At 45.1% G+C, this 72,089-nt stretch overlaps 1 pseudogene; it reads left to right on the top strand.

Moving 5' to 3' along the window:
* Positions 1-28,656: 28,656 nt before the first annotated feature.
* Positions 28,657-32,223, top strand: LOC136522309 (glutathione S-transferase T3-like; annotated as a pseudogene).
* The last annotated feature ends 39,866 nt before the right edge of the window (positions 32,224-72,089 follow it).

The raw sequence follows: 72,089 nt of genomic DNA, 5'->3' as shown, positions 1-72,089 counted from the left end.
AAACAAAGGTGCTCGTCTGGTATGGCAACTTGGCAAGGAAGGATCGAGCAGGGGCTGACTGACCGTGACCGGCCGGGGACGGACTGGGATACTGAAGGCTCATGAAAGAAAAGAAAAGAAGGCTGGAGCTAGACGACCCTGCTGGACTAGTCTGGTTGAGACGGCGACGTGTAATTACTAGAGCGACCGGTGGGAGTATATTAGTGTGTAGCGCTGTGTGGACTTGCTCTGGAACTGTCGACCCGTGATATTGTATATTCTTGTCCATCCGTTACTAGAAGTTCAGTTCACGCCACATATACTGAAGTAGAGTACAGAGAAGGGGGAAATTACAAATTAGAGACGTGTAGACCGAGAAAAAGCGGAGATTCAGGATCTGGATCGGAGAAGATCCTGATACTTGAGCTTTGATTCCCATGCGGTCAGATCAGTTCCTTTTCTTCTTCTAGTATTTATACTAGTATAGGCTTGTGACGTTGACTCGATGCATGCGACTGCAAGTCACCGCACCTGGAACAGTGGAACGTACTCCGTACCTACGATACCGTCGAGCTGAGCACGTACGCAGAGCTCTTTTACAGTGCCGTCGACCCGTGTTCGATTTTTCAGCCTGTTTTACAAATTTTGTCCATCCGTTATAGTACTACTACTAGAAGTTCAGTTCAGTCCACATACAGAAGTAAAGTACGTAGAGTACAGAGAGGGGGGAATTAGAGACGTGTAGACCGAGAAAAAGCTAAGCACTGGTGTCTGAGATTCAGGATGATATCTAGAGAAGATCTCTTGACACTTGCGTTTGGATTCCCAGGCAGATCCAGTTCCTTTTCTTCTACTACCAGTAGTTTGCGACGTTGACTCGCACTGCAACTGCAAGTCTCACCGCAACTGCAAAACGAGCTAACGTCGAGCTGAGCACATACACAGCTATTTTTTTCTTGAATACGTAAAATGTTTACGCATCCTTATATTAAGATCAAGAAATAGTGAATGTTACAACAACGCACCATAAATCTGGCGTAATAGAAGAAAGTGTTATACAATCGGCTCTGTCCTCGATAAATGCTGATCATAGCCTGTTACGCAGTTACTGGTATACACGGAAGAACAGCGTTACCAATGTGAAACCTCATCACGTGTTGGTGTTGCTTTACTTTAGGCCCCGTTTAGATCCAAAATTTTTGGATTTTGGTTACTGTAGCACTTTCGTTTGTATTTGGCAATTAATGTCTAATTATGGATTAATTAGGTTCAAAAGTTTCGTCTCGCAATTTCTCACCCAACTGTGTAATTAGTTTTTTTTCGTCTACATTTAATACTCTATACATGTGCCGCAAGATTCGATGTGACGGGTACTCCTCAAATTTTTTTGGAACAGGCCCTTACTATATGTGCTCGCGAGCAAGCAAACGTCATCCCTACCTCTCCTGGTTAGTTGGTGTTGGGCGTTAATAAACAAAAACAAGTGCGTGAACGCAGAAACTTGCAGTGCAAGCGGCCACTGATCATGACCAGCAAATCATATAGAATACGGCTGGTGGTGGCGGCCTTTCAGTTTGGCCACTCGCTCCGAGGGAACGTCGAATGTGCTCGTCCAACAACCAGCAGGATCGATCCTCCATAAAAAATAAAATAAAAAAACGGGGTCAATAACAGTGTCGGTGGCAAGGCATCCAATATGCTCGTAAATTCAATTCTTGAATGCCATTTATTTTTCCGGCCGGGCTCCTCCTCGCGGACTCGCGGAGCACGTGAAACCTGTGCGCTACATCTTTCAGAAACGCGCACCGCGTGCTAATGCTAGCTGAACAACTGCATACTGTTTAGTTTAGAAATATTTTTTTCGAGAACCTGCATAGCACGTGTTTCATCGTTAAAAAGAAGTTAGAAGTTTTACACGTCCAACATCACATCACGGCGGGGTGCCATGAGCAATAGGGTTGAACGCGAACACAAGGCATCTCTAGATGGTGGAACGCACACTGTTGTAACTAACTAAGAAACTCTTAAACTTATCAGCCCGGCTTCTCAGCTATGGTATAGTGTTTTTCTCTCACAACAAAAAGTATCAGCCGGTTTATCAGCTGCAAAAACCATTAGCCGAACAACCCCTAAATGTGCGACCGAAGAGCTTGTGACGTTGAGCGAACCCTCGCTCAAGGCTCCTGCGTCGCCGCCCGCCTCCCACGAGCACCAGCCATGGGGAAGAGCTCCTGCATTGCCGCGCACTTGGATGATGACAACGGCTCTCGAAACGTCTCGTGGAACCGATTGGCGATGGTCATGTTAGGCGTCGCCGGTGCTGACCGTGGGGCACTCGCCGATGGCTGTTATTTGCTGAGCAAGACCCGCTTGGCCTGCTTATCTGGGTTCGGGTCACGGTAGACGGATTTGGCAGCAAGTCTATCACTACGGTGCGGCACCAAGCTCTCGACCCGCACGCGCGAGACACGAAGGCGTGGCGGCAGTGGCGGAGGCACAGGATATGCCAGGTATGCACTGGCATACCCTGCGGCACAGTAACAATCAAGTAACCTGCGGCACAGTAACAATCGAGTAATCAACGACTCTGAATCGAGTAACCTGAGGCACAGCGTTGGTTCGGCTTGCCTAGGCTATTGGCCCGTCCAAGAACTGGGCCTGTTCTAACTTCTAAGATAGGCTGGACCAGTTTTCCCACGGTCTTCCGGCTTCATATGCATGGCGCAGTAACTGGGTGACGATCGGGCATGTCATCAACGATACGCCGTCAGGGATCCACGGGCTTCAACAAGCTTAACTGGGTGACGATTGGACGGCCCGTGGTGAGCGCGAGCGGCCGAAGAAATTCTCGACGGACCACAAAGTGCATGGCGCAGTTAGGCGTAAGCGTGACTTTTCGGTTTTCCCTATTCTAATCTCGATAGGCAGAGCGAGAGACACGGTCACTGCGCCGGTGCCGCCGGACACCCTGACGGCAGAGTCACAGAGACGCGGTGAGTACGACTAGTACGACTACGCCACACTTTCTCAGTTTCCCTGATCTAATCTCTTGTGTTATTTGCTAATATTACAATAATAGATTGCTTCATTATTTAGCATCGTGTTTTTCTAATATTCGTGCAGTTACGAAGAGAACCTCCCACCTCGTGTCCTGTTTGGCCACCGGCGGTATCTAAGTGAATTTGTGATCACAGTTGTTCTGGTGAGATTCAATCTTTGTTCTTTGGCTTTTTAAAAAAAATCATGTGTACTTTAATTGCTAATTGCTTAGCGCTAAAATTATAGAATCATCTATCACGCGGCGAGGTGGAGGATTTTTCTCAACATCAGAGTCGATCTTGATTGATCTTTTGTTCAGTACTCATATCATGTGAGTGATCCATAATCGCATCTGAGAGTTCAATCGTGCAAGCGCAATTTATTTAATTATTTGACATTGTGTTCTTTATAATATTTATGCAGTTATGAAGAGAAACGGGGACATTGCATCTCTTTTTCAGAAGCATGCAGCAAAGAAGAAGGCTGCGGCAGCTGCTGCTACTTCTAATCCTAATCCGATTGAACCTGTGGTGGAAGAGCAGATTCATGAGTGAGTAGTTGAGGAAATTGTAAATCCTATGCCACCCACCACAACCGTCTTCACTGCCACGAGTTTATGACACCAATCACCTTCCACATGATCCAGGTGAAAGACATCCTATTCTAAAATATCCTGTTAACGATCAAGATGCAATTCGAAGAGCATATATTATTAAAGGTCCATTCAAACCTTTTGCACAAGATTTTCCAAAAAGAAAGATTTCAGATAGAGATCGGGGATTCAACTATTGTTGGATGTATAATAATGATTGGCTTGAGTATAGTATTAAGAAGGATGCTGTGTTTTGCTTCATATGCTATTTGTTCAAGAAGGGTACTGGGTCAGACACATTTACTGTTGATGGCTGGAAGAATTGGAATATAGGAGAGAAAGCACTTCGCAAACATATGGGTTCTAAGGCACATATTGCAGCTCAAGAGAGATACATTGGCTTTACAAATCCCAAGGTAGCAATTGATTATAATATTGAGAAGTGGAGTGACGAGGATCTTCATCTTTATAAGAAAAGATTGACTTATTCACTTAGATGTATCAAGTTTCTTTTTGCATCAAGGGTTGGCGTTTCGTGGACATGATGAAAGTGAAGAATCTAGCAACAGAGGGAACTTCATTGAACTTTTGAAATTTCTTGCCGGAAATAGTGAAGAAGTGAAGAAGTATGTTTTGGACAATGCTCCAGGTAACTGTACCTTAACTAGACCAGACATACAAAAGCAAATTATTCACTATTGTGCCCTAGAAACTAGAAAGAAAATAATTGAAGAACTTGGTGATGAGCCCTATGCAATTTTAGCTGATGAGTCTAGTGATATATCACATAAAGAACAACTAGCTCTTTGCTTGCGTTATGTTGATAAATTGGGAAGGCCATGTGAGCATTTCATTGGAGTTGTTCATGTAGATGATACTATCTCTTTATCACTTAAGGATGCAATTGAAGCTTTACTTGTTAGTCATGGCTTGACTATGACTCAAATCCGTGGTCAAGGATATGATGGGGCTAGCAACATGAAAGGAGATATTAAAGGGTTGAAAACATTGATCATGCAAGAATCACCTTCTGCTTATTATATTCATTGTTTTGCTCATCAACTCCAATTGGTTCTTGTTGCTGTTGCCAAGGGAAATACTGATTGCAAGACTTTTTTTGATCAAATATCTATCTTGTTGAATATTGTTGGAGTTTCCTATAAGCGTCATGACATGCTTAGAAATGCTAGGCTTGAGAATGTCAAGAAAGCACTTGACTGTGGTGAAATTGAATCTGGAACTGGATTACATCAAGAGATGAGTTTGCCTAGGCCTGGAGATACTCGATGGGGATCTCATTACAAAACTGTATGCAACATCATTACTATGTATGAAGCAATCCATGTTGTACTGGTTGATCTTGGGGATGATCCTGCATATAAGGATGATTGGACCAAAATACATTTTGTGACCGGAGCGTTTGAGAACTTTGAGTTTGTTTTCTTTGCACACTTAATGTATATTATTCTTGGATATACAAATGAGTTATCTGAGTGTTTGCAAAGAAGGGGCTAAGATATTCTTAATGCAATATCACTTGTTAATGTGGCAAAGAAAAGAATGCAAAAATTGAGGTCTGATGGTTGGGATAATTTTCTTGAGAAGGTCACTTCATTTTGCGATAAACATGGTGTTGAAGTTCTTGCTATGGATGGTGATTATGTTCCTTATGGAAAATCAGCAAGGAAAGCTCGTGCCCAAAAGCAAACCAATGATGACCACTTTAGAAGAGAAATATATATTGGTGTCATTGATCAAATAAGTCAAGAACTTGATAATCGGTTTGATGAGATTAATATGGAGTTGTTGTCTTGTATGTCGGCCTTCAGTCCTTCCAAGTCATTTGTTTCTTTTGATGCACAGAAGCTACGTAGACTAGCTGAGTTCTACCCAAAGGAGTTCTCAAATAATAATTTACTCAAACTTGAGTTGCAGCTAGATAATTATATTGATGACATGAGACATGATGATAGCCTCAAAGGTCTAGACAATATTGTTGATCTCTCGGTTAAGCTTGTTGAAACAAAGAGGCACAAAGTGTACGATATGGTTTATGAGCTCCTCAAATTGGTATTGCTTCTACCTGTGGCAACGGCAAGTGTTGAAAGGGTATTTTCTGCAATGGTTTTTGTGAAAACAAAGTTAAGAAATAAGATGGGAGATAGTCTTCTGGATGACTGTCTAGTCACTTTCATTTAGCGGGATATTTTCTTTGAAGTTGATGAAGATGATATAATCAATACATTTATGTCCCTTCAAAAGCGTTGAATAAAATAGTCACAAAAATAGCATTGTAAGTCTCTGGTCCTCTTTTATGCCTTATTTTAATTATTGATATGGCTTTTGAACTATTTATACTATACTTAGTGGATGGTTTGAACTTAATCCATGAATTTAAGCCTTATTGTGTTATTTAGTGCATATATACCGAATCATGTTGTCAATTTTACAATTATTACCGAATTGTTGAAATGGATTTACCGAATTATATATGAAAATTTTTTAGCGGCATACCCTGAGACAAAATCCTAGATTCGCCACTGCGTGGCGACGACTGGATCAGCGGCTTCTCGAGCCGCAGTAATAGTGTTGTACATGCGGGGGAAAAAGAGAGGATGTGAATGATGGATTCTTCGTGATCATGGTGCGTGGCCATTGCGTTAAAATAATTTGAAATTTGAAATTTGAAATGGGCGATAGAATGGTCCCGTTCGGCTTACCTACAAACCGGCTTGTTCGGCTTTTTTTTTCAGTCGAAACAGTGTTTTTCTCTCATAACAATTCAGCCGGAACAATATTTTTCAGTCAGTTTCAGCTAAAATTCAGCGAGCCGATCGGAGCTGGTACTAAAGCAGCTCAGGAAGGCATGAGGCTGATTTATTCAAAAGCTGACCCTGCTGTTCGACAGGGACCTGGTCGTCTCCCTCGCATCCATCGGGGCCACTATTCCTTCTATACGACTGTGCATCAAGATATTGGTCACTAGAAGAGTTTTCTCTGATGATCCAGCGAAACGTCAACCGAAGTATCGATGAGTTGAAGTTTTCTTGTATTTTCGCTTACACAGGTTCCCTTTCGTTTGTGTGTAGTAGTACTACTACTAGTATCCTATCACCTATACGCCGTATCGACCTAGCCTGGTGAAGGTTGACCTTGCAACCGACAACTGACCAGACCAACGGAAGAAACCGGGAGTATTTGGATCGACGTGCTATTTGGTTCCCGGGTTGACCTTATGGAAGAAACTGATGTGGTTTCCATAGCACAAGAAATCATCTATAGAAACTATTTTTCATAGTGGAGGTGTCTTTGTGTAATAATTATTTTCTCTTTTTCTCTCCCAACTCTATCTTCTTCCTCCAATGGGAGTGTGGCAAGAGCCCCCTGGAAACTGGTGGTTTCTCCCCAATGGCGATTTCATAATTTCGTGGTGCATTGGGTCAAGAGAAGACCTTATTTCTTCGTAAGGAAACCATTTCTAAGATTTTTGCTCTCTTTCTTCATTAATTATGTTGCCATGTCAGCATTTTGCCTACGTGGCAAGTTATTTAATGAGGATAGAAATCATCATCAATACACCATTGGGACTGCCCTGAGCGGTGGCGACGTACCGCCATGCGCCTTCGACTGTCTCTGACTTATGAGGCGCCAGCGCGGCATGCATGGCCCATATGGTCACCGGCATTTCGTATAGGTGTTGTCAGTCTATGCAAACTCCTCGGTCTGTTCGGCTGGGCTTATACGATTGTATACGATCGTGGATTATAAGCTGAAACAGTATTTTTTTCTCACACTAAATTAGCCAAACCAGCCAGCGGTAAATAATCGTTTACGACGAAACGATCAGTCAGCCTGTTTCCACTCTCGCTCCTTGGAATCAGGCAAGCCTCTCCTGACTGCATGTACTATGCAGGTCAACGCCAGCGCACTGATGGAAAGGTCTGATGGTGCCTGGCTGCCGCTGCCAGCAGCGTGCAGACCCCGTCGCCGGCGACCGAACATCCCGTCTGATAATACAGGTGGGAGCAGGACGTGGGGGCGACTCTTTGGAGGTCAAACACCGGGTTCCTTGTTTTCCCCCGGGCCCGGTGGCCGGCCGGTGCTTCAGGTCAGTCAGACCGATGATGGAGCACCGGCACCGGCAGGCGAAGAACGAATTTACAACGTGGCGGTCAACGCTCGCAGCTCCGACGACCGACCTGGTCGGTCCTCTCCTGCATGCGGGTTGCGGGGTGGGGCCGTGGGGGTCAAAGGCAGACAGGGCGGGCGCCGGAACGCTAGGTTCGGTTAGGCCGAGCCCGACCTCGCCACATGTGTGCCACACGCGCGTCTGTCAGTCTGTGTGCCGTGGAGGCGTGGCGCCGGCGTTCGCTTGATGTCGGCCCTGATATGCACCGCCGCATCAGTCCAGGCGGCGGCCTCCCCTTCACATTGGTAAAGCTTTCATCTTGTTTGTCTTTGGCCCATCTGATGTGCGTGATCACGTTCGTGTATTCCATTTAATCATGACATAAAAATGTGCAGGCTGCCCATATAAACTATAAAATGGTGTTTTCGTCTATCCACCAATTTAATGTGGACCGTAATATAGTATATATTTTAGGGAGGGGAGCATCTATTTTAATTAAAAAAACACTTTTGCTAATGGTCGGATGCAGTTCTAGCTTCTCTTCGGGGGGAGTGCCTTGATTTTCTCTCCATCAACCTGAATCTCAGCCTTACATGCTCATGAGCCAGCAGCGAAGATCATTGTCAGGCACCAGAAATATAGCAAGTTCTTTAAAAAGAAGAAGATAAATACACCGTAGGTCCATTAACTTTTTTATGTTGTGTTATTCAGGTCCATTAACTCTGAAAGTACAGATTTGAGTACATAAACTTTTTAAGTTATGCCATTTAGGTCCATATCCATCCGTTTGGGGAATAGATCCTACGTGGCAATACATGTCAGCAGCCACCGTGTCCATAGATCATGTGAGCAGCACGTGAGGGCCCTTTGCCAATCATTTTTTTGCCGATAGCCCCCTATCCTTTCCATTCCCTCACTCTTCATCCCTTCCTCTCCCTTCCCTTCGAAGCCATCGTCCCTGGATTTCAGACGACGCCGGGGCGCTGGGTGGGACGACGGAGGAGGCGGGTGGTACCAACGACGACGTAGCCGGTGGAGGCGGTGAAGATTGTGCGGGGTGGTGGTGCCGAGCGCTGACTGCCACGCCGATCGTGGCCAGTCGGCGCGATGGTGGCCTCTTTGCGAGCAATGGGGGCACAGGCGCCACAGTATGGTGAGTTCTTCTATGTCATGAACTCTGAAATTGGTTGGTTTAGGAGGTATTTCTTGCGTCGATTAGCTCGCTTGTTGCAGAAAATATCTTTTTTTGTCGGCTAGGGTTTCATGTATTGGTCATTTATGCTGTAGATTTTGGGGTTTTCTTCTGTAGGCACTGATGACGAAGAATTCTCAGTGGAAATGCATCACGGGGGGTGCTTTGTTTCTCAAGGGTTGAACAAAGCCTATCTGGATGAAAGAGTTAGTTGGTTTGACCACGTAGAAGTTGCTAAATGGTCTTTTATTTTCATATAGCAACTTGTTTTTAAGTTACACTACCCAAAAAATCCATACATGAAGGTGGTCTGGCTACTATCTGGGAAGAATCTTTCAAATGAGTTGAGATTAATTTGATTTGACATAGACACAATGGTAATGTCCTCATTAGTTCATAAATTTAAGAATTTTGTGCTGTATTTGAACCATGATGACAATATTTCTAGTTTACAATGGGATGACAATGTTGCAAACCCATTGAACTCACCTCCCAAGGTTTTCAGTCCTATGAAGACTATGCATATGAACAATGCAGATAGTGGGAGGGTACCTGAATTATGTGGTTATGACCGAGTTGATGACAGAAATGATGGGAACTTTGGTGATGACAGTGCTGGTGATGACAGTGAAGAGGACCCTGATTTTATTGATTCTGACTATGAACTAGCTGCAGATGATGATGACCTTTTTCAGTATGTAGATGATGAAGAAGGAAGGAAGAAGAAAGATAAGGGCAAGAAAGCTTTCAGTGTTGTATCAAATGTTGAAGATGACATGTCAATAGAAGATGATGAGCTGCAGTTGCCTGAATCAGATGATGAAGGTGGAGAAAGCCTAAGGTTTCAGACTTTTAGAGAGCAGGATATGCATAACCCAATATTTAAGTTGGGTCAATTGTTTGCAACCTCTGAGATTCTAAGGAAAGCAATTACAGAATATAGTTTGAAGCACAAGATTGAAATTAAATTGCCAAGGAATGAGAAGAAGAGGATTGACGCACACTGTGCAGAAGGTTGTCCTTGGAAGTTGTATGCTTCAGTGGATAGCAGATCCCCTGGTATGTTTATCAAGCAATTCAATGGACAACACACATGTCAGAAAAAGTGGGTTTTGAAGAGGTGCACATCAAGATGGCTTGCTGACAAGTATCTAGAAACATTTAGGGCAGATTAGAAGATGGGCCTCACAAATTTTGCTAGGTCAGTACAGAGGGACTGGAACATAACTCCATCAAGGTCCAAGCTTGCTAGAGCTAAAAGATTAGCTATGAAGAAAGTTATGAGAGATGAGGTGGAACAATACAAGTTACTTTGGGACTATGGTCATGAACTTAGAAGAAGTAACCCAGGCAGCAGCTTCTTTCTGAACCTGGATGGCAATGTATTTAGCACATGTCATTGGATGCATGTAAAAGAGGTTTCTTGACAGCATGTAGGCCTATCATATGCTTGGATGGATGCCACATTAAGACTAAGTATGGTGGACAAATACTGATAGCTATGGGTATTGATACAAATGGATGTATCTTCCCAATTGCCATTGGAATAGTGGAAGTGGAATCACTAGTGACATGGAAGTGGTTTTTGGGGACACTAAAAAATGACCTTGTCATAGATAACACATATCCTTGGACCATCATGACAGATAAACAAAAGGTGAAAACATCACTATATCCTTTGTTGTAGTCGTTTGCTAGGTGAAAACACCATTTTCATATGTTTGTACTTTTGTTTTTAGGGTCTCATTCCAGCAGTTCAACAGGTCTTCCCTAACTCTGAACATAGGTTCTATGCCAAACACCTATATTTCTACTTCCAACACCACTTCAAAGGTGAAAATCTCAAGAACCAGCTTTGGTGTTGTGCAAGGTCAAGTTCAATACCATATGTAACAGAACCGACCAATTATACGAAATTAAGTAAGAAAATCATCCACCAGAGCAGACGATTGAACGAACTTAAGCCCGTATAACCCGGTAGTCCGTGAAATCACGAAGGATTTCAAACCAACTCGTGTCCCAGCCATGATCGTAATAAGTTTAGCGGTCACCAATCACATGTTACATAAAAGTTTGCATAACAGATACCTCAGAGTTTAAACATAGTTATTACAAAACAAGTTCGAATAAAAGTAGCGGAAGTCATTTGTTCAAACCACACACACACTCACGCGGAGTTTAAATATAGTGCCAGCGAATGATCATTTCCAACAAAAGCATCAGATGAGACATAAGGAATGACCATGCCCATGGTCCTAAGCATCACCCATCGCAGGATATAGGCAGTTGATACAATAGCCGTAGTACATCTGCCCATCTACAACAAGTGGGAATAAAACCCTGAGTACGAGAATGTACTCAGCCAGACTTACCCGACATAACCGAAAATAAATGACACCAAGGATTATGAAGGGCTTTATAGTAGGGTAGCTGACTCATTTGCAAAAAGAAGCATTTTTAGCATTTCAAGAACCTTTCTAAAAGCATTATTGCCAAATTAATTATTATTAACCTGTCAACTAGATTTTGCACCTATACTAGAGTAAACATGTGATTAAGCAGATAATGATAACCAATGATCATTAAGCAACTTCCATACTGTCATATTCATTATAACTGTCCAAGTGTTCCATAACATTTACTACGATGAAGTCACTCAAGTCAAGTGCTCACTATCCAGGAGCGATGGCGATTCGAATCGATTCCTAACCAGCTGGTGATTTATTCCTTACACAAATCTCACTCATCCGCTAAAGTGAGATATTGATCACCGAGTCAACTTTCCAGGTATCTCAAGTTTGCCAGGAACCACATGTACCCGGGGGCCGACCGACTGCACTTTGGTCTTATCATCCCGCCCCCGTGTCCTACCACACCTGCTTCGGCACAGTGCGCTGCAGGCAATCTACTCGGCCCGAAAAATCTCCCAGCTTCGTGGTCGGAAGGTACTTTATCCGGCCAGCTAAATATAAGGCATGCGTTCAACATGACTCGAGGCCCAACAACGGTCGGTCCTTAATCGACACAGACGGAAACACTACAGTCCAAAACTCTGCAAGTCTCCGCCCGGTCTCAACTTCATTTAACACTTAGTTATACCATGACTTCAGAGCCATCCAAACAGATCCAGGTAACCACCTATAGCTCGTAGGTGACAGGAAATCACCCGACTTCTACCGGTCTAAGCCAGCTAAGCATTGACTCGACTGCGGATACCAGGGTAACAAGGATATAGTATAACAAAGGTAAGCAAGGTATAATGCAGCAACGGTTGCAAACAACTCCTGAACGTAATGCATCAATTAAAGTAAAGCATTTAATTAAATTATTGCAAACCGGGAGGAAAATGCTCCGGGGCTTGCCTCTCTCGAAGGAGCTCGGACGGTGATCGGGGCACTCTAGAAGTTCCTCAACGTCCTCCTCGTCGGCTTCTGGCACTTCCTGCTGCTACACCTCGAGCTGCTCCTCGGGCTCCTCGGGTATGACGACTGGGTTCTCGGTTTGCGATCCTGTATGATGCATGCACGTAAGTGATTATGCAAACGGTGCATTGAAGGAGATGAATGCAATGGATATGTTTAAATGCAAGGTAGTCAACATCATCCAAGAAACTATACTACAAGCACATGTCATCTACTGCATTCTCTTCTACTACTAATATGTTAAGTTAACATATCTTATGAAATGCTTCAAAGATACACCAAAGCTTTACTAATTTCTTAATCACACTTAAAGCAACACTTGCTTAAACCCTAATTAATAATAGGTTTGAATAGCAACCTATATTTCTGATGCTCCTAAAAATCTGAGAAAATTACAGTAGCATACTACTACCCTAAACAGACTACCATAAAATTTTCATGGCATTTGGATAAGTAAACTATCCTACACAAAAATGACAAGCTATAGCATAAAAATGAGTATGAAATTACTTTGTACTATGAAAAGTGTCAAACAACAGAATTAATATTTTTCCTAGGTTCTTCATAGCCTATAATGACTGTACAAAAATTACCACATGCATGTTTTATACAAAGTTTGCTTTCGAGCAAAAATAACAAAAATCAGCCATTAAAAGTACTTGAACTACACCTCAAAATTTTCCCACAGCACATGTATGAAACATATTTTTCCTAGGAAGTACATGACATAATAAGATTAACAAACTTGGAATCATATTTTTCTGAAGACTATAGATTTTTCTACACATTTTTCAAGTTATCAGCAATATTCATGATGAAATAAAATCCTACAGAAAAGTATATCAAAAATGACATGCACTATTTTTCCCAAGTAGATCTGGTGATAAGGAACCTAACAAATTTTGTTTCAACAAATTTGGAACAAGTTTGATCATCCAAACATTTTTCAAACCATTTCTGTTTTCAAATAATAAAGAATAAATTGAAAACAATTCTTTAAAACTCTACTGGGCCGGCCCGTGGAAATGGACTGGCCCACGGCCACAGCCGGCCTGCTCAACCGAGTGAAGAGGTGAGCGGCGGCCTAGCTCGGGGCTCGGCCCAAGCCAGCCTGGCCCAGCTCGGCCGGGCAAGGCCACGCCACTGCGGCTGGGCCCTGCCGGGCAGCGACCGAGAGCAGGGGAGGCGCTCCGCCGGCCGGTGCTCACCGGCGGCAAGCCCTCCCGGTGGCGCGGGTGGTGCCAGTGTGTACGCCATGTCGAGCCGCAACGGCTGGGATGGTGGAGGTGGCCCGGCGGCGTGACGAGCCACCCGGCCGCGGCAGTGCTCTTGCCGGAGAGGAAGGAGGCGGCCGCGCTTGGTTCTTACCTCGACGACGACGGCTGCAAGCGAACGCAAGCGAAGCAGGGAGGCTAGGCGGAGCTGCTGGCGGCGTGAATCGGGGAATGGAGGCGTGGGAGGGGTATGCTGCCATCGAGGCAGCGGCGGCGGCGGTGGCGAGCTCGTGTTGCGCGTGGGCGGAAGCTGCTGCTGTTGCTCTGCGGCTGAGAGAGCGGGAGGAGTAATGGGGAGGAGGCAGCGCTGCGGGGCAGAAGAAGGCGCGCGCGTGGAGGTGGAGCCAGGCCGTGGCTGCCGCGCGGGGGGCGTTGCCAGCGCAGGGCGGCCACGCGGTGAGCGCGCCCTGACGCGGTCGGGGCACGACGCGGCGCGGCGCGGGCAGGCGCACGGAGGCAGGCCGGGCGCGGCACGGTGCTGGGCTGGGCCGAGCGAAGCGAGGCGCGCGCGGCGCGGGAGGCTCGCTGGGCCGGCTTCGGCTGGCGGGCCAGAAGCGAGGCGGCGGCCCGCTAAAACAGAAAACATTCTTTTCAATTTCCATTTTCAATAAATTTTCAAATAACAGTTTTCAAATATTATTTTGAGCAAGAAAATGACCTCTTTTGAAAATGTACCAAAAATGAAAGTTGCTTAGAATTTAATTCCCTACAACTTTGCTTTTATGACCAAAGTCCAATTCTACCTAGATTTTAAATTATACAATCAAAGTTAAATTTTTAACTCAAAACCCTAATTTTTTGAGAATTATTTTTAAAGAAAAATTTGGCAATAATTCAAATACAAACCTTGCTCCAAAAATTGTGCTAAACAATTCTAGATGATTTACAATCATAACCAAACAAGTTCTACTAACCTAGCAAGCAAGAATCAGAGCAAAACAACTCTAATAAGTGTATGCATCATTTACGTTTCACAAACATGTTTCGCATGTTTCGAAGTAATGTTTCAGTTATTATATGCAAGATTATGCATGTATGAATAGGATGCTTGATGATGTACGATATGTATGATTAGCAATGCCTAAATGCAGGTATAACACCGGGGTGTTACAGCCCTCCCCCCTTATAAAAATCTCGTCCCAAGATTTGGGTTACGAACCATTTGTTATAAAATTCTTCATAAGCTTTTTGTAGATACTCTCCTGTTTCCCAAGTTGCATCTCCCTCATCATGGTGATCCCACTGTATCTTATATGTTTTCACCACACTATTCCGAGTAGCACGTTCCTTAGTGTCTAACACCCGGACTGGTTGCTCACGATACACGCAAGCATTTCTTGAGATGTGATACATGGAAAACTGGGAAAACTGTACTCATTGTCTCAGGTAACTCTAACTTGTAGGCTACCGGACCTCTTTGTTCCAAGATCTTGTATGGTCCTACGAATCTCGCAGCAAGCTTTCTTTGGATTCCAAACCTTTTCTTCTTCATTGGCGTGACTTTCAGATAAACATAGTCACCAACTTCAAACACAAGAGGTCTCCTTCTTTTGTCTGCATAGCTTTTCTGACGTGATTGGGCAGCTTTCATATTCTGCTGAATAATATGAACTTTCTTCTCGGCTTCTTCTACAAAGTCAATGCCATAATACCGTCTATCACCAGGCTCAACCCAATTTAATGGTGTTCTACATTTTCTGCCATATAAAGCTTCGAATGGGGCCATCTTGATGCTTTCTTGATAGCTATTATTATAAGAAAACTCAGCTAACGGTAACCATGACTCCCATGATCCCTTGGAAGACAATACACAGGCTCTCAACATATCCTCCAAAACAGCATTTACTCGTTCAGTCTGACCATCTGTCTGAGGATGATAAGCGGTACTGCGAATTAAACTAGTTCCTAAGCCTTTTTGTAAATGTTCCCAAAAATGAGCCGTGAACTGTGAGCCTCTATCAGATATTATGGTCTTTGGTATACCATGCAACCTCACAATTTCTGCGACATACTTTTCGGCATATTGAGGTGGTCGATAAGTGGTTTTGACAGGTAGGAAATGAGCGGTCTTGGTAAGACGGTCCACAATTACCCAAATCGAATCATGTCCTTTTTGAGTAGTGGGCAAACCTGTGATAAAATCCATACTGATATCGTCCCACTTCCAACTAGGGACTGATAAGGGTTGCAACATACCGGCAGGTTTCATGTGAATTGCTTTCACTCGACAACATGTGTCACATCTGGCAACATAGGCTGTAATTTCTTTCTTCATTTTGGTCCACCAATATCGAGATCTTAGTTCTTGATACATCTTACTACTTCCGGGATGGATAGATAGCTTAGAAAGGTGAGCTTCATCCATGATTTTATTCCTAAGCTCTCGATCCTTGGGAACCACAAGACGGTTGTTAAACCACAACACGTCCTGTTCATCCACTTTAAAGTGTTGAGACGGCTTTTCTTTTATTTTCTCTTTGATGTGGAATATCCCCTTGTCAGTTTTCTGACCTTCTATTATCTTACTCTCCAAAGAGCAACTAATCTTAATACTATTTAACATAGCAGGATGCATTAGATCGAATCCATCTTCAAGTAATGGCTGCACAGTCAAGTAATGTGACTTCCTGCTCAAAGCATCTGCCACTACATTGGCTTTACCAGGATGATATTGCACATTCAAGTTGTAATCTTTGATCAATTCCAACCATCTACGTTGTCTCATGTTTAGCTCTGGTTGGGTAAAGATATACTTAAGACTCTTGTGATCCGTGAAAATATTGCACACATTACCAAGTAGGTAATGTCTCCAAATTTTTAGGGCGTGCACAACTGCAGCAAGTTCCAGATCATGTGTTGGATAGTTGACCTCGTGCTTTCTCAATTGACGTGATGCATAAGCTATGACTCTCCTTTCTTGCATAAGTACACAGCCTAATCTAGTTTTCGATGCGTCGCAAAACACATCAAATGGTTTCTCAATATCTGGTTGTGCTAGGACAGGAGCAGTGGTCAACAGTTTCCGCAAAGTGTGGAAAGCTGCTTCACACTCCTCTGTCCACACAAACTTATGATCCTTCTGTAGGAGGCTTGTCATCGGTTTGGCGATCTTGGAGAAATCTGGTATAAAGCGACGATAATAACCCGCTAGTCCTAAGAAACTTCTAATCTCAGGAACTGTGGTCGGTGCTTTCCAATTCATAACTTCTTGCACCTTACTTGGATCGACTGAAACTCCATTCTCTGACAAAATGTGACCAAGGAAAGGAACTTCCTTCAACCAGAATTCGCATTTGCTAAACTTAGCATACAATTGATGATCTCTAAGTCTGGTTAGGACAGTTCTCAGATGCTTTTCGTGATCTTTCTCATTCTCGGAGTACACCAGAATGTCATCGATGAATACTACCACAAACTTATCCAATTCTGGCATGAAAACTGTATTCATCAAGAACATAAAATATGCAGGAGCAGTTGTCAAGCCAAAAGACATGACAAGATACTCATACAACCCGTATCTGGTGGAAAATGCAGTTTTTGGTATATCTTGTGGCCTAATCTTAATCTGATGATAACCGGATCTCAAATCTATTTTTGAGAACACCTTGGCCTTGGATAATTGGTCAAACAGAACATCAATATGTGGCAAGGGATATTTATTCTTGACGGTTACAGCGTTGAGTGGCCTATAATCTACGCACATTCTCAACGTGCCCTCTTTCTTTTTCTTCACAAACAAAGCGGGACATCCCCATTCGGACTTGCTTGGCCGAATAAACCCCTTTTTCGACAAATCTTCTAATTGCTTCTTTAGCTCAGCTAACTCATCTGGAGGCATCCGATAGGGTCTTCTTGAAATCGGAGCTGTTCCAGGGACTAGCTCAATTCCAAACTCAATCTCCCTATCTGGCGGAAGACCAGGTAGCTCATCCGGGAATACGTCCGGGAATTCACACACTACCGGAATCTGATGAATAGGAATGACTGCTGTAGCGCATGTAACACTTATAAGGTCTGTTCTTCGAGGCAATGGTACTTGGAAAGTACCCTCACCCAGTGGATCCTTAAGGGTAAGTACTCGACTTCCCGTATCTATGACCGCTCCCCAATCTTTCATCCAATTCATCCCTATAATGACATCCAAGACTAATCCAGGCATAACTATCAAGTTCACTCGGAACTTTCTGCTACCTAATTCAAGGGTTGCCCCTCGAACCATCCGGTTGGTCAAAACATCAGCCCCTGCTGAACTTATACGGTAACTATAACCCAATTCTGTGCATAGTTGTTCATGTTTCTGTGCAAATGCTTGACTCATAAAAGAATGCGATGATCCAGAATCAAATAGAACAACTGCAGGGTTTTCGTTGACAGGAAACTTACCAGCAGTGACGGGCTCTCCCTCTAGAATTTCATCCACTGTTGTACTATGCACTCTAGCATTATAAGTCTGCTGCTTCTTCTTGGGCGGGTATGGACAAAACCTCGAGAAATGACCGGGTTGATCACAGTTATAGCAGGGTCCTCTTACTGTCCCAGCAGATCCCACAGCTCCCTTGGAATTGCCTTACACCGCAGTTGCGGCTGCCTTGTTGGGCTGTACTGCCATCTTATACGGCTTTTGAGGTCCACGGAAATTCTGACTTCTTGGCTAAGGTGGCCTGAATCTAGCACCAGGTGCCGATGGGCGATATGGGGGACGACCTCCCATAGGTGCTCTAGCTTGAGACGGCCCTCCTTCAAAGGCTCTCTTGCGTGTCTTGGCTGCGGTACTGGCGTTGTTATTCTTCTCCTGCTTCAGGCAGTCGCTGATGAAGTCGTTGAATCTGACGCGGTTGTTGGTACCAACATGCTTCATCATTTTTGGATTGAGACCCCTCTTAAAACTGGCTATCCTTTTAGCATCTGTGTCAACCATGTCGGTAGCATAGCGACATAAGTTGTTGAAGGCATGCAGATATTGCGTCACGGTTTTGGTGCCCTAGTTCAATGCTAGAAACTCTCCCAACTTCATTTCGGTCAGCCCTGGTGGAATATAGACTCCGCGGAAGGCCTCAGCAAACTCTCTCCAAGAAATCTGAGCATTTGGAGGGAAGGTGGTGCGATGATGCTTCCACCACATTCCCGCCGGTCCTTGCAATTGAAGTGCAGCATACTCTGTTTTCAGAACCTCAGTCATCCTCAACACACGGAATTTATCTTCCATCGTGTTGATCCATTCCTCAACATCGAGTGGCTCTGTTGCTTCCTTGAATACGAGTGGCCTGGTGTCCATGAAATCTTTGAAGCTGCTATATTGGTTTACTCCCATGCCACCGCCTTGATTGTTACCACGTTGCACGTTGTTGGCTATGGTGCGTAGAAAATCTTCCATGTTCTTCTGAGATTGTTCCACGTTGCGCTGACTCCCGAGCAGCTGTGCGAGAAACATCTCGGGGGTAAATGGGGGAGGTGGCAAATGCGGTTCATGGGGAGGCTCATTGTTGTTGCCATGGTTTCCACCACCACCACCACCACCGGTCCCCGTACCGTTAGCACCGGGCTCAGCGGCCTCATACGTGGTTCGACGAGTGTTTGTCATCTGCATATTTCAGCAACAAGTAATGATTGAGTGAAGCTGTAATAATTGTGAGTGAAGGAAAAATTATGCCGTACTGAATTTACTGGAGAGAATAGATTCATACAATAAAACAGAGGCACAACAATCGCATCCCAATTAAAACAACAGCACTTAATCGAATTACTTAAACGGCAAACATCACGTCCGTACAATCACATTGCCAGCATACATACACTGGACTTTTTATGCGTTCAGATATCGCATTCGAGAATCAAGTTCCAACCACATGCCGAGTCTCATACGTTCGAAACAACATACGATGGATTACATGCCAACAAAAGAAAGGTCATCACGACAGGACCTAGATACTAGCGCAAAGCAACTAGCCTACTCCTCGGGGCCATCGTCGGGATCGGAGACGTCACCATCGCCTCCAGGTGAAACTACAGGCTCGTTCTGGTTGTCGTCGTCGATGTCCATGCCAACGGCGTTTGGTGGAGCATATGGGCCAACCCCATTGTAGAGCGCGTGAAACTCCTCGTGCAGGTTGCCGTTGTATTCCTCTAACTCATCGACTCTCTGCAGCAGAAGGTTTCTTGCGTTCCAGGCTTCATTCCTTTCCTGAACCAACTGTCCAATCATGCGGTCTGCATTGTTGTTGGCTTGAGTCAACGTATGCACTCGCTGCATAGCTCTATCACCTCTCTCAACCGCCTGGTCTCGCTGTAAGTTCATATCAGCCAACTGCTCCTGCAAGCTAGCTATAGCTCGTGCCTGTCTCTTCTTCTGCTTCTTCCCTTTGAGCTTATCCTCACTACGCAAGCCAGTCAAAGTCCAGTAGGTACTCTCGAGACCCTCATATGCTCTGATGGCGGCGAACATAGCACTCATTGCCTGGTTGTCACTAGCCTGTCCTTCAGCTGGACCTCTGACTAATGCACTTCCTTGAGGCTGAACCCAAATGGCATCGCGAGGATCATCCCTAGGAAAAGTACCAGCTAGAGCTGCTGCAAGCTCACTAGGAAATCTGCTCATAATGTCCCTGATGACACAAAAGGCTGCTCCCTCTGCACCCTCAGCTGGAGTGCGACCCTCAAACTCCAAATGCCAACCATCCCAATCTGGAGCATCACCGAGAGCAGGAACCGTGATCTCCACCACTGCAAGTCCATCATCTGCCAACTGGCTCTCATTCCAAGAGTACACCGGCTCTTGACCCTCTGGGTACCCCACATCATGGAGCACTCTCCAAAGCAAAGTCGGCATGCCAAACTCGCTCAAGAAGGTGTCCGTGGTGCGGTGCTCCCTCAGGGCCAACGGACGTCGGGGTGCTCTTCCTCCGGTGGACTTACGGGTGGTCTGCTTCGTGCGGGCCATCTGTAGCAAAAGTTCTCTTATTACTTCGGGGAAACATATTTTAGGTGATACACTTTTATCAAAATGAGATAATCAATTTATAAGGGGAGGTATGCATGAGATGAATGAGATGCACAAGTAACATGATGTATGTACGTGTCGTACGTTCTCACAAACTTTTGAAATAATAATTTCTAACGACGAATTCGGTGGCATAACAACAATCTCTCAATTACGTAGCTAACACGTTCTACACGATAGCGTTGTTATGTATCTGCAGAAGATTCATTTCAGCCCAATTCCCAATGAATGCATAAAAGCAGTAAAATTTTATCTACACGCTCTACACGGATCCCCAGATACGTGTACAACGGTAGTAACTACCCGAACCATCGTCCTATTGACGGCATCGCCTCCACCGACGGAAGACCCATACATGAGATACCTTTGTAAAACATGCGTAGAACACGTAATTACTCCAGCATCATATAATCATTCACCCTAGATCGGCGGTGTATCCGATCATGCTCTCACAACTCACACTTACCGAGGCGTAGAGGCAAATGATCCATTCATTACCACTCAAACAAGTGGCACTCATACAATAGCACGCCGTATGAGTGACGAAAGAGAAATATGATGCAAGAACCCCAGTCAGTACTTAATTAAGCCACCTAAAGTCCTTAACGGGGCATAAAGGATATGATCACTGGCACACTTTAGATTTTGAAAATCACATTTTTCAAATGCCTTTTTGTTTTAAATACACTTGTGAACAGTAACACGCTAAACCATGCTCTGATGCCAGCTGTAACAGAACCGACCAATTATACGAAATTAAGTAAGAAAATCATCCACCAGAGCAGACGATTGAACGAACTTAAGCCCGTATAACCCGGTAGTCCGTGAAATCACGAAGGATTTCAAACCAACTCGTGTCCCAGCCATGATCGTAATAAGTTTAGCGGTCACCAATCACATGTTACATAAAAGTTTGCATAACAGATACCTCAGAGTTTAAACATAGTTATTACAAAACAAGTTCGAATAAAAGTAGCGGAAGTCATTTGTTCAAACCACACACACACTCACGCGGAGTTTAAATATAGTGCCAGCGAATGATCATTTCCAACAAAAGCATCAGATGAGACATAAGGAATGACCATGCCCATGGTCCTAAGCATCACCCATCGCAGGATATAGGCAGTTGATACAGTAGCCGTAGTACATCTGCCCATCTGCAACAAGTGGGAATAAAACCCTAAGTACGAGAATGTACTCAGCCAGACTTACCCGACATAACCGAAAATAAATGACACCAAGGATTATGAAGGGCTTTATAGTAGGGTAGCTGACTCATTTGCAAAAAGAAGCATTTTTAGCATTTCAAGAACCTTTCTAAAAGCATTATTGCCAAATTAATTATTATTAACCTGTCAACTAGATTTTGCACCTATACTAGAGTAAACATGTGATTAAGCAGATAATGATAACCAATGATCATTAAGCAACTTCCATACTGTCATATTCATTATAACTGTCCAAGTGTTCCATAACATTTACTACGATGAAGTCACTCAAGTCAAGTGCTCACTATCCAGGAGCGATGGCGATTCGAATCGATTCCTAACCAGCTGGTGATTTATACCTTACACAAATCTCACTCACCCGCTAAAGTGAGATATTGATCACCGAGTCAACTTTCCAGGTATCTCGAGTTTGCTAGGAACCACATGTACCCGGGGGCCGACCGACTGCACTTTGGTCTTATCATCCCGCCCCCGTGTCCTACCACACCTGCTTCGGCACAGTGCGCTGCGAGCAATCTACTCGGCCCGAAAAATCTCCCAGCTTTGTGGTCGGAAGGTACTTTATCCGGCCAGCTAAATGTAAGGCATGCGTTCAACATGACTCGAGGCCCAACAACGGTCGGTCCTTAATCGACATAGACGGAAACACTACAGTCCAAAACTCTGCAAGTCTCCGCCCGGTCTCAACTTCATTTAACACTTAGTTATACCATGACTTCAGAGCCATCCAAACAGATCCAGGTAACCACCTATAGCTCGCAGGTGACAGGAAATCACCCGACTTCTACCGGTCTAAGCCAGCTAAGCATTGACTCGACTGCGGATACCAGGGTAACAAGGATATAGTATAACAAAGGTAAGCAAGGTATAATGCAGCAACGGTTGCAAACAACTCCTGAACGTAATGCATCAATTAAAGTAAAGCATTTAATTAAATTATTGCAAACCGGGAGGAAAATGCTCCGGGGCTTGCCTCTCTCGAAGGAGCTCGGACGGTGATCGGGGCACTCTGGAAGTTCCTCAACGTCCTCCTCGTTGGCTTCTGGCACTTCCTGCTGCTGCACCTCGAGCTGCTCCTCGGGCTCCTTGGGTATGACGACTGGGTTCTCGGTTTGCGATCCTGTATGATGCAATGCGCGTAAGTGATTATGCAAACGGTGCATTGAAGGAGATGAATGCAATGGATATGTTTAAATGCAAGGTAGTCAACATCATCCAAGAAACTATACTACAAGCACATGTCATCTACTGCATTCTCTTCTACTACTAATATGTTAAGTTAACATATCTTATGAAATGCTTCAAAGATACACCAAAGCTTTACTAATTTCTTAATCACACTTAAAGCAACACTTGCTTAAACCCTAATTAATAATAGGTTTGAATAGCAACCTATATTTCTGATGCTCCTAAAAATCTGAGAAAATTACAGTAGCATACTACTACCCTAAACAGACTACCATAAAATTTTCATGGCATTTGGATAAGTAAACTATCCTACACAAAAATGACAAGCTATAGCATAAAAATGAGTATGAAATTACTTTGTACTATGAAAAGTGTCAAACAACAGAATTAATATTTTTCCTAGGTTCTTCATAGCCTATAATGACTGTACAAAAATTACCACATGCATGTTTTATACAAAGTTTGCTTTCTAGCAAAAATAACAAAAATCAGCCATTAAAAGTACTTGAACTACACCTCAAAATTTTCCCACAGCACATGTATGAAACATATTTTTCCTAGGAAGTACATGACATAATAAGATTAACAAACTTGGAATCATATTTTTCTGAAGACTATAGATTTTTCTACACATTTTTCAAGTTATCAGCAATATTCATGATGAAATAAAATCCTACAGAAAAGTATATCAAAAATGACATGCACTATTTTTCCCAAGTAGATCTAGTGATAAGGAACCTAACAAATTTTGTTTCAACAAATTTGGAACAAGTTTGATCATCCAAACATTTTTCAAACCATTTCTGTTTTCAAATAATAAAGAATAAATTGAAAACAATTCTTTAAAACTCTACTGGGCCGGCCCGTGGAAATGGACTGGCCCACGGCCACAGCCGGCCTGCTCAGCCGAGCGAAGAGGTGAGCGGCGGCCTAGCTCGGGGCTCGGCCCAAGCCAGCCTGGCCCAGCTCGGCCGGGCAAGGCCACGCCACTGCGGCTGGGCCCTGCCGGGCAGCGACCGAGAGCAGGGGAGGCGCTCCACCGGCCGGTGCTCACCGGCGGCAAGCCCTCCCGGTGGCGCGGGTGGTGCCAGCGTGTATGCCATGCCGAGCCGCAACGGCTGGGATGGTGGAGGTGGCCCGGCGGCGTGACGAGCCACCCGGCCGCGGCAGTGCTCTCGCCGGAGAGGAAGGAGGCGGCCGCGCTTGGTTCTTACCTCGACGACGACGGCTGCAAGCGAACGCAAGTGAAGCAGGGAGGCTAGGCGGAGCTGCTGGCGGCGTGAATCGGGGAATGGAGGCGTGGGAGGGGTATGCTGCCGTCGAGGCAGCGGCGGCGGCGGTGGCGAGCTCGTGTTGCGCGCGGGCGGAAGCTGCTGCTGTTGCTCTGCGGCTGAGAGAGCGGGAGGAGTAATGGGGAGGAGGCAGCGCTGCGGGGCAGAAGAAGGCGCGCGCGTGGAGGTGGAGCCAGGCCATGGCTGCCGCGCGGCGGGCGTTGCCAGCGCAGGGCGGCCACGCGGCGAGCACGCCCTGACGCGGTCGGGGCACGACGCGGCGCGGCGCGGGCAGGCGCACGGAGGCAGGCCGGGCGCGGCGCGGTGCTGGGCTGGGCCGAGCGAAGCGAGGCGCGCGCGGCGCGGGAGGCTCGCTGGGCCGGCTTCGGCTGGCGGGCCAGAAGCGAGGCGGCGACCCGCTAAAACAGAAAACATTCTTTTCAATTTCCATTTTCAATAAATTTTCAAATAACAGTTTTCAAATATTATTTTGAGCAAGAAAATGACCTCTTTTGAAAATGTACCAAAAATGAAAGTTGCTTAGAATTTAATTCCCTACAACTTTGCTTTTATGACCAAAGTCCAATTCTACCTAGATTTTAAATTATACAATCAAAGTTAAATTTTTAACTCAAAACCCTAATTTTTGAGAATTATTTTTAAAGAAAAATTTGGCAATAATTCAAATACAAACCTTGCTCCAAAAATTGTGCTAAACAATTCTAGATGATTTACAATCATAACCAAACAAGTTCTACTAACCTAGCAAGCAAGAATCAGAGCAAAACAACTCTAATAAGTGTATGCATCATTTACGTTTCACAAACATGTTTCGCATGTTTCGAAGTAATGTTTCAGTTATTATATGTAAGATTATGCATGTATGAATAGGATGCTTGATGATGCACGATATGTATGATTAGCAATGCCTAAATGCAGGCATAACACCGGGGTGTTACACCATAGTTCAATAGGAACATAGAGAAAATGAAGACCCTGGATCATAAGGCCTATGCATGGTTGCACAAGATGCCTTTCAACACCTAGGTCAGAGCTTACTTCAGAACTTTTCCAAAGTGTGACCTATTGCTGAACAACAGCTGTGAAGTGTTTAACAGTTATATCTTAGAGGCAAGGGAGATGCTAATTCTTAGTATGCTAGAGTAGATCAAGGAACAACTAATGTCCAGGTTCTACAAAAAGCAGAGGGAGGTGGGAGAAGAATGGCAGGGACCCATCTATCCTAAGATAAAGAAGATAATTAATAGGAACATAGAATGGGCCAATACATGTTATGCAATGCCTGCTGGACAGGGCATATTCTAGGTACAAGATAGGGACTATAGTTTCATAGTGGACATCAATATGAAGACTTGTGATTGCAGAAGGTGGGACCTCACTGGAATCCCATGCTCTCATGCAATTTCATGCTTGAGGCATGAAAGGATCACACCAGAGTCAGTTGTACCTGAGTGTTACTCTTCCAATAGCTATCTCAGTGCTTATGGCCACAATGTGTGGCCGTGTAAAGACAAGAACACATGGCAGAAAGTTGGAGGCAATGTAATTCTACCACCAGTATATGTGAAGAAAGTTGGAAGGCCTCTTAAATCAAGGAAGAAACAGCCATATGAGGTACAAGGTAGTCATGGACCAAGGTTGACAAAGCATGGAATTCAAATGACATGTAGATACTATGGAGACAAAGGACATAACAGGGCTACATGTAGCATGAGAAAGGTTGGACTAAAACCCAAGATACTTGCACAGAGGATCCAAACTTCTATGCCAGTTCAAACTAAAGAGTTTTTTGAGGAAGCTACAACTAAAGATTATAGTGACATGACAATGATGCTAGTTCAAACTTCTATGCTAGTGATTAGTCATGTAACTACTCATGTGACAACATATTGTACTAGTATGTCTTATCTAAGTTGTCAATTTTATGTTACAGGTTTTCATGTTTGGAGAAATTGACATGTCAATGATGTCCCATTTATCAAGTACCATGATGTCCTAGATGCAAGCAGAGGTTAGTGTCACTATCATTTAATTCCTCCAGATCACCCAACATCTTATTCAAACTAATCATCTCCATTCTCAGTTATCACAGAGTAGATTACTGGAAAAAGAACCACTTCTATTTTCAAGCTTCATATTGTCTAACCAACCAGTAGCTAGGCCAGTTCCACCCACTACTGCAACAAAGGCTGGGAGATCAAGGTCCACTGCTGTGAAGAAAACAACTACTACAAAGAAGACTATTGCTGGCAAGAAGAAAACATCCCACAAGAAGGTTTCTGCTGCAATAAACAATCCTGATGGTGTTGTTGGTTGAAGAGGACAAGTAATGATGTGTGTGAAATTGTAAACCATGCAAAAACTCTAAGTGCATGTTCATTTTTTCTGCCTTTTGTACAACAGAAAGATGACCTTTTGGTTAGGTATAACTATGTGAATGTTTTAGCTCGAAACATTACAAAACTGTGTGAATGTTTCAGCTGCAAACATTAGGAAAACAAACTACATATTTTTCTATCTTTTGTATATGGCTTTTGGTATGCTATACCAGCAAAACTATATGTATGCTTTGGTTGCAAAACAATGCTCCAGTTCACTGGAATGATATCAAAGCATCTTTGGATTATCAGTTAATTTTCTGTGTACACTCTATGTTTGTTGAAATCAGTTTGGATTTCTTTCATTTTTCAAGATAAGAGAAAAATTGCAAACTCACATTCACATTTTAGACAATACACCTTCAAATTGCATAGAACTTCATAGCTTAGTCATTCATCCGTACATATTCAGACCTTAATGGTGATTACAACCAGGATCAAGAACAACAACAAGGTAATACATAGAGCCATGAAACAAGTCAGTTGCATCAACCTAACTAAGTTGTCACCAGTTCTAACCAAGGTTTGCAAATGTTTCACAATATCAGCATCAACAGCAATGCCTCTTTCCTTTTTTATCCCTACGGTTGCTTCCTGCTCTTTGGATTCCACAACTTGCTCGGCATTGGAGGCACTTGCTTGCTCCTGCGGCATTAGATGCTGAGAAAATCCCATGCCCTTCTTCTTCAAAGACTCAACATGTTCGATATACTCCTTCTTCCATTTGAAAAAGGGACAACCCAAGCCTTTGCGCTACAAGCAAGAGGAAAGGATCAATCTTCACTACAAACTGCAATGTAAACATCCAGTTGAATCAAACCAGTTTGAATCTCACCTTGTGGGCGGGCAACAGTAGAAAACCTCACTGTCGCTCTAGGGTTGCTTCGAAACACGCCGAACCACCTGCCACTTGTGGCATTCTGTGCACCTAATCAGTGGAACATCACCTGGTTTACCCAGATCTACAGCGGAGGAGCTGGAATCTTGAGGGAACATCGGGGATTTGAGGAAGACACCACTGTCCGGACGTCGTCTGAGATCCAGGGACGATGGCTTCGAAGGGAAGGGAGAGGAAGGGATGAAGAGTGAGGGAATGGAAAGGATAGGGGGCTATTGCATAAAAAAAACGATTGGACAAAGGGCCCTCACGTGCTGCTCACATGACCTATGGACACGGTGGCTGCTGACATGTATTGCTACGTAGGATCTATTCCCCAAACAGGAGGGATATGGACCTAAATGGCACAACTTAAAAAGTTTATATACTCAAATCTGCACTTTCAGAGTTAATGGATCTGAATGACACAGCACAAAAAGTTGATAAACCTACGGATGCATTTATCTTAAAAAAAAAGAGGTTGTCCACCTGGAAGTCACGGTACCATTTAACCATCTCAGTGTCTGTTTGGATCACCTTAGATTATAGTAGTAACCATGTAAAATAATCACTAGACAATTCAAAATAGCCGAGTTAATATTTTAGATATAATAGCAAAATAAACACCAGACAATCTGAAATGGCCTAGTTTAATACTTCAGAGTATAATGATACAACTAACAGGTTATCGTGATCCTATAATCCATCTCAAACTTGCTGATGAAAGATTGTATGTGCTCAAAAGACCAGATCTTACAATCTAGCATCTTTAATCCAGAGATCAAATAACATATAGATTATTTTAGTCCATATATATAATCTAAATTAATATAATTCTGTTCACAATCTAGATTCAGATCCAGTGGCCTTTTGCCGTTGCCTGGCCCAATCCTTTCTGCCGCAAAACAGCCCAAACCAAGTCTCGGTCCGTTTAGGTTTTTGATAGGCCAGTCATTCCGAAGCCCATCAATCAAGGGAACAAGTAACGGCCCATACAGTAACATGAAGCCCAAACCACTTCTTTCTTCCTCTCTCTCTCTCTCTCTCTCTCTCTCTGTCCGTTTCGTCGTCTCGGGTTTCGCCGTCTTCCTTCCGGCTCCGTCTCCCTCGCTCGCTGAATCCGAGCCCTAAACCCTAGAGCTTGCCGGCTGGGCCCCCCATGGCGGCAATGGAGGACGAGGAGATGGAGAAGAAGGTGCACGAGTACCTGCAGCGCAAGGGCTTGCGCCTCGCAGAGGTCGCGGTGCAGGGAGACCGCAGCCGCGTCCCTACCTCCGCGCCCCCGCACATGCTGGCCAGGTAGCCTTGACCGCTTTCCCCAACTTGTCGTGGGGTCCCTGGCTACTGCCCGCTTGTCTCGGCTGGTGGCAAGTGCCAGTGCCGCAATCTGTGGCCATTTCAGTCACATCTCTAGTTGTTTGGGGACGGAGAAATGGGCTACACCTACACTTATATGATTATAGTTTTGTAGAGGAATGAGTCGATAAACCAGCAGCAAATTTTTACTCAGATCTCAACTCCACCTGGAAGTCCTGTGACTTCCAGTTGATAATAGGCTGCAGCCTGATCTTTGCTTGGAAGTAATTAGATGCTAGTGTTCAGTGTTAATGATCCTTCGAATTTTGTATCCTGTAATGTTGAACTGTTCATGCCTGCATATCCTTCTGTTCTTTTGGTTCTGACACCGACTTATACTAGAGGTTATACATGCTTATATGATTGCTAACTTGCTAAGGATTAACTGATCAGAGTCTAAGCACACATAAAAAAATGATGAACTTGCTTTTTGTTATATGCCCCTTTGGCTGACAGTTAGGAATTGTTCATTGCTTCTCCTATTTGAGTGAAATCACATTCTGAATGTATGTACCAGCTGTATCATTTGGCGATGCAGTGGCATGGATTTCCTCATTTTACTATGCTACTGATTGCAGTATGCCTGGTGGCTTTCTAAGCTTCCCCCCAAATGGTCATGCTTATTTTGCAGCCACCATGGCCTCCACAACCACCACCTGGTTCAATGACTCAACATGTTGCGTTGGGTTCACAAGGCAAACCTGCCATCAACGTTGACGATGGGGATGATGTTAGGACTGAGAAGCGCCTGTCTTGGAAACCAGATGAAGACTTGAGATTGGTAAGTAATAAAATCATTAAATTGGCCTTGACCAAGAATCAAGCTATCTCTGACCTTGTAAGCTAAATTGTAGGTGCGCTCCTGGTTAAAGTATTCCAATGACCCTTTCAGCGGTAATGGCAAGAAAGAGCAATATTGGGGAGATGTACTTGCATTCTACAATAGCACTACATCGACAAAACGGACGAGGAAAGTGAAGCATCTCAAAGACCGGTTTCAAAAGATTAAGAGATGGGTAGGTTTTTTCTGCTGGTCTTTGAAGAAGGCTGCATCAAGTGATGTCAGTGAACAATCAGATGACCAATTGATAGAAAAGGCTCTGCAATTTTATTTGGACGACTATAAAGAAGGCCCATTCATAGTTATGCATTGCTGGAAGGTTCTTCGTGACGAACCGAAGTGGCATGCAATATTGGAGGACCTTGAGAAATCAAACAAAAGGAAATTGGGTGATGAGGGGGAGGTGGGGAACAGCACACCCACACCTGAAGATACCCAAGAAAAGGAACTTCCAATAGTAGTGAAAGAATTCAAGAAACAATGCAATGGCAAAGGCAAGGCCAGAGATAGTGACACTGATTTGAGTGAAGCTATGAAGAAGTACATGGATATTCAGGCTGCTGCTAAAAAACGTCATGATCAATTCATAGAGATCCAGCTGCGGGTTTCTGATGCAAAGGTCGAGGCGGCAAGGCTCAAGAGGGAGGCTGCCATGCTGAAAACATACAACTCTTTCATGAGCATGGACACTAGGGAGATGACTGATGAGTTGAAAGCTGAGCATGCAATAGGCATGAAGCTTCTGCGGGAGAAATTGTTTGGCAACAAGAATTGAGGTACTTGCAATATCTGCACTTAGGCGATAGCTATGTAGGTAGTTTGGGTCTGGTTTGGTTGCATTTTTCATTACTAATCTAATCGTCCCTTAAAAATATCTGTCTGACCACTATGCATGGCAAATATAATGCAGTCCAAATAAGGAATAAGCATGCAGTCTGAAAACATAGTTACTCCCAAACAGTCCTGTTATCGGGGTGCTGCAATCTCGCTTCAATTTTGTGCTAATCTAGCACAACTCTGGAGCCATAAGGTTATTGGAAGAATAATGCAAAACCTCTATTATTCTTTGTGACGTGATATAGTTAAAGATGAGGGAGATTTGGTGAGTATTCTTTGACTTGACAGCCCAGGACATCGACTGTTCTTCCACCTGAAGTGCAAAAAGGCAATAACATTAATACAATACTTCAATGATACACGCATAATGTTGATTTCCATGTTTGTCGAACACATAAGTGAAAAGAGACTTAGTTAAGCATATTTGGCAATAGGCAAAACAATGAGTAGTTGATCTTGATCTTTTTGGTAACCTCTCTAATATACTTGTTTGGACTTTGGTGTCATAATTTAGATACCTTTATTTAGTAAAGTATCTTTATACTGGTTAATATTAAATAATCATACCTTTTCATATCAGGTGAATGCTAAATGGTCATGCTGAGGTGCTGAATTTATGGCTTCCCTAAGGTAAAGTTCTCTTTCTTCTGTGAAGCATCTTTTTATTACAGAAAACAAACATAATTTGGAGAAATAACTTATATGCACGTAATACTGGTGACTTCTTTGTGAAATACTTATATGTATTGGTGCAGGAAATTGTAATGTACTTCCCTCCATTCCAAATTATAAGATGTTTTGACTTTTCTAAATATGCAGCTTTTGTGATGTACTTAGGATATACACTCTTGATACCTTGGGTGAAGCAATGAATAGAGAAAAGCCAAAACGCCTTACAATTTGGAACAGAGGGAGTAGTAGGGTTGCTGTTAGAGATGGTTAATACTGTATGTAGATGAAATTTATGTCATCAGGATTTTTTTTTATATACAGGTATGGAAACTGCTATGGAGGTGTTGCATGGACAGGATTTCCATGGTTGTCTCAAGAAACGCCGGTGTAATCCCTTTTGCTGTCAACGTGTTCTAACCCTCCTGTGATACCGATGTAAAGGATGTAAAGGTGTTAACATGGTAGCAGTACTTTTTTTTTTGGAGATAACATGGTTAGTGATGAACTAGTTTGATTTGGGCGCCTCTTCTGGAATCGATGCATCGCTAATGCTAGGAAGCGGGTGTCCGGGCGGCTGGACGCACCGTTGGTGGGCCACACGACGCTAGCACAAGACCCTGTTCCACCGTTTCTAAATAAAAAAAAATAGTTTGTTGATGTACTCGTTCCTATCTGCTCACTTGTTCCTATCTGCTTGCTTGCCGCCTACGAGGTGCAGCGCTCGGGCGCTGACCCTGCTAGGCCACTCTGGCGCGCTGCTGCCGCCATCCCCTGTGGTGCCTCCGTCCCCCGTTGCACCAAGCCTGTCCTCTGCTGCGCCCAGGGTGCGTTGGCCTAGGCCGCGGAGTAGGTGCTCGCTCAGGGGTGCTCGCACGCCTCGCATTGGTGCTCTCCCATGCCGCTGAGCAGGTCTTCGGCACACCAGTGAGCTCCATGTACTGTGGTGGCGTCGAGCTTCATAATTCGTCCAAGCAACAAGGTGACATTGTGCACTGGAAACGCATGTGGTAAAAGTATGTTTTAAGTGTTTCAAATGTTTTTATCTGGATGTTGCAAGTGTTTTATGTGGATGTTGTAAAAATAGATTGGGATGTTGCATATGTTACAATTGTTGTACATGTATGTTGCAAGCTTTTGTTCCCAATGTTTCAGTTGTTTTTCCATATGTATGTTGCAAAGTGTGTTTATCTGAATGTTGCACGTATTTCACACATATATTGCATGTATTTATCTAGATGTTGCATAAAATTTGCAATGATTTTTTTTCAAACATTTTCAGTTGTTTTTACAAATATTTTAGACGTATGTTGCAAGTGTTTCAACAATTTTTGAATATATGTTGCAAATGTTTCATTTGGATATTGCAAAATAGTTCGGGTGTTACATCTCCCTCCTCGCTGTCTGCTGCCTTGCCTCGGTGTCTCCTCTTCTCGATGCTGGTGATGTTCAGACGACATTGGCCCGTGTGGAGACGTGCGGTGTGGGTGGGGCGAGTCATTTGAGTGGCATAGAATCCGAGCGGGGAAGGCGTGCGGAATGGAGCTGGCGTGGGGTGTGGGGGACCGACGTTAGGGTGGGTGACATGGGAAAAGGTCTCAAATCATTTGGATCACCAAAACACGAGCCGTTCTATACGGGGCTGATTGGTTGCCCCAACTAGGCCATCCTTGCACCCTTTGCCTGCTTCACCTAATTCCTCTGCTGTGTTTGGTTTCCCGCCTCTCACGCTTTGCCTGCATCATTTCATTCCTCTACCCTCCACCATCCCGCACGGCTCGATCTTCTCAATTTTTACTTCCCTCAGGATTAACGATGGGGTGGAGCAGGTCGATCTAGAGGATCATCGAACCGGCCCAAAAATTAGAATCAAATGGGCCCCTAATGCAATCCATGACATGGCAGAGGAGCAGTGGATAAGAACCATCCGAACCAACGGATCGAGTGGGTCGAACCCTTCGACCTGACGTCGCCGCCACCACGGCCCCTTCGGTACCATGCATGGGGACACCGCAAGCTACTTTCGCGCTCGTGATCTCGCGACAGCTCGCTGGTCTAGGCGGGGCTTTTATCGCTGCCTACCGGTGCCGGCTTCCGACTGCCGCCGGTGTGCTGCGCTAGTGGCTCAGCCATCATGGGAAGGTCAGTGCGAGAGAACACGGCCGACCATGGCCCACTCTCTGTCGTTCTGCGTCGCGCCTGGCCGGCAGTACGACACCTCCACCGCCACCAAGAGTAGGTCATTGATGCTTGCCGTGGGATTCAATTGAGTTGTCTAATGTGGAGCGATCCGTAATATCCATCGGAGCCCTATTGGTTCAGCAACTAATAAAAAGGAGCATCCGATGCTCCTGGGCTAATCAAATGGATCTTTGATCAGTTGTGGTTCGCTCCATGGAGCAACCACCCCCATCTTGACCCGCGATGCAGGACGACACGATGTACCCATGATGTGGTAGAACCGCCTAATCTAACGTCCTCCTAAAATTACTTTTCTATTAGACACTAAGTACCTAAGAGAGTGCACTAAATCGTGCCGTTCCATCGAGCACACCCCAAGGGAGAACTCAAAAATCCACATTTTACTATCCGGATCATAAATGAGAGCATAAAACTTACAACATTCTTAACCATTTCTTACATCACTTTATTACCACATTAGAGTATTTAAACAAGTTGAATGCAATAGCGGAATTGAGACAATTTTACATGTAAAAGAGTTTATACATTTTAGGTTTACATTTTTATCTTGCAGTAGAGAACAACATATGCTCAGAGTTACAGCGGAAATAAAGATTAATGGTGAATCATTAACATAGTGAACATTTATAAATCAGATACGATGGCAGATCATAAAACTTTTCTTCTAAAAACTTAGTGAGGGTTATAAATAAACACTACGATCGTAGCGCGGAAGGAATTCTCTCGGAGCCCATCAGGAGGTTTTCACACACAAAAGTCGTCTACCATCCATCGGTCACCTGCAACAGGGAGAATAAAACCCTGAGTACTCGATCGTACTCAGCAAGGCTTACCTGATAGGAGGAAAATAAAAGACTCCAAGGATATGCAAGGCTACCTGGCTTGTGGGTTATTGTATCTGCAGGAAGCATTACTAAACGTGCGTCCTCATATTCAATTTTATTAGCAGCCATCATTAGTTCATTAACTAACCATTCTATGTAAGCACCTATGCTACTTTCAAGCAGGTGGTAAGCAATTAGAACCATTTTACCATCTTTCACATTTCATTTCTTACTACGGTGCTAGATCATAGCCAAGTCGGTACCGTCTCAAAAAAAATGGTGATTCGTGAATCAATATATCCCAGCTGGGTATCCCGAAATACACGCCTCCCTTGTACCCTAGGCACAAACAAGACCAACCTATTTCACTCCTATCAAGGGGTCTAGTCCCCGTCCAAACTTGGACTCCAAGCCTTCCAACACCTGAGACCCGGTCTCAGTATGGTGCTTAGACCTCCACTAATACCCACCCCTAAAAGTCGGTCCAGAAAGAGCCGGAACCCATGATAAGAGAGTAACAAGTCTTTCCGCTCCCATAAGCAAGTATGTGCTTAAGATAATAAGTCCGTGACCTAACTACCATCCACAGCAACGGACGGTCCTCAATCGACACAGGCAGAACAAATGCAACCGGAGCCTCGCTCGTTCGCCTAACCAAGCCCAAATCCAAATCCAAAGCATAGCCCTGCCTGGTCTCCAATTATCATCCATATATATTTCATATGATAGTTATAGGATAATAAGAACAATAATATCTTTCCTATCTCTCGCGAGTGATAGGTAATCACTCGATTTCTACCGAAATCCTTTAGCATAGCAATCTACATGATCCTGACATACTAGGACTCATAGGATATATATATATATATATATATATATATATATATATATATATATATATATATATATATAAATGGTTTTCATTTAGCTCCTTAAAACTTAATGCACAAGCATAAAATAAAGTGCAGAATAATAGGGGTTATGCACCGGGGCTTGCCTAGGTAAGATATAACCAAAGGTTAGCATTTCATCATGGTGACACGACCATCAAGGCACCATATTTTTTCTACCCTAGATGACTTCACGATCCATCGTTGTTCCTATTATATACATGGATACAATCCAGAAACATAGTTAACCAACGACAACCGCAACTCTTAAAATACGTTGATGCCTCTCAAGCTAACGAGCTAGCTCTAATGGCTAACGTACTAGGTTACGTGCCCACATTACCGAATAAGATATTATTTCCCTACAATGCTTCAGTTTTATCATCCCGAAGTGTTTTGGCATTTCATTGATTTAATATATATATTCGAACTAGGGCTCATTAACTATCTTAGCAACTAATTATTATGGAGCTACAAAAATTACAATGGACACCTAATAATATGAGGAATTTACTGTAAAATTTTTAAAACCAACACTATCACCAATTTATCACAACAATTCCTACAAGTTTATATCTTAACCATATTAAGCATCTCAAATTGATTAGATAGCTCCTGAAAATACTATGAAAATATGCGAACAAGATACACTGGCAGATAGAGCATGATTTTAGGAGCCTAACAAAATGAGTTTCATAATTTTTGGTCAACTACACAAATTTATTTTGAATTTACAAGTTTACCTTAGAAACTAATTTAGAAAATGCTTAGAAAAGGAAAAGGGCCGGCGACAATCAATTCGGCCCGGCAACCCAGCGGCCCAGCGCGAGGCATGGCCCACGCACGAGATGGCCCACGGCGGAGAGCCCGGATGCTGTCACTTTAGCAAAAGAGCCCTCAGACTTTTCCTGAACTACGCCTAAGCCCTAATACTATTTATTTTTCTCTCTGGCAAATTCACTTAACCCCTGGATTTTTCCAAATTTTCCCATGTGCATCCCCGGCCACCCCGTGCACGGTGGTGCTCCATGCCGGCCACTAGGGGCCTGCGTGGACCCATTTAGCGAGTTGGTCGCCATCTACGGTTAAATGCGCCAAGATGGGTGGCGGTCAGGGCTCGGAGGCGCACTAGTGCGAGCTGCAGCGGTGAGCGGCTATCCGCGACGGCGGCGTGATCGTTCTGATGAGAAAGGAGGACGGAGGGGGAGAAAAAGTGGTGCGTGAGCACCAGTGACATACCACGAGTACAACCAACGCATTCGTGAAGTGGGAGAGACCCCGTGCGGTGGTAACCACGTACGACCGAGCAGGACGGCGACGCTCCACGATGGACACCGACACATCACCACGCCGTCGATGAGCATCCTGGCCAAAATAGCATGAGCACTAGATGGAGGCAGTCAAGGTGAGCTCAGGGTTACGAGCAATTGAACTACTACCACACCTACATGCCTTACCTCCCAACCTACCGGTTCGACGGCGCACCTGACCGACGATGAGCAAAAATGCTAATTTGCCGGTGGGTAGTGACTAGCCGAGCTTGAGGGGAACCGGGTGTCTAGCTAACTACCTATGCCACTCACTAGTGTGAGGAATAGGACTGAGAAGCCTTGAGCTAGATGAATTGAAGGGGAGGAGAGCGCGGTGCCTCACATGCGACAGCGACTCCAGCCACGTGCTGGCGTGGCACTACCAACATACACAACCCGTCCTCTCCTTCCTATCTCGTAGGTGGGGCGGTACGCGTAGTCATGGTAGTAGAGGTAGATGGAATGAGCGGCTAGGATCGCACCACCGGACATAGCAGCGGCGCGGTAGTAGGTGAGGAGCATGGCCGAGAGCGCATGCGCACGAGAGGGTGGCTGCGACCAAGACACACGGCTCGGCACTGTAGATGAATTAGAGGGTGGAGCGACTACCACGCTGACCTGGCAATGATGGCCATAGCCTTGGCTCGACTCCGTGTGTGGCTCGGCGGCCAAAGGGTGGTGCGCGCACGCCATGACAGTGGAAACCTGGCCACAACCGACGGAGCCAGCCAACGTGAGGCCAAGGCACTACGTGGCATCAGCCGGGCGCGTGAGCTGGCCAGTGACCATAGCCCGGCCATGGCGTGAGCCCAGCGCCAACAGCGTTGCACATGAGGTGACCGTGAACTCAGTCTGAGTGGCCTTCTATGAGTGACGTGCACACATTTTAAAACGAAGCAAAAGCTACTAATGACCACGATTGAGGTTTAACTAATTCCCCTATCCTAAAGTCAACCATACTAGCTATCAAGCGAAGCTATCACAAAGACCAGAGAGCAACCAGAGAGGGAGACAGAAGGATGCCAACATGAGCTCATCGCGCTGAACGCCAGTTCACAAACCGAGCACTAACTCATGACTCTGAGCACGTTCTAAGGAAGTTTGAGCCAATTTAAAATGAGCAAAGTGACATTCATCACCACTTCGACCTACACCCTGATCAAGTGCTCACTTAGAGGCAACCAACAACACCAAAACATGAAACTAGTGTTTAAGTATTTTAGTTAGAACTTAAACATCAAAACGACATTGTCTTCTCCCTTTTTAGACTTAGAAATCAAAAGTTCAGCTTGAACCAAACATTCATTAACACTCTTGCCACAATTTTTTTAAAATGTCCAAACTTCATTAACTGCTACCAACAAGTATTTCATGCAATAGTCCATACCTTATACTAACCCATAGGAGCAAAATATTTAAGCACCATTTAACTATTTGCTCAATATAATTGACCAAAAATGGCATTTTAAACATAAGTTCAAATTCTCGTTGATTCAACGAAAAGTTCTAGTTTAAATTTTGGATTCGATGTTTGAGCTCCCAAAACACTGGTTAACACTATTCTGTTTCCAAACCTAAAGTTGCATTCTTATCTACACTATTTGCTCATCATTTTTACATAAGCACTATACACAAGTTATATTTTGCTTTTGTTTACAGAAATTGTTTTTTGTTGACCTTAACCTAGGTGCTAAGCAAGCTCGTAACACCAGAGGTGTTACACATGGTACAAGGCCCATGTGTCACACACTCAAAACTCTCATCCATGCATGCAACCAAACATGATCCCATCTTGTTCTGGACCAACAACAAAGACAACCAAACACGACTAGGTGTACCATTTGAGCATGCATCTCACCATCCTGGACCGCCTCTCCATCGAATCTCCCTATCACCAAAGAAACCAATCACGCCCTACATGGCCATAATAGCCACCATACCATACCATGAGTCCATGAAGGCTATGTTGGACATAAATCTTATGAACCGATCAGTTCCCATTTTTTTTAAAATTTGAGAAAAACTAGATGATCAGGGAGGGGTAGAGTAGAAGTCATCAACTCATCATCAGAAAAAATTTGTATGCGCCTTCATCATCACCTGCGTGCGCAGTTGCCTAATCCAGCGTCCGCTCTCTGGCCAGTGCCTTGTTGAGCGGATGGCCCAGTTGGGCCCAATACTCAACACGACGCATTGACCGACCCATTACGCCTGGAGGGAGTCGCTCGCTGCCATGTTCGAGGTGTTCCCTCGTCGCGCCATCATCTGAATTTTTTGTTTTTTGGCCCTTTTTCTGAAAGATTTTCATAAATCTACCCCTGGAGGTATGTTTTCAAAATCTAGACCCTCAGCTCGACACCGTTGTAATTGGCACTGAGATTACACATCTTGGTGCCAGAACCTTTGGTGCCAAGGTTCTTGGCTGACGTAGGCGTCGACGCAGACGTGGCGTTGACTTGGCAACCACCATGGCGCCATAATTTTTGGCGCCGAGCATGGCGCCAAGATCTATGGCGCCATGGTGGTGTTTTAATCCAGCCCCCACCCTTCCTGCCCGAGGCTTTTTCCTTTTCTTCCTCCTCCCTCTCGGGGTTTTTCTCTCCCCACTTTGCCCTACCTCATGAATCGACATATTGGACCATGGAAAGTTGGATTTGATCAGTAGATCTTCGAGAGCAAGGTATCCTCTCTCCCCTCCTTTTTGCATCAATTTGGTATATATTAGTCGTATTTTTCAACCTAAGAATCGTCATTACTTAGGGTTTAATGCACTTTTAAATATTTGTATGTATTATGCAACCGTAGGATGCCAAGGCATGGAAAAGCTAGCAAATTAAGGTAACCTCAGCGCCTCTTGCGATATTATGCGTTCATTGTTGTGCATCAAATGGGAAACCCTAGGTTTAGGGTTTAATGTTCTTGCTTTTGGTTCTTAGAACAAAATTGGTTGAATTGTAGTTATGGTCGGATGACTGGAAATGCCTTCGACCCATTGCCTCTACCTAGTGGTGTTCCAGTGCCCATGTGCTAGTGTGGTGATCCTTGCAAGGTAGGCAAGTCCGATGAAGAGGACACGTATAGGCAGAGGTACTAGATGTGTGCCAATTTTGCGTTTGAGCCTACACTTCGTTAGCGTCGCATTAACAAGATGGTAAGGAATTGATGTTGTGTAATAATTATTTTGTGTCAAATGAAGTCTTGCATGATTTATTTGTTTTGTAACAATTGCATTTGTTGTAGACCCCTCCATCGCTCTATGATTTTGAGCAGTGAATCGATACTGAGATCAAGCTGAAAGACAAGGAGTGGATGTAGAACTATTGCGGTGGGAGGTAGAGGACAAGGAGATGATGGAGAAGAGATGCAGAGAGGAGGCTATAGAAAAGGAGCACAAGGAAGAGGACGAAAGGAGGCATGTTGCTGCGTACAGGGAGGAGAGGGAGAAGAAGCTTGAGCATGCACGCCGAGTGAAGGCAGCGATGGAGGAGAATCTCGATGCCCTAAGGAAGGGAAAGTGGCCTCATTGCACTCAGTAGTATGCATGACTTACTAGTTCTATGGTTTATTTTATAATGTTGTCTAATCTTGGACTTTGCATTGTGTTGTCATGTAACGTACTTTAAGTATGGACGTACTTAGGGCATGTTCTGTGTTATTTAGTTCATCGGTATGTACTTCTATTGTTATTTTGTTGTTTAATGTGCCCTAGTATTGGACTTTTCATAGTGTTGTTGGTTTCATTATTTGTGGTCGTAATATTCAGTTTAATATTGTGGAGGTAGTGAAACGAGTTCACGTAGTGCAAATAAAACGTAACGAAGTAGTGCATTATATAATTCAACATGCACAACACATGAAATGGCATGTGAGAACGTGTACTAAACTAGGGTACAGAGGTCCTAGACTAAACCTAACATGCCTTAGACAATTGAAGCGAACAACAAGCACACGAAATGGCATGTGAGAACATGTACCAAACAAGGGTATATAGGTCCCTCGACTAAACCTAACATGCCTTAGGTAATTGAAGCAAACAACAAACCCATGGATGTCGCATGTGAATAAGATAGGTTCGTCCTAATAGTGTGGCCACATAGCAAATTGTGTTGCACCTTCTCCACAGTAGCCTCCCATTGTTGGTGGCGGTAGAGGCCCCTTGTTCTTGTGATTAGGGCAGGTGCAATATGGATCATTGCATAGTGCCTCCTATGAACCTGCACCATTGTTATTGTCGTCGTCGTCATCTTCCTTATAACCGCTGCTAACTTCCCTTTCTAGATCGAACATACGGTCCTACAGTTAGTAGATGTACTGTTGATGCAGATAAATTGGTCTAGGATCGACCCACCTAGTGAATCTATAGTTTTCTTCAAACTCGAAAGACTGTAATAAGTATGTCTTATAAGTTGTAGTGTAATCTAGAAACATATTTAAGAAATGAATAGTAATAGCAATTACCCATGCTCGTGGACATTTGAAGAAGCAACGACCTCCATCCATCTCATGATGAACATCTACACTAAGCAGTCCTCACCATGCATGCATTTTGGCCAATCTTCTTTCTGGTTATCGTATCATCTGAGGGGACACTCTTTGGTGAAATCACTCTTGCTCTCAGGGAGAAAATGATACACTGCTTCCTCAAAGAAATCAGGGCCAAGAGACCCCTCCCACACAATGGGAGTTCTCTTTGTCCCCCCTTTCCTTTGCCACTACTTAAACCCTTTCCTCTAGACGACCCTCTAGACATTCCTACTCCACTAAAACCAAATACTTGTTTGAAGTGAGTAGCAGCGCATGCAACACTGCGTATATATTGGTAGCCCAAGATTTAGTAGCCGTTGTATTGTGGCATAAATGCTCCTAAAAAGCCTATTAGGTATCACTGAAAAGTCTATTTTGAAGGACACTGAAAAAGCCTAGATTCAATTACTGAAAAGCCTATTTGAAAGCTGAAAAACCTATTTGAAAACTCAACTAAAAAGGCTAGATTCTGGCGATCAATCAATTCATCTATAAAAGTCTGTGTACGATACGACGGTGACATGATACATCACTGAAAAGGCTAGATGCTATAGGTGTACTGCACAAATGTACTTCAACCTTAAAATTTTAGTAGAGTTTCCCTTGTTTTTTGATTCAATCCTTACACAAATATGACATGAATATATGACCACAACACAGCATGTACAAATACACAAATATATACCACATTTATCTCAAACCATATCCATGAGCATATTAAAAGTCCATAGAGTTCATAATAGAGCATAAAGTCCATAGTAGTTCATACATTCCATAATAATGGTCCATACATATGGCAGAACCGCCTGAAATAATGCACTTACAGAGGCGCTCGTCTTCCACCAGACACTAAGCACCCCGAAAGCACACTACAGCGGGCGGGTTCCATCGGGCACACCCCAAGGGAGAGCCCAAAAAGTCCAAATTTTTCCCCAAGGATCCAATAATAAGAACGAGTTACAATCTTAATCCATTTCATACATCTAGAGTTCTTAGAAATATATTATTACAATACCAAATTCAAAGTGCAGAATATTAAACAGCGGAATGATAATAAACATCTATCGATAATGAACAAAGATCCATCTGTGCCCACCAGAAGATTCCTTCACACAACGGGTACTCCTCAAGTTGAACCTGCAACAGGGGTAAATAAACCCTGAGTACACAATGTACTCGCAAGACTTATCCGACTAGTGGGAATAATTTCCTGACTCCAAGGGATATGAAAAGCTTTATGCTTTGCTGGGTTTCTTTTTGTAGAAAGCAATTATAATAGCGAGTCCTTATTTATGTTCTTATTAGTAGTCATGATTAATTTATTATCTAACCATTCTATGTAAGCACATGTTCTATTTTCAAGCAAGGGTTGAGCAATCAATTCCATTTATTCACCTTTCATCTTTCAGTTCTTACTATGGTGCTAGACTGTAGACAAGCCATACTGGAACACCGACGATTCATGAATCAATGCCCCTAGCTAGGTACCCAAAAAACACACTCCCTGCTTGTACCCCAAGCACAAGCAGGACTAACCCATCACTCTCCTATCATGGGGTCTAGGTCCCCGAACAAACTTGGACTCCAAGCCATCGCTCCTGAGTCCCGGACTTAGTGCGGTGCTTAGACCTCCACCATCCCCGTCTCCAATCAGTCGATCTGAAAAGAGTCAGAACCCACGACAAGAGAGCAACAAGTCTTCCCTGTGCCCATACCCAAGTATGTGCTCAGGATAATAAGTGTGTGACTTGCCTAGAACCAAATGCAACGACCGGTCCTTAACCGACATAGATAGGGAAAAAGTATAACCAAGCTATGCCCTGTTGCCGTAGGACACAACCTCTTACACCCACCAATACCCAATCCATATCCCTGCCCGGTCACCATTTTTCCTTTCCACCATTTTATCATGAGTGATAATAATTATCACCTATTGTGAGTAACGGCAGGTTACCCATGCTATTGATACCCTAAGCATAGCAGCTACTCGACCTATACTAGTAGGACTCATAGGTCAAGTATTAAGCTAAATAATACTAAGCTTTCTAATTTGAATTTATGAATCTATCATTATCATAGCTAACTGTAAACTAACCACACCAATAGATAGGTAGCATTTTTGTGAACCTAACAAATTATGTTTCACTATTTTTGGACATCTATAGAATTTACTATTATTTTTCAAGGTTTAGCTCAAAACTAAATTGAATAAACATTCATAACTTCACTGGAAAAGGAAAACCGAATCCACCCGTGTGGCCCACTGCGTGACGGCTCAGCCCACTCCACTCAGCGCGTGCTTATGCTCCACCGACGTGGCCCAGCTGAGCGACAACGGCTCACGATGGGAAGGCCCACGCGCGTCGATACATTTGCTGAAACGCCCTTTCTCTAATACCGAATCCAACCGAGGTCCACAACCCTATTCCATCAATCCGCTATCTTACAATTCCGCCCCTCACCCTTTCCTTCTTTACCACGGCCATACCCTCGCCCCCCCCCCCGTGCGCACACCGGCATGGCAGCGCTGGCATCGGGTGGTTATGTCGGCCAGACCAGTCCTTCCCTGCCCTATGTAAGGAGCCAATACCTACCTAGGCGTGAACACAAAGCACTGGGCGAAGAAAGCGCGAGCCGAGATGCCGTGGTAAGGCCGGTCCACGGCGGCGGAGCTCCTGCAACAAGGCAGTGGCGTTCTGGTGAGTTACAACAATGCCGAGATAGTAGGGGTAGCGTACGAGCTCAAGGTACTCACCATAGACTCAGATGAGGTGATGGTTCGACCGGAGGTGGCCCGAGCCAAGCTAGCCGTGTGCGCACAGATGGTGTTGTGGTGCACCACGGTGGCAAGGCTACGTTAGGGATGGATAGAGGGTGGTAGCTACTTGGCAAGGGTGCATCGGGTGATGAGTAGGTGGAGGCATAGCTAGCGGTGCAACGGAACGAACACGAGCAACTCTGGAGTGGGGACCTTGTCATCGACGCGTGCCACGACGGTCTTAACGACCCGGCGGGAGGAAAGCTCCAAATTGGAGCACGACACAATAAGGATCATAGCGCGATGGGGTCGAGTGGCTGACTGACTACACCATGAAGCCATGGACTGAATTAATTGGACCGAGGCGACTCCACCATGCCGAATTAAAGGTGTGGGTCCAGCGACCATGGTGATAGAGGAATAGGGGAAGGGACGGCATGGCTTGGCTCATCGCTGCCATGGCGTGATGCGGCTATCAATTTGGTGCACAACCACGCATGTGCTATAGGCCACTAGGGAAATGGCCAAATGCGCTCAGGATAGTTGGCTGCATGGCCATATATCACTAGCTGATGATAGCGGCTTGTCCCTATGCGTCGTAGTGACTGGTGCTGGTCTGGGAGAGGCAGCAACATAGTGTCACATCGAGTGCGGATGCGATGGCAAAGGTAGCCTGGGCAAGCCCATGTGCGACAAGGTGACATGCGGGCAAGGTCATGTGCCGGCCATAGTAGGCCAAGTACAGCCACTCGTGCATGGTCCCGTGCAGGTGAGCGCAAGGCGGTAGAGCGGCCAGGCGGACGCGACGACAGTGGCAGAGCGAGCGCACATGGGCGACTCAGCACACACGGCCGTGGCTAGCAGTAGCGAGGTGATGTAATGGAGGCAGCGACAAGGCAAAGCGAGCAGTAGTGGATTGACTAGGGCAGCGGGCCCATGACGACGACGGTGGTGGCCGAGCAGCCAGGCCGCCGGGCGTGGCTTGTGTGTGGGTGTGTGCGTCGCGTGCTAGGGCGTGGCAATGTTGTTGCGGGTGCATGGGGCGGTGTGTGTGTGCATGCTTGGGAAAGCTAGTGCTATAGCGCCGAGCCATCCTGAGGCCTGGTGACCGCGTCCAAATGCTAAAACCGCCGGGAACGTGCCTTGCACGCTTTTTAAAGCGTCCCAAAAATCCATCTCAATGATCCTGTTGCTAAACCGCCTATTTTACATTTAAGATGGCATGTTAAGCTACTAAAACAAACCCTAAGACCCTACCACTACTTAACCCGATTCTTCTACAAAAATTGCCAAACTTAGCTTCGTTAAAGCGCTTTCTGACTTAGGAAACTTGACTAAGTCTCGATCGGTTTCGCGTCAAGTTCGATTTCCAAGCTATTAAGCATGCTAGTTAGTGAATTCCATTCTTGACCACAAGTATTTCACCATCACCTACGAAGCTTATGCTACAAACTTTATTAAAGTGCCATACATGCGTTCTATATCATTTTCGTTCCATAAAAAATCGTTTAAACCCTAAGTGATACAACGCGACATGAAATATAACATCTGTTTCACGTTTTCGATGAACATTTCAAGTTACGTACATTGCTTTGCACCCTATATTTCACACATTTACACATAAATATGATGATCATGCAATGTTTTAGAAAAAACTACATAGTGCAACACCGAGGGTGTTACAATACAGTCCATAATAATAGTCCATACAGTCCACAATAGTCCATAATGAAAGTCCACAAAGTCTATAACAGTCCATAATAACATCCACAAACTCTACCACAAGCCCTCACCGCCTCCTAGTCTTACCCTTACCCTTGTGACCAAGAGCATCGGTGCCTGGAGTGAAAGGGTTAGGTGGACAACATCACCTAGTGCCTGTAGGCTGAGTCGAGGGAGCATCTCATAGCTGAGACGGTCCAAGGTCCTCGTGTATCTGGTCCACCTCCTCATCATCCTTGTCCTCATCCTCATACACAATGTCTATGGACCCTATAGGTGCTTGGCTAGATGAACATAAGCCTCCTCTACCTACGGAAGGAATGTGCACGTCTTGCGTCGTGGCTGTTCTGCAACCACAATGAGCAGCCACACGACGTAGCCAAAGTGATAGTCTCTGTTGTACAAAATCATGTTAACTGAAAGAATTTAATGTATTAATATTATACTTGAAAGAATTTTTAGAATCTTACGTCTAGAAAGCTACGCATGTCATCGTCCCTGACTCTCGGATGAAAGCGCTCAATGTATTCAATCAAGCATTTGAGGGTGTTGCCCTACAAGAAAGTTCTCAGTAAGATTGTATTGGTATGCAACTCAACATAGAAAAATAAGGCAATTGACTTACCACTCTGTCCAAGATTGGTCCTGCCTCCACCTGCCTTCCTACACAAGTAGTTTGGTCATACGTTGTGTCTTTGTCGTTAGAGGACTCGATGTCGATGTAGTCATCTTCTGTCCATTGTAGCCTCATCCTGCAACGTATCACACCTTGGTACTAAGCTTGGTAGCACCAGTACTCATGGTTCATGTGTGTCTCGTCATTCTCGTCCACGTTGGTGTCCAACAGCTCCAACTATTCAATGTAATAGTGGTGGTGCTTCTCCCAATCAAAAATCTTTCTGTTCTTCTGACGATCCAACCTGCACGGCATGTAGGCCATCATTAGTGAAGTTTTTGTGCAAAGTAATACAAATTTGTGCATAAAATTTTGGTAGAGCTTCCTTTGTTTTTTATGCAAACCAAACAAAAATATGGCACAAATATATGCATTCCATACACGCACATTCATCTCAATCCATATACATGTGACCATATTAAAAGTGCACGTACGTCATCATTGCTTCATGTTATATAGGAACAAATGCAAATGGATTATAATGGGACAATTGAAATAGCAGAACACTTACTTATGTAAGTCATTGCTAGTCGAGAATGGAGCCATTGGCCAAAGCTGTCTCACTCCAAATTGGCGTGCAACTCTATCTGGTAGGTGGAACTCGATAGCATAGAAGCAGATTAGAGGGCACCTCATCATGTATAAGTCGTAGTTGCACCCACACATGTTGCTCAACCAAAAAGGAAGTGCCCTCTCTCCATCGTACGGCTCCCATGACACCTGCAACATGTCAAAATAAGATGTTAGATGCTATACTAAACAATTTCAAACCAGCATGGAAAATAAAATTTACTTACACTAGAGGTCATGGGCGTGTCTAGCTCGTTCGTGAATTCAATGTACGCCTGCTCTAACCTCGCATGCGGAACTCTAACCTAGTCCCAAAGGTATGCTCACATCGGTTGCAGACGTGGAGGCTGACCTGGGAACTAGTCATGACGAGCAAGAACCTCAGGACGGCCAACTGGTAGATGAGCCCACATCCACAACTGGAGTGAGTACATGCATCCACCAAGTGAGGCTGAGGATGAAGTCCGATGACACACCTCGCAAAGCTATCGGTAAAGAAAAGCCAACACTATAGAGCCCTAGCTGTACTGACCCGCCTGGTCCCAGTCAGTGAGGCAGTGGACCCACATCCATGATGTAGTGTCCCCCGTTGCATCAGGGAAGAGAATGCATGCAAATAGGTGTAGGATCCATGTCCTATAGTAGAACCCAACTGTCTCATCGTCTGCCTCCTCAGGGCACTGTGTGAACTCTTGTCGGAGCCAGGAGATAAGAACTCTAGAAGTGCGAGCCCCTTGCTCACCAACCTCACACCCAAGGAAGGTCTCTACTCGTGCTCTCCAACCTTCTGACCTACATAGCCCAGTCACTGCATTGCCATGAATCCTCAGACCTAGCATATTCTGACAATCCTAGAGCGTGACTGTCATCTCTCTGAAAGGCAAGTGGAAGCGGTGAGTCTCCGGCCACCACCTACATTTTAGACAAAACAATATTACATGTCAAAAAGGCAAGCGCATGAATAGATGCGTACGAATGGAGGCAATGGTTGAAGATAATACCTGTCAACCAGCACAATTAAGGCCATTGAGTTGAACATGGGCTACCCACGATAAACCTAAAAAGAGATGGCATCTAGGCTAGCTCTTTGCAGGAAAGGAGTGTACTTATCGTCGTACTGCATGTCCAAGAACCCAATGTGGGTTCTAGGATGAAGGAGCGAAAGGTCCTGCATGGAATAAAATATAGTCTCCCATTACTGTTTACACCAAAATTTGGAAAGAACAATTGCAGGAACTTGAAGCTCCTAAGATCATGTCATCAATGAATCGATTGCATAAAGACGATATCAGCTGATTCAAATGCAGCGCTAGAATCAGCTCTCTTCAGATAGCGCCAGTAGATAACGACAAAAGCTATGGTTGGCGTCGGGAGAAATATGTCGGACTCTACAAAAAGGGAAAGATTAGGGTCCAAGTTATCTTAAATTACAAATGTTTTATTCTATACCAAAGATTGTAATGAGTTGTACTTACGTAGGATTCATGTTTAGGCTTCGGGTATAAATGTTGGACCCCGGCTACTGTAAAAGACATCCAATCAATCAAACACAAGTTATTTATTTTTTCGGCTCTAGCCAACCCTTAGGAGTAGGAGTAGAGTAGATCTTGGCGAGTTCTTTAGCAAGAAGGGCCGCATCGGTCTGGCCGACCTTCGGTTTGTCTATAAGTACCATCATGGTTTATACTTTGGTTTGTACGGCTACGTCGATCTAGTTGACCTCCACTGTGAACTTTAGTATAAGCTAGTTATCGACTCTTGTCTAGTTCAAGTACGGCTGCATCGATCCGGTCGACCTCCACTACTCAAACTAGATTAAGGTCAAGTTATCGGCTCTATCTAAGGGTGGCGTCCTTCAGGTAGATTCATTAAGTTACCGATCTTGCTGATGTTTTCATTGTTATTAGTTTACAGCAACATCAACTCACCCAGTCGAGATCGATTTAGATCAGCCTCATATCCTTTTAGTTCGTTGTTTGCTTTGTTACAACACGATATTGCTTACCTTGAGCGACTGTTTATGTTTCATCGGCCGTTCTATTTCGATCCTAATCGTGCATAGTACGCGGTTAAGGCATGCATAATCTTGAAGCGGTTTGCTGGCTAGTTAAATCTAGTTTATAGTTCACCATTATGGCTGTAACGATCATGTTGATCCCCACTGATGGCACTGTAGATTGGAGAATGCTAGTTAGTAGACTTGTTCCTGATTAGGCTTTTTAACCGATTCATCCAAGCCTTCACGTATAGCATGTCTTTCAGAAAGCCTATTGAAGTATGGTTGTTTTTATGGATTCTTCGGTTTTAGTTTGTTATTATCATCATAGCTGCCATCGATCTAGTTGAACCTCACTGTTGGTGGTAACATATTAGATTTAGAGCGTTTGTAGATCCATTCGTATCAGATAGTCGATTTGTTCGTATGCTATATCTTTTCCTAATTAGATTCATCAGCTCAATGATCCATACTGGTAATATCTACCTAGCTAATGATCTCATTTATATCTACATGTACTGTACCTATCAACAAAAAATCAATTGCTACCCGTGAGCTTTACAGTCCGTAACAGCTGATTTCTGTGCGTATCGGCTATCTAGTCATTTTCACGTCTAGCTGCTCCCAAAGCGGCACATTTGGAACTGTCTAGGCATAGACCGTCATGTTCCACCTTAAATTGCTGATAAACTTTCTCTCCTTGTTAATTGCAGGGTCAAATTGATTGGCACGCCTCGGGAGGAATACGCAGGATCGGTTATCCCTGCGTTGAAGCCAAGCAGATCTTCAGCTCCATCAAGTAGATCCTTCCAGCTTGCTATGTGTCAACACATCTTTGTGCTGATAGTTACTTCATGAACACATGTATGCTAACAAAAATTTGAACAAGACATATAGATTATTACCTGCCCCTCCGCTAGGAGATGTCCTCGGTGGCTCTCCTCGTACGCCGGGTTGAGCAGGTGGAATTGCGCCATCCTACAAAAAAGTAAATGAAATAGAAATTTAATATACAATGAAACATAAACTTAGATATGTACAAGTAATTGACACAATTAGAAGCATAAATTGAGACATGCATAATTAATGGAATGAATACGATAAATATAAAATAATGAAAACAAATAATAGTCTCACCTCACTAATTTGTCAATGGCAAGTGCGTGAATTGTAGCCTAGTCTACCATACTTGCCACACTCATACTGCTCAGGGTTAGTAAGAAATGGGATTCCTCTCCCATGCCTCGTTCTTCTAGGTATCTGATCCATAATCATCCTATGCCTCATCCTCTTCCTACATCCACGCCTATTCCAACGGTAAGCTAGATCCATAATGTACTTTGGCCCATCATATGGAGGCCACTCTCTAGGGTGCCGGAAAGGCACAAAGTGGGGGCTCCATATGTGTACAAGCGTGTCGACACTAAACTCCTAAAAGCTCTAGTTTGGTTTTGGTGAATTGATGAAACCCTAAGTGCTAACCTAGTTTATCAAAGTGATTATAAGATATGTAGCACTACTCCAAGTGGTGAAGAAAATGAAGATCATGACATGATGGTGGTGATGCCATGGTGATGATCAAGAGCTTGGACTTGGAAAAGAAGAAAGAGAAAAATAAAAAGCTCATGGCAAATGTGAAATTGATAGGAGCTTTTCAGTATAAGTGATCGAGACACTTAGCGAGTGTGATCACATTTAGGATCGATAGCCGTACTATTAAGAGGGGTGAAACTCATATCGAAATGCGGTTATCAAAGTGCCACTAGATGCTCTAACTCATTGGATTTGCATTTAGGATCTAGTGGAGTGCTAACACCCTTGAAAACATTTGTGAGAATATGCTAACACATGTCCATAAGGTAATACACTTGGTGGTTGGCACACTTGTTCAAGGCTGGTGAAGTTATGGGTCAAAAGGAGCTATTTTGTATTGACCGATCTCTACCTTGGGCAGTGACCAAACTCTAACCCTGCATTCGGTCAATGGTGTGTAGTGAAGCCCGCCCTCGGTCCCTTGACCGGACACTGAAGAGATAGAGGGACCAGATGCACAGGGGGTGCGTCCGGTCACCTAGTGACATACGCTGACGCAAGCAATAGAGAGAGGCTGAGTTGACCAAACACTGGCCTGAGTCCGGTCATGAGCCACCAAACATGTCCAATCGTGAAAAACCGTCTCTAGAACCTTATAGGAAACAACCGAACTCCAGTGATAGAGCGTCCGATCACTTTGAGCCGCGTGTCCGGTCACAACTTAACACATGGAGCGAAGCAGACTAGCCATTGAGATCATGTGGACAAGATTAAACCAAAGGGCCATGTGGTGTGCATCATGCGATCAGATGCTAGGTGGCGTGCATTCGGTTGTCCCGACCTATGCGTCCAGTCGGTGCACAGTAGGGTGCTATGTGAACCCAACGGCTCTATTCATGGGGGCTCTCTATTTAAGCCCCATGGCTAGCTCAAGCTCACTCTCTTGGCCATTTGCATTGACATAGCAACCTTGTGAGCTTAGCCAAAGCCCTCCCACTCATCTCCATCATTGATTCATCATCTTTGTGGGATTGAGAGAGGATCCAAGTGCATTGCTTGAGCATTTGCATCTAGAAGCACTTGGTGTTTGTGTTTCCCTATGGGATTTGCTTGTTACCCTTGGTGGTTGCCGCCACCTAGATGGCTTGGAGCAGCAAGGATCGTCGAGCGAAGGTTAGTGATGGTCTCCGTCTCTGATCATAGTGATTGTGAGGGGTTCTTGACCTTTCCCCGATGGAGAGCCAAAAGGTACTCTAGTAAATTGCTCGTGGCTTATGTGATCCTCATCTTGTGTTGGTTGTGCGGCACCCTATTGAGGGTTTGGCGTGTGATGCCAATTAGCACGTGAACCTCCAAGTGAGTGCATCACCACAACAAGGACTAGCTTGGTGATTGGTCTTCATTGGTATTCATTCTTATGATTGATTGGTTCATTCTTTGACTCGGCAGTATAACTATCTTGCTCTCACTCTTTATATTACCGCAAACTAGTTGTCAAGCTCTTTAGTGTAGCTAGTTGTGAAAGCTTGTTAGTTTGGTTAGTGAGGCTCTTTAGTTAGCCTTTGACAGCATACTAACTTAGTGTAGTAACATAGCCATTATGTGGATAGAGACTATAGAAACTAGATTTGTGATAGGTGACTTGCTTTTTAGTAGGCTAGCGCAACACTCTCTTCGTCTCATATTTGTCTAACCGGTTTGCTAAGTGTTGTTGTAGAAATTTTTAATAGGTTATTCGCCCACCTCTAGACATTAGAACATGTCAAGTGGTATCAGAGCCATGGTCACCGTGATTTGGGGCTTAACAACCTTCGGTGTAAAAATGGCTCAAATCAACAACACTAAGAAGCCATCACAATTTGATGGCTCAAACTATCCCTATTGGAAGGCTAAGATGACAATATATATCAAGTCAATCAATAGGAAGGTTTGGAAAGTGGTGGAGACCAAGATTGTGATAGAAGATCTAGAGAATCCCACTACCGTTGAAGAATTGCTACTCCAAAACAATGACATTGCTCTTAGTGCCATTCATGATGCCATTGATGAGAGAACATTTGAGCAAATCAAGAACATTGAGATGGCTCATGAAGCATGGAAGATGTTGGAGGAATCATTTGAGGGCACTCAAGTCATGAAGGGTGCCAAGGCATATATTCTCAAGGAGAAGTTTGCTAGTTTCAAGATGAAGGAGGATGAAAGTGTGCCGGAGATGTTCCATAGGTTACAAGTGCTTGTTAATGATATCAAAGCACTTGGTGAGAAGGTGGGACAAGGACTTCTCCCATAAGTTCTTAAGATGCTTACCCTCAAGATTTGACACATTGGTTACTATTCTAGTGAGGAGTGGTTTGGATACCATGACACCAAACCAAGTATTAGGAGATATAATGACCGATGATACATATAGAAATGATGATGAGAAGAAAGAAAAGTGGGAGAAGGATGACAAGAAGAAGAGTGTGGCATTCAAGGCCACATCATCTAGGGGCAAGGCAAAGCAAGAATCATCAAGTGAAGATGAAGACTTGAGCTTTGATGAGATGGATGATGAGAAGATGGCTCTCTTTGTCAATAGATTTGGCAAGTTCATGATGAAGAAGGGCTACCATGCTAGAAGAAAGAAGTCTTCATCCAAGAATAAGGAAGAATCAAGAAAGTGCTTCAATTGTGGAAGCAAAGATCATCTTGTTGCTCAATACCCATACACTAGCGACAATAGTGATGACAACAAGAAGAACAAGAAGGACTAGAAGGAAATGAAAGAGAAGAAGGATAAGAAGACCTTCAAGAAGAAGAAGAAGGGTGGTTCATAAGTAGTCACTTGGGATAGTGATGCTTCCTCAAGTGATGACGATGACAGTGAAGATGATAAGACCACTAAAAAGAAGGTACCTGCAAGCATTGCTATCAATGAGAAGCCTTCTCTCTTCGACACTCCATCATGCTTCATCGCTAAGGCCACTAAGGTACAAACTTATGATGATGGAAGTGATGAGGAAAATGATAATGAAAATGAAAGTGATAGTGATAATGATGAACCAACTAAGGATGAACTACTTGACATGCTAGATGATGCTAAAGAACACTTCGACATTAAGAGAAGGGAATGTAAAAACTTGCGTAAGGAACTAAAAGCCCTTAAGCAAGACTTTGATGAGCTCAATGCATCTCATGAGAGGCTAGAGAAAGCCCATAAGAAGCTTGGCAAGGCTCACAATAAGCTTGAAAAAGCTCATTCCTCTTTGCTTGATGAGCAAAATATGAAAAAGCATGTTGAGACATGTAATGTAGGCTTAACTTGTGACTTAATAGATAAATCATTCTATAAGCCTATCATTATTGCTCCCACTAACCCTTCTTGTAGCACTTCTACTACCACCTCATCTAGTAGTGATGGTTTCACTTGTGATGCCTCACTAATGGTTGAGAATGAGACCCTCAAGAAGGAGGTAAATGAGCTCACTCACACCTTGGCTAAAGCCTATGGTGGTGAGGACCGCTTGCTTATGTGCTTGGGTAGCCAAAGAGCTTCTCTCTACAAAGAGGGATTGGGCTATACCCCCAAGAAAGGCAAGGCGGGCTTTGCTTCTTACAAGACTAGTTTTGTGAAGAACAATGGTCGATTTTGCACTAGTTGCAAGCAAGTTGGTCATAAAGAGCATGAGTTCAAGAACAAGAGCAAGAATGCTAATGTATCCTCAATTAAGATTAATTATTTCTATGTGCTTACGAAGGGTACAAATGGTGTAAAGGCTAAGTTTATTGGTACACCATGGATGGGCTCAAAGAAGAAAGTTATTTAGGTGCCAAAGAGCTTGGTCACTAACCTTCAAGAACCCAAGCAAGTTTGGGTACCTAAAAGGAATTGATCTTCTTTTGTAGGTCAATTATAAAGCTGGAGGAAGGCATTGGGTTCTTGATAGTGGGTGCACTCAATACATGACCAGTGATGCAAGAATGTTCAACTCAATCAACATCAATGACAATGATGGTTATGATAGTATTACATTTGGTGATAATGGCAAAAGCAAGGTCAAGGGGCTTGGTAAGATTGCAATATCCAATGACATGAGCATATCTAATGTGTTGCTAGTAGAGAGTTTGAACTTCAATTTGCTATCCATGGCTCAATTGTGTGATCTTGGATTTAAATGCATATTTGGGGTTGATGATGTAGAGATCATAAGTGTAGATGGCTCTAACTTGATCTTCAAGGGCTTTAGATATGAGAATCTATACTTGGTTGATTTCAATACTAGTGTAGCTCAATTATCTACATGTTTGTTCACTAAGTCTAGCATGGGTTAGTTATGACATAGAAGGCTTGATTATGTTGGAATAAAACAATTGAATAGATTGGTTAAGCATGACTTGGTTAGAGGCTTGAAAGATGTTGTGTTTGAGAAGGATAAGCTTTGTAGCTCTTGTCAAGCCGGCAAACAAGTTGGAAACACCCATCCTAAGAAAAGCATGATGAGCACTAGTAAAGCATTTGAATTATTGCAAATAGACTTGTTTGGGCCAACTCAATACACTAGCATTGGTGGTAACAAATATGGCTTTGTGATAGTGAATGATTACACTAGATACACATGGGTATTGTTTCTAGTGGACAAAAGTGATGTGTTTGCAACATTCAAATCATTTGTCAAGGGAATTCACAATGAGTTTGAAACAACCATCAAGAGAGTTAGAAGTGACAATGGTAGTGAGTTCAAGAACACTAGAATTGATGAGTTATGTGATGAATTTGGAATTAGACATCAATTCTCGACCAAGTACACTCCACAATCAAATGGCCTTATTGAGAGGAAGAATAGAACACTCATTGATATGGCAAGGTTTATGCTTAGTGAGTACAATGTGAGTTAATCTTTTTGGGCCGAAGCTATCAACATGGCTTGCTATTGTAGCAACCGCCTCTATTGTCATCCATTGAAAGAGAAGACACCATATGAGCTCTTGAATGGTAGAAAGCCCAACATTGCATATTTTCGGGTCTTTGGTTGCAAATGCTATATCTTGAAGAAATGCACTAGATTGGGTAAGTTTGACAAGAAATGTGATGAAGGATTCCTACTTGGTTACTCCACTACAAGCAAAGCATACAGAGTTTGGAATTTAGAAAGTGGTACTCTTGAGGAAGTTCATGATGTTGAATTTGATGAAACCAAGGGTTCACAAGAAGAGAATGAGAACTTGGAAGATGTTAGACACATTCAACTTTCAAATGCCATGAAGAATATGGATGTTGGTGAATTGAGGCCTAGGCAAGTGAATGATGATAAAGATGATCAAGTGCAAGTGCTCTCCAACTCAAATATGCAAGATGATACAAATCAAGCTAGTACAAGTAGATCTCATGACAATGAACAAGATCAAGTGGCTAGTACATCATCTCAACCCAATGATCAAGCAAGTGCAAGCAATCAAGTTCCAACCCTCCAACCAACCAATATTGCAAGGGATCATCCGTTGGACACTATAATTGGTGATATTTCTAGAGATGTACAAACAAGATCAAGATTGGCTTCGTTTTGTGAACATTTCTCATTTATGTCATCCATTGAACCAAAGAAGATAGATGAAGCATTGAAGGATGTTGATTGGGTGAATGCTATGCATGAAGAATTGAATAACTTCACAAAAAATCAAGTATGGGAATTAGTAGAGAGACCAAAGGGACACAATGTGATTGGAACCAAATGGGTCTTTAGAAACAAGCAAGATCAAGATGGAATAGTAGTAAGGAACAAAGCAAGATTGGTAGCACAAGGATATACACAAGTTGAAGGTCTTGACTTTGGAGAAATATATGCCCTGGTTGCTAGATTGGAAGCATTTAGAATCTTGCTAGTCTATGCTTGTGCCCACAACATCAAGCTCTATCAAATGGAAGTGATGAGGAAAATGATAATGAAAATGAAAGTGATAGTAATAATGATGAACCAACTAAGGATGAACTACTTGACATGCTAGATGATACTAAAGAACACTTCGACATTAAGAGAAGGGAATTCAAAAGCTTGTGTAAGGAACTAAAAGCCCTTAAGCAAGACTTTGATGAGCTCAATGCATCTCATGAGAGGCTAGAGGAAGCCCATAAGAAGCTTGGCAAGGCTCACAATAAGCTTAAAAACCCATTCCTCTTTGCTTGATGAGCAAAATATGAAAAAGCATGTTAAGACATGTAATGTAGGCTTAACTTGTGACTTAATAGATGAATCATTCTATAAGACTATCATTTTTGCTCCCACTAACCCTTCTTGTAGCACTTCTACTACCACCTCATCTAGTAGTGATGGTTTCACTTGTGATGCCTCATTAATGATTGAGAATGAGACCCTCAAGAAGGAGGTAAATGAGCTCACTCACACCTTGGCTAAGGCCTATGGTGGTAAGGACCGCTTGCTTATGTGCTTGGGTAGTCAAAGAGCTTCTCTCTATAAAGAGGGATTGGGCTATACCCCCAAGAAAGACAAGGTGGCCTTTGCTTCTCACAAGACTAGTTTTGTGAAGAACAATGGTCGGTTTCGCACTAGTTGCAAGCAAGTTGGTCATAAAGAGCATGAGTGCAAGAATAAGAGCAAGAATGCTAATGTATCCTCAATTAAGATTAATTATTTCTATGTGCTTACCATGGGTACAAATGGTGTAAAGGCTAAGTTTATTGGTACACCATGGATGGGCTCAAAGAAGAAAGCTATTTGGGTGCCAAAGAGCTTGGTCACTAACCTTCAAGAACCCAAGCAAGTTTGGCTACCAAAAAGGAATTGATCTTCTTTTGTAGGTCAATTATAAAGCCGGAGGAAGGCATTGGGTTCTTGATAGTGGATGCACTAAATACATGATCAGTGATGCAAGAATGTTCAGCACAATCAATACCAATGGCAATGATGGTTATGATAGTATCATATTTGGTGATAATAGCAAAGGCAAGGTCAAAGGGCTTGGTAAGATTGCAATATCCAATGACATGAGCATATCAAATGTGTTGCTAGTAGAGAGCTTGAACTTCAATTTGCTATCCGTGGCTCAATTATGTGATCTTGAATTCAAATGCATATTTAGGGTAGATGATGTAGAGATTATAAGTGTAGAGGGCTCTAACTTGATCTTCGAGGGTTTTAGATTTGAGAATCTATACTTGGTTGATTTCAACGCTAGTGAAGCTCAACTATCTACATATTTATTCACTAAGTCTAGCATGGGTTGGTTATGGCATAGAAGGCTTGGTCATGTTGGAATGAAACAATTGAATAGATTGGCCAAGCATGACATGGTTAAAGGCTTGAAAGATGTAGTGTTTGAGAAAGATAAGCTTTGTAGCTATTGTCAAGCCAGAAAACAAGTTGGAAACACCCATCCTAAGAAAAGCATGATGAGCACTAGTAAATCATTTGAGTTATTGCACATGGACTTGTTTGGGCCAACTCAATACACTAGCATTGGTGGCAACAAATATGGCTTTGTGATAGTGGATGATTACACTAGATACACATGGGTATTCTTTCTAGTGGACAAGAGTGATGTATTTGCAACATTCAAACCATTTATCAAGGGCATTCACAATGAGTTTGAAATAACCATCAAGAGAATTAGAATTGACAATGGTAGTGAGTTCAAGAACACTAGAATTGATGAGCTATGTGATGAATTTGGAATTAGACATCAATTCTCGACCAAGTTACTCCACAATCAAATGGCCTTATTGAGAGGAAAAATAGAACACTTATTGATATGACAAGGTCTATGCTTAGTGAGTACAATGTGAGTCAATCTTTTTGGGCCAAAGCTATCAACATAGCTGGCTATTGTAGCAACCGCCTCTATTGTCACCCATTAAAAGAGAAGACACCATATGAGCTTTTGAATGGTAGAAAGCCCAACATTGCATATTTTCATGTCTTTGGTTACAAATGCTATATCTTGAAGAAGGGCACCAGATTGGGCAAGTTTAACAAGAAATGTGATGAAGGATTCCTACTTGAATACTCAACTACTAGCAAAGTATATAGAGTTTGGAATTTGGATAGTGGTACTCTTGAGGAAGTTCATGATGTTGAATTTGATGAAACCAAGGGTTCACAAGAAGAGAATGAGAACTTAGAATATGTTAGAGGCATTCAACTTTCAAATGCCATGAAGAACATGGATGTTGGTGAATTGAGGCCTAGGCAAGTGAATGATGATGAAGATGATCAAGTGCAAGTGCTCTCTAACTCAAATGTGCAAGATCATACAAATCAAGCTAGTACAAGTGGCTCTCATGATAATGAATAAGATCAAGTGGCTAGTGCATCATCTCAATCTAATGATCAAGCAAGTGCAAGCAATCAAGTTATAATACTCCAACCAACCAATATTGGAAGGGATCATCGATTGGATACTACCATTGGAGATATTTCAAGAGGTGTGCAAACTAGATCAAGATTAGCTTCATTTTGTGAGCATTTCTCATTTGTGTCATCCATTGAACCAAATAAAATAGATGAAGCATTAAAGGATGTTGATTGGGTGAATGCTATGCATGGAGAATCGAATAACTTCACAAGAAATCAAGTATGGGAATTGATAGAGAGACAAAAGAGACACAATATGATTGGGACCAAATGGGTTGTTAGAAATAAGCAAGATCAAGATGGGATAGTAGTAAGGAACAAAGCAAGTTTGGTAGCACAAAGATATACACAAGTTAAAGGTATTGACTTTGGAGAAACATATGCCCCAGTTGCTAGATTGGAAGCAATTAGAATCTTATTAGCATATGCTTGTGCCCACAACATCAAACTCTATCAAATGGATGTTAAGAGTGCATTTCTCAATGGTTACATCAATGAAGAAGTATATGTTGAGCAACCTACTGGTTTTGAAGATGACAAGAAGCCCGACCATGTGTACAAGTTGAAGAAGACATTGTATTGCTTGAAGCAAGCACCTAGAGCATGGTATGAGAGATTGAGGGACTTCCTACTCTCTAAAGGGTTCATGATGGGCAACGTTGACACCACTTTTGTCACCAAGAAGATTGGCAAAGACTTATTTGTATTACAAATCTATGTTGATGACATCATATTTGGATCAACCAATCAAGACTTTTGTGAAGAGTTTGGAAAAATGATGGCTAATGAGTTTGAAATGTCCATGATTGGAGAATTAAGTTACTTCCTTGGTCTTCAAATCAAGCAATTGAAGTATGGTACATTTATGAGTCAAGGCAAGTACATCAAAGATATGCTCAAAAAGTTTGGCATGAGTGATAGCAAAGCCATTAGCACACCAATAGGGACAAATGGCAACTTGGATAGTGATGCAAGTGGTAATATGGTGCATCAAAAATTATATCGGTATATGATTGGAAGTCTACTCTATGTGACCGCATCAAAGCCGGATGTCATGTTTAGTGTATGCATGTTTGCAAGATTTCAAGCCTCACCAGGAGAAAGTCATTTGAAGGCTACAAAGAGAATATTGAGGTACTTGAAGCATACACAAAATGTTGGTTTGTTGTATCCCAAAGGAGCAAAGTTTGAGCTAGTTGGTTACTCCGACTCGGATTATGCGGGATGCAAGGTTGAAAGGAAGAGCACCTCGGGCACATGTCAATTGTTGGGAAGATCACTTGTTTCACATTCATTAAAGAAGCAAAATAGTGTTGAATTATCAACCGCCGAAGCTAGATACATATCCATCGGTAGTTGTTGTGCACAAATACTTTGGATGAAGGTCACCTTAAATGACTTTGGAATTAAGTTCAAGAAAGTGCCATTGCTATGTGACAATGAGAGTGCAATCAAGTTAACCAACAATCCGGTTCAACATGTAAGAACAAAGCACATTGATGTTCGCCACCATTTTATAAGAGATCACCAACAAAAAGGGAACATTTGCATTGAGAGTGTAGGCACAGAAGATCAACTTGCCAATATATTCACCAAGCCATTGGATGAGAAAAGGTTTTGCAAACTAAGGAATGCATTGAACATATTGGATTTCTCAAATATGTGTTGATGCACCCTCCACTTATATGACATGCCTTTCCTTCGAGCAATCCAAGATAAAAGTTGATTGACATGGCATACATCCTTGCTAAGGACATGCTTAGTGCATCTAGTCATCTTTCACATTTAAATAAGCTCATTCATGAAAATCAAATGATTTTGACGTTTGTATGGTACCACTATTGCTTCTATGATTAATTTGGTCTAGTGGTACCATAAGACATGTTTGTGGGCTTGTAAACCTAGTGTTTGATCTAGAAAATGAGCTATAAGTGTTTAACCCAACATGGTACAAGATAACCCTTATTTGAGGGTGTGAAGAAGCTTGTCCTTGGATCAAACCGAGTTAAATATCTTTGGCAAATGATCTAGATTGGACCAAATTTGGGAAAATGATTCTCACCCCATTGATTGACATTGATAATCTCAACCTATATAAAATTAAATCTTTGTGGTCATTTGATGACAAAGGGTTAGAGATAGTGTACAAAGATAATACAAAGATAGTGAGATGATAACAAAGGGGGAGAAATTGACATAGGGGGAGAGATATGACAAAGTAAGGGATCAATTAAAATTTTGAGCACACAAGTAGGGGCAGCAAGCTCATAAACTTGGTGGATGCATTTGAATGTGCATTTCATATGTTTGCTTGCATGGCACAAGTTTTAAATCTCAATATCCATGCTTGTGTGGTGTATGCTAGTTGTTGGTTTGAATGATAAAATGAAAAACTAGCATGCATAGGTTAAATAACTAGACTCATGTTTATATTATGAAAACTAGACCCTTGCTTCTAATGTTGATCTCATAGGGTATTCTAGTTTGTTGTGTATGCCTAGTTACTAATGGTGCTAAGGATGGTATATTGGTGCACTCCGATTGGTATTACGCTTCAAAGGTCCATCTCTTATACCTTAGCATTATTTGGTTGACATTGTCTCCTATATTTCCTATCTAAGCATGTGTGCAAGCTACAATCCAATCTCTTAGCACATATGTAGGGGGAGCAATTGCTACCATATGAGATTCATGAAACTTGTCCATATCCTTTTACACATGGTAAATATGCTTGGGCAAGCAACATGGATTCAATTAAAATTCAATTCATATATTTGTGCAAGGGTTGTCATCAATTACCAAAAAGGGGGAGATTGAAAGCTCTAGTTTGGTTTTGGTGAATTGATGAAACCCTAAGTGCTAACCAAGTTTATCAAAATGATTATAAGATAGGTAGCACTACTCCAAGTGGTGAAGCAAATGAAGATCATGACATGATGGTGGTGATGCCATGGTGATGATCAAGAGCTTGGACTTAGAAAAGAAGAAAGAGAAAAACAAAAAGCTCAAGGTAAAGGTAAAATTGATATGAGCTTTTTTGGTTAAATGATCGAGACACTTAGCAAGTGTGATCACATTTAGGATCTGTTTACACCAAAATTTGGAAGAAGAATCGCAGGGACTCGAAAGCTCCTAAGATCATGTCATCAAGGAATCAATTGCGTACAGGTCGGCATCAGCTGATTCGAATGCAACACTAGAATCGGCTTTCTTCAGATAGCGCCAGCAAATAACGACAAAGGCTACAATTGACACCAGGACAAAACATGTTGGACTCTACAAAAAGGGAAAGATTAGGGTCCAAGTTATCTTAAATTTGGACTGTGTCGGTACAAAAAGTGACCAACTAGTAAATATTTGTAGTTTTGCTGTACGTTGTGATCGGAGGTGGCCTAGCACTCAATGACACATGATTTATACTAGTTTAGGCAACATGCCCTATGTCCAGTGTGGTTCGGTCAGTGACTTTATTCCCGAGCCTAGGTGCTCGAAGTCTATAGTGGGGTTACAAACGAGAGAGAGAGAGATGGGGTGTCCGGTCGGTCCGGTTGGAAGGGCCGAGATCGATAGGAGCTATGCTATGAACGAAGTGTCCAACCCTAAACTTGAACTTGAAGAGGTCGACTTGGGTCAGCTGCCTGTGCTTGGAGGGAGCACATCCCCTTTTATAGAAGAAGGGGATGGCTTTACAAATGAGAGGGAGAGAGAGTACGAACGTTTTTAAGCCTTGTTGCCCACGCTGATGGGGATAGGACAATGGTGGGTGCCCGTGATACTATTGATGTCACTGCAGAATGTCAAGTACATGTGGGAGGCTGAGCTACTTTCTTCAAGACTGGAGGACGTCGGTACTTGCAAAAATGCTGTCTCACCGACTGGAGGCATGGCTTTACCACGTTCACCTGGTACGGTGAATTCCGGCACCCACAATAATGTTAATGCCTAGAGGCACATGGGGGTCTTACTGTACGAGTGTTTTGACCGACGCCAATAATACTATAGAGGTAAACGTTGGCGCCTACAATATTGTTTATGGTAGGGTGGTTGTAAAGTACTATTTCGCAGGGTATGGTCCCTGGTGCCGTGGTTTGACTTGCGAGCCCCGTCTTGCCTTCCTTCGTACGCCTTCTGGTTCTTCCCGAGCGGGCGTCCCCGGTCGGATGGCCCCAGTCGGTTCTGGCATGCCAGTCGGAGAATAGCAATGGGCAAGGTTTTCTATGAACCCCGATCAAAGACGCAGGGTCAGCGTTGGAGGCGGTCCTTGGGTCAGGCTTTCTGAGCGGAGGCTGTGCGAAGGCGGCCGGGGCCTGATGCTAGTGCTCCAATCAGAGAGGCCGTTCGGAGTTGGCCTGAGCCTGAGCTAGTGCTCCGGTTGAGAAGATGGGCCGAAGGCGGCCAGGGCCTAAAGCCAGTGCTCCGGTCTATCGAATTTAGACTCTCGGGTCGGTCTAGAAGAAAAGAAGTCATCCTCCTAGGCCGAGCCCTGGTGTGGAAGCTGGTCCATGAGGGACCCTGGGTTTATGAACCCGACAGGAGCCCCTGAGCTCCCGGGCGATTCAGGCAGAACCGTCCGTGGGATTTTCGTCTTGTCGGCAGGTGCGTGCGAGCACACCCGCGGGTGTAGCCCCCGAGCCCCCGGGCGGTTCGGGCAGAACCGACTGGGGGGTTTTTCTGTGTTGCCAGTGGGGGAGGTTTTTTGTTCGGTGGGTGCGCGTGTTTTTTAGATGGATTTTTGTTTAACCAAGGTGTCGTTGCGCGCCATGGATCAAGAGAGTTAGTTTAAGTTAGTGAAGCCGTTACGTGAGTTTAGGAGTCACGGTCCTAGGAGCCATAGCCAGATGTCGCCAATCCTATCGATGCGAGTTCGGGGTCATGGTCCCAGGGTTTATTTGGAGCGTAGTGAAGCCATCTAAGGCCGTTACGAAGATGTTGTTAGTTTAGTTAAAGATCAGATGAGGCGGTGCTCGCGGGTCCTGGCGTCGGTGCATGCCGGGGACCGAGCGAGTCATAGTCATGGATCTGGCGAGTTCGAGGTCACCGTCCTTGGCATTTTTCTTGAGCCCCCGAGCCCTATCGAACCTTCGTAGGGGTTGATGTGAGTTTATGTGTGTTTACCCCATCCTCAGTTCCTCACAACCAGAGGGGCTGAGTTTTGTCTCCTATCCCGATCACTCGGGCTCGAAAGACTAGCTCGGTGAGTTGTTAACGGGTGTGATCGAGTGGAATCCGGGTCTGTCGTTTGTGATGGGGTTGGCATAACCCTCTTGTGACATTCTGCTACTCCTTTACCTGCAACCCGACAGATGCCTAGGTTGTTCCGGAGACCAACCTGGGTGGCCTTTTGGCCTCCCCTCGATGGAGATTCTATGGGCTTGGTGAGAGGTTTAGGATTGAACAAGAAAGTTGAGATGACCCAGTCTACCAGACTGGGCGAGGGCCACACGGGGCTCATCTACGGTTTTATCCCCTGGCTCTATTTTAGTTGCTCATATCGAATGAGGCAACCACCGCTTTGTGACGCAATCACGGAATGTTCTGATGCATTTCGCTGCATGTGCGATGCTTAGTTCCTGAGCCCCCGGGCGGTTCATGCCCTAATCGTCCAGGGGGTTCAAGCGTATGGCATGAAATGCGCGCATGGATGTATGAAATGGTTATAAAGAAATAGAGGGGGTTTTATAGTGTTTACCTTTGATAGTTTTGAGTGACAGGGCTCGGAGAGCTTCAGTCAGAAATGTCCGACCGGGACCCACGCTCATCGTTCATGACAGAGTTGGCGTGGCCCACATGGGGCATCCCTTCGCTTCCTACCTGTGTCCCAGTGCTTATCCTGAGTGAATCGATCGACTCAGGAGGCTAGTTGATCTCTCTTGGTGGAGATCTTGCTGTTGGATCTCTTCAGGTCTGGTCTTGATGACTAGAGTGACGGGGTTCGAAGAGCTCCAGTCGGAGACGTCTGACTGGGACCTACGCTTGTCAATCGTAGGTTAGCCCTTGTGTGAACTGTTTGTATTAATGAACACATGCTCACCTTGGTGACCTGAGAGACGGGGTTCGGATAGCTTCAGTCGAAAAAGTCTAACCAGGACCTATATCTCAGGTGTTTATCCTGAGTGAATCGATCGACTCAGGAGGCCGGTTGATCTCTCTCGATAGAGGTTTCGTTGTTGGATCTCTCTAGGTCTGGCCTAGGGAGATGGGGAGTCGTCCGCGTGCGGTGGTGCTTCAGTTTTCATGCCCGACGCATAGTAGTGGTTGATCGTGCGGTAGTGGTGGGCCACGTCCCGGTCACGTCCCACCTAATCAGGAGCTGTTTCATCGTGCTGGGCATGTCCCGTCGGTCAGGGGGCGTCCCATCTGCATTAAATGGGAAAGAGAGAGAAATTCTCGCTCCGCCGTTCTGCCTTCCCTGATTGGCGCATCCTTCCCTAACCGCCGTCCCTTTTCTTTTAAGTAGGAGCAGGGAGAGGTTTTTGTTCCTTTCTTTTGCCTATTCTTCTTCTTCTGTCGCCCTCCTTCTTTTCTTGCCATGAGCATTCCTGAGAGCCGCGGCGGTCTCTAGGAAAGAGAAGGGAGAGGGTGAGAGCACAAGAGAAGAACTTACTAATTCTTTTTGCAATCTAGAGTGAGGATGTCGGACTGGACGTTGTCCACCATGAGGAAGTTGGTGCTGGAGGCCTTCATCCAGAAGGGGTTTCTGCCACCGTAGGAGGTGGCGCACTGGAGGGTCCCTAGAAAGGAGGAGTTCCTGCAACCTTGCTCCGACGAGGTGGTTTCATTCCTTACCTTCCATGAGCGCAGTTTGGGATACCTCGCGCACTGGTTCCTACACGGGCTTCTCAACAAGTGGGGCCTGGAGCTGCAGCATCTCAATTCGATGGGGGTGCTGCACCTTGCCGGTTATGTTACTGTCTGTGAGGCTTTTCTTGGGATGGAGCCGCATGCGGATTTCTTTCGATGGCTCTTCTCCCCGAGAGCCTTGACGGCGGGGGACTCGGCTGAGATCGCACCGGTGGGAGGATTCGCCCTGCAGAGGAAGTCGGGCATGGGAGACTCATATCCCAGGTACCTCCCCTACGACTCCAATCAGGGGTGGCATGGGGAGTGGTTCTATATCAGGAATCCAGTGGCGGCGCCATTCCCGGTGTTCACCAGTAGGAGGCCAGAGAAAAAAAGAAAGTCGGTCGTGGGGCTGCGCCAAAAAGGAGAAGCACAAGGTGGGAGTCATCGAGGCAGAGCTCCGGAAGCTCGTGAAGAGTAGTCTCAATGGGGTGTGGGTGTTTCACACCCTGTACCGCCGCTAGGTCATGCCGTTGGTGGAGAGGGTGCGACCGATGTGGATGTACGATGGCCTTTCGGACCCGGACCGTACATTATCGGAGGATCTATCGGACGACGAGGTCTGGAGTCGCATTGGCTGGGTGCTGTAGCTAAGGCCCAAGGAGAGGGTCAAAGGGAGGCCCATACCTTTCAACTCTTCAATCATGTCCCGCCTGGTTTGTTCCCTTCTCTAATCTATGCATCTTTCTCTGCTTTTCCTATTTCTTGATTGGGGGCCGTACGTTCCGTAGGGGCTCGGAAAGTACAAGTCCTGGCCGCACCTTCCCAAGGGACCAGAGGGCCAGGCCTGACAAGCCACTCAGAAGGTGGCAGTAGACGCTCAGAAGAAGAAAAGAACTGAGGAGGTTCGGTGGAAGGAAGAGAAGAAGAAGGAGGTCGCTCGGCGCATGAGGGCTAGGGAACATAGGAGCGACGTTGAGTCAGAACTCGCATCGGATGATCCTCCTATGGATTTGGACGACATGGTCTTCTTCGACGAGAAGGAGAGTTGGGAGGTCGTTGTGACCTCGACGGAGCGTTGTGGCCCTATGGCGATGTCCGCTGGTGGTGAGTAGGAGGCCGCGCGGTGTGCGGTGGTTCCTGCATTGTAACGTCCCGCCTCTACAAGGCCAGGCCCGCTTACATCTGGCAGCTTTTCTAGGACATAGACTGCCCTCACAGACCCACATAAGTCTTTTCTGTGCACTTTGTCCTCACTCGTGCGCACCCGAGAAAGATTTCTCGATCGGTCACCCATCTTGAAATTGCTCTAGGCCAAGCACGCTTAACCTCAGAGTTCTTTAGAGACAGGCTTCCAGAAAGGAAGTTGCAACTTATTGGTATGAGTATCCTATTAATCCTGTTAAGCCCTGGGCCAGGATGTTACATCCTCACCCCCTTAAGAGACCGACGTCCTCATCAGTCAATCCCAAGCTAGGAACGTCCCCTGTTGGCCACATCCGTGTGTCTAGTGCCAGCGCATATGCCATGCTATGTGACCACTCTAGCCATGCGCACCATTCCTATGCAACTATGACACACGCGCCTGTAAAACCGCGAGAGTTGGCTCTGATACCATTCTGTAACGTCCCACCTCTACAAGGCTAGGCCTGCTTACATCTGGCAGCTTTTCTAGGACATAGACTACCCTCACAGACCCACACAAGTCTTTTCTGTGCACTTTGTCCTTACTTGTGCGCACCCAGGAAAGATTTCCCGATCAGTCACCCATCTTGAAATTGCTCTAGGCCAAGCACGCTTAACCTCAGAGTTCTTTAGAGAAGGGCTTCTGGAAAGGAAGTTGCAACTTATTGGTATGAGTATCCTATTAATCCTGTTAAGCCCTAGGCCGGGATGTTACATGCATCGAGGAAGCACGCAGCGAGTGCGGACGTCGTTGGTGAGCGAGTGGTGAAGCGGTCGTGGTCACCACGCCCCTTCGCGGCGTCGCCAGTCCCATCATGTCTGTGGTGGGCACGGCTGAGCGAGCCGGGCGGTCCGAGAAGCGGACGGGCGCTCGTGCGGCGACGGAACTGGTGCCAATGATGGACTTGCAGCCGAAGGAGGCCTTGCCTATCATGGCTGTGGTCGAGCAGTCCGGGCGGTCTGAGGGGCAGACTAGCGCCCGGTCGATACGCGACTTGCAGTCAGAGGATGCCTTGCCCACTGCTCTGGTCGGGGAGTCCCGAGCCGGAGGTCACAGCGACCCGCAGGCCGGGCAGGAGCCGGTCAGGATGACTCTAACCCCATTCGAAGCGAGGGGGCGTAGGTCATAGCCTGGGAGCAGTCCTCGGCCCGTAGGTCCATGGTCATCGGAGTCTACCTTCTAGGTCATGCCGCTCGCCACCCGGTATGGTTCCTTTAGTTGCTTCTTTGATTCTTGCGGGTCGAGTCTTTTTGGAGTGTGGCTTACCCATGATTTTTGTCAGCGGTCGGGGGATGCCGGGGTTGAGCATCGCCCTGACCCCCGTGCAGGAGGTTTGGAGGCCCACACTGCAGCGTGTGGCGGCGAGCGAAGGTGGCAGCGGGGTGGCAGCAGTAAGGCCTTCCCTCCTGGGGGTGTTGCCCCCCAGGGGGCTACTGATAAGGCGGTAGTGGCGGCATCGGTGTTGGCAGCGATCCCAGTGCCAACGGCGGAGGTGACGCTCACGGCCCCTTCTTCGGCAGTCACGGTGGAGGAGACATGGGAGAGCGAACTCCCTATCTTACCGGGTGGAGGGCTGCACGACCTATCCTTGCCGTCGGAGCCGAAGGCACCGAAGGGAAGCGTGGTTGGGACAGAGTTGGGACGCCCGACGGTGTCCCATGCGAATGTGGTGGTGGAAATCCCATCTGACGACGAGGCGGATACCATGGTGAAACCGGTGGTGTCGCCACGGGAGCTGATGGTGGTCCGGTCAGAGGCTGGGTCCTCCAGCGGTTCATCAGAGGGTGACCTAGAGTGGCCCTTCCCTGAGGACCCATCGAAGGCGAGGTTCATCCTCTGGGATTCCTGGGAGCGCCAGCTCTAGGATATTTTCGGGGGGCAAGGGCATGCCGTGGTGTCCAAACTCACCAAGCTATCCACGAAGCTTGATAGTGCCCGGAAGCAGGCTCTGTTTGCCCGACAGCTGGTTGAGGTCGACCTGCAGCTTGCCGTGGAGGTGAGTTTCTGGTACTTGTCCTTGCCCTTTGAATCTTTTCGTCGGTTGTTTTTAGCATGCTTGTTCTTCATAGGAAATAAGGAAGGTGTCATCCCGCAAGTCATACTTCCTCCGGACGGAACACGCCTAGATGGCCGAGCTAGAGCGCTGGGCGAAGTCCGCTTGCCGCGAGTCCCAAGTCCAGAAGGCTGAGGCGGCCGCGGCGTGGGTGGAGGGGCAGTGTGCGGTGGAGCGAGCGACTACTGCCGAGCAAGGGCTCGAGGCGGTGAAGGCCCACCATGAGAAGATCGAGGCAGGGCTGTGGACATCCATGGCCAATACTAAGGTGGTGCTTCAAGAGGCCTTGGCGGCCCTTGAGCCAGAGCGGGCCACCCTAGAGAGGGCATAGAAGGCCCTAGAGGTGGAGCAGAGGGCCCGGTCGAAGGTGGATCAGGAAGTGCTCGCGCTCTGGAGCTAGGTGATGGGGATGGAAGACGTGAGTGCCCGGCTGTGCGAGCAGGTGGCTCGGCAGGTAGAGGATTTCTCCACCCTTGAGGCCTCTCGCATCGGTGTGTACCCTTTTGTTTTCTCGTGGTGTTGATTTTTCCCTTAGCCTGTTTCTAAGTTTGTCACCCTTCCTCTAGAGCTGGGTGAAAAGGTGAAGGCACTGGAGCGAGACCTGGAGACATCCAAGGCGAGCTTCAGCTAGAACGCCGAGGAGCTGGCCAAGTCCCGTGAAGAGCGATGTGCTCTCGAAGGGGATCTCGACCAGATCTGCAACGTTGCCCGGCTCGTCATCTCGGAAATCTTCGGGTCGGCACCAAGTACCAGCGCGCCCGTGGTCTAGCTGGCGGAGGTCCTAGACACGGTCAAGGACCTCGTCAGGAGCGGGTTGTTTTATGGAGCATCAGGGGTGCTGACCTCGGTGGTGATGCACCACCTGAACCTAGACTTTGACGCTATCTACAGTGGGTATGCTAAAGGTCTGAGCATGGAGGACATCCAATCCATTGGGGTGAGCTTGCTGCCACACGCGTGGTTGGTGTCAGAGCAAGTCTCTGCCGAGTGGGTGATGGACGTTCACCGTCAAGACATGGCCCAAAGCATGCGTGGAGAGAATGCTTCCGAGCCTGCGGATAGCCCGGAGCCTAGTTCAGGGGGAATTGTCGCCTCGGCCTCGGTCGAGCCAAACGTCGTGCCGCCAGGGGGTGAGCAGCCTACACCTTTGTCGGTCGCGCCGCCAGCAGATGCTGCGGGGTCGGTTTAATAGCTTGTAGAATATAAGTAGTTAGTAAATGTAAAAAGTTTTAAGTTCATGGGGGAGCCCCCGTGTAAGACGTTCATGGTGTGTTTTAATGACTGCAATCGGTTTTTTGTTTTTGTAATGGAGTTGCTCCATTCGGGGAAGCTTGTTCCCTTTCGTTCCTTACTTCTCCCTTAGCATAATTTTGTTTTTTTACTTCTTTCTTTCTCGTACCTGCCCATTTGTCCCGTGGGCTACAACCTTGTGAGCCTAGGGTGTGGCCCACGAGGCTCGGCTGCTCATAACCGTAGGGAAAGGCGGGGTGCGATCAGTCAAAATATTTTAAAGCAAAGCTACATAAGGTAAATCAAAGGAACGAACTACCCTTTTGTTCGGGTAGGAAGGAGTTTCTCCATATGAAAGTAAAAGTGTACTCAAAATAAAAACAAAACAGAGGGGTAGTAGAGCCCCTTAGTGGAGCCCCCCCGAGCGCCCTGAGCCAAAAAGGTGTTCGGGTCGAGGTGCTCTTCTAGGAGCGTTCGCTAAGTAAACAGAGGTAAGACTGAAACTTAGGAAAAGAAGAAATGACATAGCTGTTCCAAGGTGCTCGGTGAGAGCGTCGTTGTTGTTGTTGTCCTTCAGTTGGTAGGCGTCTGGTTAGATCATTTCGTCCTTCAGTCGTCTAGATCCTTGCCCACTGCGCCCCCTTCTTTGGTTGCAGCCTGTTCACCTTTTTTTCTTTCCTTGGTATGCCAGCCTACCTCAGCAGGCGCCTAAGGAGCTGGCAGTCCTTATAGAGATGGTTGACGGGATAGTTGTGATTGGTGCATGGGCTTTCCATGAGCTCGTGGAAGTGGCCAGAGGGACCCTACTGGGATGGCACGCCCGCATGGTCAGCCGTGGCGACCAACATGGAGTTGGCCGGTTGGTGGTGATTCTTTCTATTCTTTTTTCCCTCTGATTGGAGGGGCCCTCGTTTTGATCCTAGCGCTTGGCCTTTCCTTTGTCGTGGCCTCCGTTGAAGCACGGTGGGAACGACACTTGCTGGAGGTGTTGGGCGAAGGTTGGTGGCCCTGGGCTGTCAGGGCTAGGACTCCGGTCGACGCCGCGCGTGCCTCGGTTTGGTCCAAGGCATGCGTAGATGGGCAGTCAGCACGGAGTGGTTGTTAAGTCAAGACGAGGTGCCGTTGTGGCTTCCTGTGCCATACTTGGTGGTTGTGGCGGTGATAGGGCGTAGTGCCCCATCTGCTGCGTCTCTGTTCCCCAGATGGGGAGCGAGGTCGCGACTCGGCGTCGCGATACGTTGCTCTCCGCTTGTTGAATAGCGGTGGTCTCCACTAGTGCCCAGAGGTTCCGGTGGATCACTTGTTCGTGAGGGTCGTTCGGCTCGGACAAGCTACGTAGGAGCATTATCGTGGCGGCAATGTTCTGGCTGGCCCGAGTGAACTACAGGGGATTGGTTCCCCTATTTGGGGTGTTGCGCTAGACCCAATGGGCACGACCCCAGGCGCTGGTCGCCGGTCTATGCGCGTGGGGCGTAGCGTGGCGCACCGAGCGCGCTAGCGCAATTGGTGGCCGATGCGGCCACTATCGTTGAAGATCCTCCCCATGCTCGCGTGTGGGCTCGAGGGTCTCCGTGTGAGGGCCCAGAGGAGTGTGAGTTCATGCGGACTCTGTTACCCCTGGCGGCTGTTCTGGAGTGTCCGTCGTAGCGCACTCGCGGGACGGACGGTGGCTTGGTGCCACGTCGCTGATGTTGGAGTCGTCACTCCTAACATCGTCGTCCATAAAGTCGAGACAGCTGGGACCATAGTCTGCCATCCCCATGAGTTCAGACATGAGAGGGGGTGACGCCGGCATCCGCTGGAGCCCCTAGGCATACGCGTCCATGGGAGACACGAGGCCATAGGGGGCTGGCCGTATGGCGGCTGCGACGGGGACAACAGTAACCCACCAGGTATTTGGTGGAAGATAGAACATAGTAAGTAAATAACAGCATGTATATTACTCACAGCGGGGTTTGAGCAGAGAGTTTGCTCGGAATGAAGCGCAGATGTCAAGCCGTTGGAGTCGCGCATCCCAGAGTCGATGGAGGACGCCCGTCCGACGGGTGCCAGGTCGCGAGTCTCCTCGTGGAGGTGGAGTACACTGAGCCGGTCAGCGGCAAAGTCCAGGCTTCCAAAGCGAAAGGCTTGGGAAGGCTCGAAGACGGTTGGAACCCGCATCCCGGCGGGCGAGAGTGCGGGAAATTCCATCGAGCGGAA

The sequence above is a fragment of the Miscanthus floridulus genome, chromosome 18, assembly GCF_019320115.1.
Source record: "Miscanthus floridulus cultivar M001 chromosome 18, ASM1932011v1, whole genome shotgun sequence".
In the NCBI taxonomy this organism is placed as follows: domain Eukaryota; kingdom Viridiplantae; phylum Streptophyta; class Magnoliopsida; order Poales; family Poaceae; genus Miscanthus; species Miscanthus floridulus.
This window is presented reverse-complemented; position numbering and strand designations above follow the sequence as displayed.